Genomic DNA, 72089 nt, shown 5'->3' with positions numbered 1-72089 from the left:
ATGTAATATATTTAATACTCTGCAAATATTATGTAAACCTTGCCTCCCCATTCTGAGCCATTCTGATCCATATGAACAAGCTTAGGCAAATGTATTTCTAATCTATTTGCTAGTACCTTGCAGAGAATCTTAAAATCAGGAGATTTAGGAGAGAGATGGGTCTATATGAACCACATATAGGAGAGAGATAAATAATATATAAAGTGATGGGTCTATATGAACCACAGTCAGTTGGTGGCTTGCCTGGTTTTAGCAGTTATTATCACAGTATCCAAAGAGGGAGGCAAAGTCCCATTTTTGTTCCTCCAAATATCTATTAAATTAAAATCTAGCATATATCTAGCAAAATATAGCATATCTCTGTTCTGGTCTGTATATGAGTGAGGTCTGATTTAATTGATTATCTAATTCTGGATACAAAAGCACAATTAAAATCGCCTCCTGTTACAAAGTATCCGGGAAGTCCAGCTAATAGTAAAAATAAATTTTTGAAAAAAAAAAATAGGATTACATTTACAGCATTTATCAGATGCCCTTATCCAGAGCGACTTACAATCAGTAGTTACAGGGACAGTCCCCCCGTGAAGCAACTTGTGTGTGTCTTGCTCAGGGACACAATGGTAGTAACCTGGTTCTTCTGGTTCATAGGCAAGCACAATTAAATTCGCCTCCTGTTACAATTAAAATCGCCTCCTGTTACAAAGTATCCGGGAAGTCCAGCTAATAGTAAAAATAAATTTTTGAAAAAAAAAATAGGATTACATTTACAGCATTTATCAGATGCCCTTATCCAGAGCGACTTACAATCAGTCGTTACAGGGACAGTCCCCCCGTGAAGCAACTTGTGTGTGTCTTGCTCAGGGACACAATGGTAGTAACCTGGTTCTTCTGGTTCATAGGCAAGTGTGTTACCCACTAGGCTACTACCACCACTTGAATTATCCACATTGGGTCCGAAACATTTACTAAATTCAATCTAGCAGAAAAAATAACAATTTGAACAATTATGTACCTCCCTAGTCTATCCTTGATCATGTTAATTATTTGTAAACGTATAGATTTATGTATAAGTGTTATGACCCCTCTAGATTGGGAATTAAAAGAGGCAGACAACACTTGCCCTGGCCAGCTGCATGGGTTCCCCCCTATGGTCTGGAGGAGTGACGGTGGGCTGAGGTGGTGATAGAGGCGGTCGAGGGGTCTGATGCAGGGTCGGAGTGGGGGCCGCAGTTTTCGGGAGTGGCAGCAGGTGGCGATCAATCCGCATCGCGAGTTGTATGAGGGCCTCATACGTTGCTGGCATCTCCCGGCTGACCATCTCACCACGAATTCGTGGGGCCAGTCCCTCATAGTACATCATCCGGAGGGCGTGGTCGCCCAGCGGAGTCTTTGCAGCCAGGGTCCGGAATCTGGCGGTAAACTGGCTGACCGATGAGGTACCCTGGCGCAGATGGTACAGCCGCGACGCGACGTCTTCCACACCGTCCGGATGACAGAAGGTGATTTTTAATTCCTCCACGAATTCGGCATATGAGAGAGACGCAGAACTGGGGGAACTAGTTCGCGCAGCCGGCCACTCTGCTGCGGAACCACCGAGCCGGGTTAGTAATAAGGCGATTCGGGACCGGGCGCTGGGGTAGCGGCTAGGCTGCAGCTCGAAAATCAACGAGAGAGCGGTGAGGAGCACCTCGCCGCTCCCCTCGGTCCCGTTCCAGCGCTCCGGGAGCGGCAAACTGGGTTCGGGAACCGCGGGGGGGCGAGGGCTCTGCGCCGCACTCGCCGCTTCCTGCTCTCGGTGCGCGGCAGTCATCTCATGAACGCGCTGCCGCAGGAAGCGAACCTCCTGCGACAGACTTCCAAAAAGATTCTCCTGCCACGCTATTCCATCGCACAAAGCAGCGAGTTGTGAAGCGCGTAATTCGGGCTCAGTCATTCTGTAACGCGAACCGGGACCAGAACGAGAGAGACGTGTAGGAGGAAACGAGAGACCTCAGTGCGGCGGGACGCAGGGAGGCAGGTAAGTTCCTCCGCGTTAATCTGCGAACGTGGACGGCGCGAGCCGCAACACCACACTGATGTTGTCGTTCGCGTTTTAAGACACAAGACAGGGCAGGACAGGGTGACAGGAAGGAGTTCGTGGATCAGGAGAACAGAGAGGACAGGTACGGTCTTACTGGGTAGAAGGTTTTCGGGGCCGAGTCGAATGCCGTGCGTCATTCAATGACTGAGCAATTGGCAGCTGCTCTCCAGCCTAATATATAGGAGTCACGTTGCCTCGTTTCCGTGTTACTCCCGGTCACATGATGGAATCATGTGACAGTTTCCCTATAGAGTCTGAAAGTGGCAGATATTATTCCATTCGTTAGTATCTCATCTGAAGGGTTTGCACACATAATCTGGAACCATTTCAATATGATCATATTCATATTCAGAACCATATTCAGAATCATATTCAAAATCATTCTGATAAATGCCATAAATGTAACAAACCCCATTCTTTCCATAGTATTAAACAGGTACCGCCACTCAATCCAATCAAACGCTTTCTCAACATCTAATGACAGAAGTCTATTATCACGTATTAGATTTATCATGTAATATATTTAATACTCTGCAAATATTATGTAAACCTTGCCTCCCCATTCTGAGCCATTCTGATCCATATGAACAAGCTTAGGCAAATGTATTTCTAATCTATTTGCTAGTACCTTGCAGAGAATCTTAAAATCAGGAGATTTAGGAGAGAGATGGGTCTATATGAACCACATATAGGAGAGAGATGGGTCTATATGAACCACAGTCAGTTGGTGGCTTGCCTGGTTTTAGCAGTTATTATCACAGTATCCAAAGAGGGAGGCAAAGTCCCATTTTTGTTCCTCCAAATATCTATTAAATTAAAATCTAGCATATATCTAGCAAAATATAGCATATCTCTGTTCTGGTCTGTATATGAGTGAGGTCTGATTTAATTGATTATCTAATTCTGGATACAAAAGCACAATTAAAATCGCCTCCTGTTACAAAGTATCCGGGAAGTCCAGCTAATAGTAAAAATAAATTTTTGAAAAAAAAAATAGGATTACATTTACAGCATTTATCAGATGCCCTTATCCAGAGCGACTTACAATCAGTAGTTACAGGGACAGTCCCCCCGTGAAGCAACTTGTGTGTGTCTTGCTCAGGGACACAATGGTAGTAACCTGGTTCTTCTGGTTCATAGGCAAGTGTGTTACCCACTAGGCTACTACCACCACTTGAATTATCCACATTGGGTCCGAAACATTTACTAAATTCAATCTAGCAGAAAAAATAACAATTTGAACAATTATGTACCTCCCTAGTCTATCCTTGATCATGTTAATTATTTGTAAACGTATAGATTTATGTATAAGTGTTATGACCCCTCTAGATTGTGAATTAAAAGAGGCAGACAACACTTGCCCTGGCCATCTGTTCCTCAGCATTGTCTCATCCCTTGAAGCTAAATGGGTTTCCTGTAGGAATTCTATTCATCACTTGTTTTAACTTTACAATGTTGTTGAGACCTCTTACATTCCAGGATGTAAATTGAATATCAAATAGGGTATGCATTATTATGCATAATGGGCATATTCCCATTCTTGCCAAAAGTAGTAAAATTGTATACAGACTGTTGTTGTGAGTGAAAAAGAAGGGAGAGAAAGACAAGAGAAAAAAAAAAGCAAAAGCAAACTACAGCCAAACAACTGGCCAAGAAACAGGTATTTCTCCAAATGAAATGCCATCATTCCCCCACCTCCATAGTTAAACACTTCCCAAGGCCTTCTTGGAAGAGCCTGATTATGGAGCTACGCCGGTCCACCTGTGACCACCAACCGTGGTGAACTAGAAGTTTGCTTACGCTCATGCAGCTGACCCCGGAGAAATACATCTTCCTTTAAGTCCTCCTGCTAAACATTGTCTTTCAGATCTTGCAAAAACCTCAGAGCATCTGAAGGATTGTCAAACAAATGGCAGTTTTATTTTATATGTCACACACAAAGTAGCTGGGTGAAGGATGCCATAACGTAGTTCAGAAAAAAGTTGAGATCGTGAAGATACTTTACCGCGTCAAATCTTTTCCGTTTCTTGTGCGGTTCAGCTGATATGTCAGGAAAGACAATGAGTTTTCTTTTGTACAAGCCTGCTGCTCAAGCGGCTTTCAGAGTGCGGACTTTGTCAGCAAAGTTTAGGAACTTCATTATCACAGCTTTCGTTGGAGAGTCAGAAAGGTCTTCGGAGAATCTGCCGATTCTGTGAGCTCTCTGAATTACAAGAGGGCTCGAAAATTTCTCCAGGATCTTGGGGAGTAGTTTCTCTAAATAGGCGCACATATCATTCCCTTAATTTTTTTCTGTAAATACCACTAGTCGCAGATTAGACTAACGGCTGTAATTCTCCAGATCCTCAACTTTTGATGAAAGGGATTCAATGGCAGTTTTCAACTTTGCATTCTGCGTTTGCAACTCTGTGACGTCATCCTCTTGAGTGGTTATTCCCGTGTTGTGAGAGCTTTAAGATCGGACTGCGCTCTGTTAATCGCCCAAAGCAAGCCATCAAATCGCGCAGCAAACTCCGATTTCAACGAGTAGATAGCCTCCAGAATTGCAGACTCCCGGCTCTCCCTCTCTCGCCGCTAGCATCTGCGTCGCTCTCACCAGGTCAATCTAACTTTCTTCTGTGTGGTTTTAGTTGATTTTGGTGGCATCTTAAAGTGTTAAGATGTATCAGATTTTAAAATAGAATCAGTTAGTCAGCATTTGTTGGGTTAAAGAATACAATTTAAGTCAGTATTTGTAGCGGAACTCCACTTTTTGCGTTCACTAATAACCTCGTCCCAAGGTTTCTCTTTTTCTTTTTTCTCTCTCCTAAAGTTTTCCCCATTAAGATTGGCTATGTAAAACCATTACAAGGTTTTGTAGTGGCCTGACCAGTCATAGAGACTCTGCCTAGAGACAGCCCCAAATATCACAGCTCTTGAGAAGATCTGCATGGAACAATGGGCCAAAATACCAGCTACAATTTGTGCACACTTGGTGAAGACCTACAGGAGATGTTAGACCTCTGTCTTTGCCAGCCTAGGTTAAATTGAGGTGAACTCTTGCAAACTAACTTTTAGAGAGATTCTTTAAAAGCCATTCAATTTGATTCCCTTTTTTTACATTCTGTCCCTCACAGCTGAAGTGTACCTATGATGAAAATTACAGATCTCTCTCATCTTTTTAAGTGGGACAACTTGCACAATCAGTGGCTGCCAAATACTTTTTCCTCGTTGTATGCTAATGAAAATGGATTCAGGTGGACAAAAAAAAGACTTGAGTAAATGAGTGTTCCTTTCCTCTCCTTCCAGTTACAGCAATCTAACAGTAATTTACTATAATACATTTCTGCTGCTAGTACTGCAGTAATTCTATGCCATTATCATGAATGTTATTTTTCTCTATTAGTGTTTATTCTAATTCAACAAGATAAATGCTTTAACAGCAACCCTCACGGACCTGGACAACAGTTACACCTATGTGAGGATGCTTTTTGTAGATTTTAGCATGGCCTTCAATGCTGTAAAATTCTACAAACTGCTTCAGAAGCTCAGCAACCTGGGCCTCGGCAACTAACACTGTGCATGGATACTGGACTTCCTCGGTAGCAAACCTCAGAACATCAGGATGGGAGATCACTCCTCCTCCACTCTCATAATAAACACAGGCACACCATAGGGATGAATACTCATCTCCATCCTCTATTCATGATTCACACGTGACTTCCCCCATTCACACCAGCAACATTGTCATTAAATGTGCTGACAACATAACCGTTCTAGGACTGATCACAAATAACAATGAAGCAATTATCACTTGAAGCAATTATGTGACAGCTATATGAATCTGTACACAGCCAAAACCAAAAAGAAGATGGATCATGGACTGCAGAAGGTCAAAGCGGTTGGATATCTCCACTCAGAAAGGGTAGAGAGCTTTAAGTTCCACATCTATGCTGACCTCACCTGGTCTAATAACATATCACACCATGTGGGGAAGGCACAGCAAAGACTACATTTTCTCAGGACACTACGCCAGACCGACCTCCCCCAAACCCTGCTGAACAACACTTACCACTCCACCATCGAGAGTCTCCTCACCATGGCTATACAGCCCAATAGAGCTGCTGCACAACAGTTGACAGGAAAAACCTGTAGCAGGTGACATTTAGACATTCACAGACATTTAGAAACATTTTCAAAGACATTTTCAAAGGTTCATTATCATAATTAAAGACTCTGCTCAACCTATTTTCTCCCATCTGCCTTCTGGAAGATACTAGATGATACTCAGGGCAAAGACCAACAGGTGTAATGTCTGTTTTCCTAATTTCCTTTATTTCAGGTGCTTAGCTGTTATGCTGCTGAGAAAAAAAGCTACCAACTGTTTTTCATTGCATTTACATTTACATTTATGGCATTTATCAGACGCCCTTATCCAGAGCGACTTACAATCAGTAGATACAGGGGACAGTCCCCCTGAAGCAACTCAGGGTTAAGTGTCTTGCTCAGGGACACAATGGTAGTAAGCGGGGTTTGAACCTGGGTCTTCTGGTTCATAGGCGAGTGTGTTACCCACTAGGCTACTACAACCTGAAACAGTGACAACAAATCTAATCAACAAATCTAATCAGGTGACGACAAATCTAATCAACAGACTCCTAGGTGCCCCTGACACCTAATGATATGAGTGAATGGCTTCCAATCGAATCACTCACAACTGCTGCATGTTTAATGTGGGTGATTAGGACCCTTTATATGTTTTTTCTAGCTGGATTTGTCCCCTGTGCCTTTTATTTTCCATTCATCAAAAACTTTTTTTTAGCTGAGCCGTGCTAATGTATGACATTTTAATAAAATATCTTGCCTGTTTTTATGTTTTCTATGTATTTTCCCTCATGTTCCATTCAGCATCACCAAATCAAATGCCATGCTGCCACTTCATTACAGCCATTATGGTTGACTCCTCTATTTCCAAACCAGGAAATGGAATGGTGAGTAATAAAATAAGGCCATTGTGCAAGTGGAAATATATTGTGCTGTTTTCATGTAACTTTTATTATTTTACACTTGATTACATACATAATGTCAGAGTGGACCTTAGTCCAATGTGGGAGACGTCGTTTTACTCCCTGCAATGGTACGAGAAACATGTTTTATGTCCAAAACCAAACTGGGCAGAGTCCAATGCCCTTTAACTTGGACCACAGGCAGGGTCCGTTCTTTTCTAGAAATAGATTACAAGTCTTCGGTAGAGATATCAGTTACTCCCGAAGCCGTTCAGAGGGACGTTATCAGGGTGGCACGGTCTGGGGACATCAACAGGGCTTCAATAGTGGATGCAGGAGAGCACCACAGCCTGCCCCTCCCAATTCTGGACCTTTTGGATATAGCTGACGCAGCCCCGCTGAGATCAAAGGAGCCGCGACTCGCCGGGAGGACGTATCCAGCTTCCTTGTCCCTGGACAGCCTTGGCTTCATTTTCCGCAGGTCCCGAGCCCTGCCTCTCAGTCCCGTGTCTGGTGGTGTTGAGGGTGAGGAGCGGCAATTCAGCGATTGCGTCCTTCCATCCTTGTCATCTCATCACCTCCTTGTCATCACTTCTGTTCACCTGCCGAGTCATGCCAACATGGTTGTGACATTAATCCGCATCACCCATCAATAAAGGTCAAGTTCACTTGTAGTCAGCAGGAAATTAGCATCTTGGATATAGTCTGGCAAATTGGATATTAAAGAAACTGATACTCACGCATTACTACACCATAACAGATTTCACCCAAAACATACCTTCAAAGGTATTGTGAAGTCTCAGTTACTTAGATTTTCCAGAATTTGCACCAGACAATAAGATTTTTGGAATGCCACAAAGACTCCTTCCTCAGGCAAGCATACAAGTCTTACAGAAATACACCGGTAAAAAAGGAGAAATAATTCATTCCAATTCTAACCACTTTCTCCCCAATTAGCACAGTTTTGAATTGTAAAATTAAGAGAAACTTTAAAAATATTATATCCAACTCACCCACACTTAAAAATTCTGAAACATCAGTGCTTCGCAGAAATAAAAAATTAAGGGACCTCAAAGTCAAAGTCAGCTTTATTGTCAATTCTGCCACATGTACAGGACATGCAGAGAATTGAAATTTTGTTACTCTCAGACCCATGGTGCTTACAAGTAACATTAAATACAAACAGTAACATTAAATACAAAGGTATAAATACAATTTTAAAAACACAATATACAGATAAGGGCACATGGTCGTGGAGAGTGCAAACCTTGTAGTGCAACAGAGCTTGTAAGAGTCAAAGTGACAAAGTGAGGTAGTGACCTCTTAGTATCCCCCAAAATTAAGACCTATACAACAGAAACCAACTCACTGCCACTGTCCAGAATTTTCACATATAAATTGTGTGTTAAATAGACAAAAGAAATTTACCATATTCGGCCCATGTTAAATTCTTATACCAAAAATTATGTTTACTTGAAAAATCTATACTCTAAACCTAACCTTAACCTTTCTTTTAACCTTAAACCTAACCCTGACTTTTCCCCTAACCTAACCCTGAACCTCAACTTAACCCCTATATCCAACCCCATATCTAAATCTAACCCTAAACCTAACCCCTAACCCTAAAACCCCTAAGAGTTATAAATACCTGGAGAGGAGTCCCTGGTTGCTTAGATGCTCCAGGGCACTGGAATTTCCCCTAACCTTACCAAATCAAATACCATGCTGTTAATTTTAATAGCTTAATCTTAATCATACTCAGAATCAGAATCGTATTTATTGGCCAAGTAAGTGCAAGCACATACAAGGAATTTGATCCCGGTAGATGGTGTCTCTCAAGTACAATGTAGGAAAAAAACAACAACAATCAACAACAACAATGTGCAAGGGTGTGGTGTTATTGTCCAAGTTGTGGATTGTTTGTGATTTATAAATAACTATATCTACTTTTTATGAATAAATAGGCAAAAAACAAACTAAATCTTATATACAAGTGAACATAAAGTGCAGTGTGCAATGATGGAGGTGATTTACAGTATCAGCTGTTTAGGAGGGAGATGGCAAGGGGGAAGAAACTGTTCTTGTGTTGGCTGGTCCTGGTCTGCAGGCTTCTATAACGTCTGCCAGAGGGCAGCAGGTCAAAGAGCCTGTGAACAGGGTGTGAGTGTCAGGATCCGGTCCGAAATGGGGCTTACTCCGGTCCTGTGTAATTGTTGTCCTGTGTAATGTTCCCTAATCGTTTTCACCTGTGTTAATTGTATAAAGCTGCCCTGTTCGTTTCTGTCCGCTGTCAGGTCTTTAAAGTTATGTTCCGTGTTCACCAGTGTCTACGTCTCGGATGTCTCCCCTGTCTTGTGCTTCACCAATTAAACCCCGGTTTCGTGATGTCAGGTGAAAGCGTCCTTCATTCCACGTCTTCTCGTCACTCTCCATTCTGCTCTCTGTGCACCCGCCGCGTCATGCCCGCATGGACGTGACAGTGAGGGGTCTGAGATGATTTTCCCTGCCCTTTTCCTGGATCTTGAGAGGTACAGGTCCTGGATGGAGGGCAGGGGGGCACCGGTGATCCTTTCTGCTGACAGTACAGTCCGCTGCAGTCTGATCCTGTCCTGTTTAGTGGCTGCTCCATACCAGGCGGTGATGGAGGAGCACAGGACAGACTCAATGACCGCAGTGTAGAACTGGATCAGCAGCTCCTGTGGAAGACTGTACTTCCCCAGTTGCCTCAGGAAGTACATCCTCTGCTGGGTCTTTTTGAAGATGGAGGAGATGTTGGTCTACCACTTCAGATCCTGGGAAATGGTGGTGCCCAGGAACTTGAAGGTCTCCACAATAGACACCGGGTTGTCTGATATGGTGACAGGGGTCATTGTCTCTGGGAAGGGGTGGGTGACAGAGGAGGATGGGGGGGGGGGGGGTGAGGAGTGATGGTGGTCATTGTCTCTGGAGTGGGGTGGTTGAAGGGTGTGAATCTGTCCCTCTCAAACCTGCAGTAGAAGGTGTTAAGTTCTTCTGCCAGGTCTTTGTTTGCTGCAGCATGGAGTGGGGGTCGTCTGTAGCTGGTGAACTCTCGCAGGCCTCTCAAGACTGACGCAGGGTCGTTGGCTGAGAAACGTTCTTTCAGATTCTCAGAGTAGCTTCTTTTTGCCACTTTGATCTCCCTGGTCAGCGTGTTCCTGGCTTGCTTGAACAGGACCCTGTCACCACTTCTGTAGGCATCCTCCTTGGCCTGGCGAAGATGCTGCAGTTTGGGACTGAACCATGGTTTATTGTTGTATGTGCAGAAGGTCTTGGTTGGTACACACACATCTTCACAGAAACTGATGTATGATGTCACAGTGTCTGTCAGCTCATCCAGATTTTATGCAGTTTAAAAAACAGACCAATCAGTGTAGTCAAAACAGTCCTGCAGTTCCTGCTTTGCTGCATTGGTCCACTTCTTCACAGTTTTGACCACAGGCTTGGCCCGTTTGAGTTGTTGCCTGTAAACTGGAATAAGATGGACCAGGCAGTGATCAAAATGTCCCAAAGCTGCCCGGGGAACAGAGCGATATGCGTCTTTTATGGTGGTGTAACCGTGGTCCAGTGTAATTTTTTCCCTGGTGGGGCAATCGATATGTTGTCTGTATTTTGGGAGTTCGTGATTCAGTTTTGCTCTGTTGAAATCCCCGAGGACAATAAAAAGAGAATCAGGAAATTTCCTTTCCAGGGTGGTGATCTGGTCAGCCAGCATGCGCAACGCGTCGTTCGCGTTGGCCTGAGGAGGAATGTAAAATCCGACCAGAACAAAGGAAGAAAACTCCCGCGGTGAATAAAATGGTTTGCAGTGGGTGAAAAAAGTTTCCAGGTTTGGGCTGCAGACTAAGATACAAGTGTATCTTAGTTAGAGTCGCTGAACAATATGTGCCTACATTCCAGTGCCAGCATGGGCTTCACTCATCAGGAGACTTGACTATTTTCATCAGTCAAAAAAAGACGTGCCTCCCTGACTCATACTCTACCTCAACTCTTTGTTTCTTCCATGCTGTCTCACTTTTTTTCTGCTACTCTTGCAATCTTTCTTGTTCACAAATTTCTGATTATGATGTTATGAAATTTTAGACTTTCAGGATTTAAGAAAAGAGTAGCCTTTTGCTTCCTTTGTAATTAGAATCTTTGGATACACAGCTTTGCATGTTTTATATGTCCTATGTGATCTACAGGGAAAATGTGCAAGAATCCACAAGGCCTCAAAATCCGTTTTGCCAGAATAATATACATGGACCAGGAGAATGATTAGCAGCACACAGAACAGCTAACAAAATACACCAGTTGCTGAAATATGTCTAAACACTTAAACAAAAAACAGAGAAGAGAAAACGGTACTGTTTGCCAGAGAAGAGAAAACGGTACTGTTTGTCAAGCTTTGCCTGAAAGAAGCTCATGTTACTATGAGTTGAGAAGTGAGACCGAGATAAAAGAGAAGGGATGGTAAAGATTGTAATGTGTAAGTGATTGTCATATGTGTGACTGTCAGCACACAGTGACACAAGAAAATGTGTCCTCTGCATTTAACACCTTGGTGAGCACAAAAGGCACCCAGGGAGAAATGTGTTGGCACAGTATCAAGGGGACTTGCTCAGTGGCACGTCAGTGGCACCTTAGCAGTTTGGGATTTGTACCGGCAACCTTCTGATTACAGGTCCGCTTCCTTACCCACAAGGCCACCACTTTGATCCCAGTTTGAAAAAGACATGGTCAGAGGAGTGGTCACAAGGCCCAAGCAGAGTCCCATAGTGTACAAGTGGTGTCCACAACTCCTGTGACACCTTTAGAAGATCTTATATGGCTGTTTTGGTGCAAAAGAAGAGTGGTAGAAGTGTCAGAGGGAAACGGGGACTTCGGTGTTGTGTTATGATGACTGAAAGAGTTTCTTCTAAGGAAGAGTTATCCAATCCTTTCTCCTCCTTTCTCCTCTCCTTCTGTTTGTTGTGTTTGATATGTGAGAGTCCACCTCTGTGGGGGTTGCAGTGTACGCTGAAAGCACTCGCAGAGTAAACAGTGGAGACTCACCTACCACCATGCATCATCTCGCAATTTGGTTCCACGTCTCTTCTGACATCACACCACACCACAGCCCCATGACAGACACTACCTTAATCAAGAAAGCCAGCATCTAATGCATTGTTGAATTCTGTGGTGACTCGTAAGCACAGGCCAGTAACAACAGTGGACACTCTGGATAGAATTATCAGCAGCTACTATCAGCAGCTCCTGGATCAAGCTGTCTATGACAAACCAGTGGTGGCCTAGCGGTTAAGGAAAAGGCCCCGTAATCAGGAGGTTGCCAGTTCGAATCCCGATCCCCCAAGGTGCCACTGAGGTGCCACTGAGCAAAGCACCGTCCCCACATACTGTCCCCGGGCACCTGTCATGGCTGCCCACTGCTCACAAAGGGTTAAATGCAGAGGACAAATTTCACTGTGTGGTGTGCTGCTGTCTATCACAAGTGACAATCACTTCACTTTATTATTATTATTGTTTACCTCCTAGTCCATCAACCTCCATGCCCTCTTTGTTCTGGACAAGTTTTTATGTTTTGTCAGTTTCTCTCCACCATACTCCTTTATGTGGGGTAGTGGTGGCCTAGCGGTTAAGGAAGCGGCCCACACTGCTGCCCACTGCTCACTCAGGGTGATGGATTAAATGCAGAGGACACATTTCACTGTGTGCACCGTGTGCTGTGCTGCTGTGTATCACACGTGACAATCACTTCACTTCACTTCCCTTATGTTTTTCTACAGGAAAGACAGCCTCGGATGACCTAACCCGTCACAGCGCTGTCGTGCCATTTTCGTGTGATGTCTTGTCTGTGTTCACCTGTTCCCAGTTATCCTGTCTTCTATTGTATTCATATAGTTGTGCTACACGTCTAGAGATCTTTTTTTTCTTTTGGCTCATCCATCAGGGCATTTCTTTTGTTGTTCTTTAAATCAGTCTTGCACTTGTGCCCAAAAAGTGGTGTAATGCTCCCGCAGATAAAATCATTTTCAGGATACCTTGAGAAAGAATACGACATATTGACATAAATAATAAATGTTTTATGGTGTAACTGTTCACTGGATTAATTCCACTTTACAGCAAATCAAGGCTGCCCTACCATGTAAGCGAGTTAGAGGCAGTCACACCTATGGCACACCTTTACTGATGTCATAGGCACTCTTTCAACCACATCTGGTGATGGACAGTTTAGCCTCCTTCCACACTACATATGTGCATTGCAAATTAACCTGATTTCAACAAGAAATCTTGACAAACATCTATATTTCTGTGCAGACACCAAGGCTGTATATACAGGGAGTGCAGAATTATTAGGCAAGTTGTATTTTTGAGGAATAATTTTATTATTGAACAACAACCATGTTCTCAATGAAGCCAAAAAACTCATTAATATCAAAGCTGAATGTTTTTGGAAGTAGTTTCTAGTTTACTTTTATTTTTAGCTATTTTAGGGGGATATCTGTGTGTGCAGGTGACTATGCATACTGTGCATAATTATTAGGAAACTTAACAAAAAACAAATATATACCCATTTCAATTATTTATTTTTACCAGTGAAACCAATATAACATCTCCACATTCACAAATATACATTTCTGACATTCAAAAACAAAATAAAAATAAATCAGCGACCAATATAGCCACCTTTCTTTGCAAGGACACTCAAAAGCCTGCCATCCTGTCAGTGTTTTGATCTGTTCACCATCAACATTGCGTGCAGCAGCAACCACAGCCACCCAGACACTGTTCAGAGAGGTGTACTGTTTTCCCTCCTTGTAAATCTCACATTTGATGGACCACAGGTTCTCAATGGGGTTCAGGTCAGGTGAACAAGGAGGCCATGTAATTAGTTTTTCTTCTTTTATACCCTTTCTTGCCAGCCACGCTATGGAGTACTTGGATGCGTGTGATGGAGCATTGTCCTGCAGGAAAATCATGTTTTTCTTGAAGGATGCAGACTTCTTCCTGTACCACTGCTTGAAGAAGGTGTCTTCCAGAAACTGTCAGTAGGACTGGGAGTTGAGCTTGACTCCATCCTCAACCCGAAAAGGCCCCACAAGCTCATCTTTGATAATAGCAGCCCACCTCCACCTTCATCAGTCCATAAAACCTTAGAAAAATCAGTCTTGAGAAATTTCTTGGCCCAGTCTTGACGTTTCAGCTTGTGTGTCTTGTTCAGTGGTGGTCGTCTTTCAGCCTTTCTTACCTTGGCCATGTCTCTGAGTATTGCACACCTTGTGCTTTTGGGCACTCCAGTGATGTTGCAGCTCTGAAATATGGCCAAACTGGTGGCAAGTGGCATCTTGGCAGCTGCACGCTTGACTTTTCTCAGTTCATGGGCAGTTATTTTGCGCCTTGGTTTTTCCACACGCTTCTTGCAACCCTGTTGACTATTTTGAATGAAACGCTTGATTGTTCGATGATCACGCTTCAGAAGCTTTGCAATTTTAAGAGTGCAGCATCCCTCTGCAAGATATCTCACTATTTTTGACTTCTCTGAGCCTGTCAAGTCCTTCTTTTGACCCATTTTGCCAAAGGAAAGGCAGTTGCCTAATAATTATGCACACCTGATATAGGGTGTTGATGTCATTAGACCACACCCCTTCTCATTACAGAGATGCACATCACCTAATATGCTTAATTGGTAGTAGGCTTTTGACCCTATACAGCTTGGAGTAAGACAACATGCATGAAGAGGATGATGTGGACAAAATACTCATTTGCCTAATAATTCTGCACTCCCTGTAGGAGTAGCATAGAAAAATGCTTTGCTCTTTGGACTAAAGCAAGTTGATCGACAATAACCTCTGAACAGGTGGAGTCAGCCACAGGAAGCTAATCATACCCACAGTCCATGGAATTACCTGCACAAGTCCAGAATCATCACAATTCCCTTGAATGAACCCATGTGTGTAAAAATGGGGATCAAGTTCTTTAACAGTAGCTCTGGACATCTTACAAGGGGATATACATATATATGCACTACATGAATGACGAGATCATACACAATGTTTGTTTAAGCACAGTGTAAAGGTGACCGACACAAGCTTCATTCCTATGCGCAGAAGGAATTGGTGACAGTGATGCACTGTGGGCAAATGGAAATGACTGGCTGTGTGACTGGTGTGTTTGCCAGCCTCCTGTCACAAATACGCCACAGTGCAATACATTCATCACAGTCATTTGTCACATGAAGACTGTTGGGCTTTTATATGAAAAAGTGATGGAGACACAGCAGGAAAAGGCCATGGACTGAGTTAACCATCTTAACACAGTCATCAAGCACAGTTTCAACCACATTCCAAATAAAATCATATAGGAAATAAAGAAAAACTGTTATATAATCAGATTTTCTATTTTTTTTTACTATACTGTACATCCTGGGGAGGCCATTACATCTTGAGAGTGATCAGGGATTGATGCAATATCTCTAGCTCATAAAACGTGATCAGTAAGATTTATGCTTAATTATCACAGCTCATTCACAGTAAAACACATAAAAGCCAGCATGGTGGGGTTGGGGGGTTAGCAATTATACCATTTTGTATAACATTCCAGACCATGACCCCACAAGGCTGAGGAAAAAAACAATGTAGGGAATAATTGAGGTGTTTTGACACATGGTTGTGATGGCTGAGACACTGCATGCCACCATGCTACACCCATGTTCAAGACCAATTACGACTTAATATTTATATTACTGGTAGAGTGAATGTTTTAAGGCGTTTAGAAAGGTGTTTAGTATTATAGACTTCTCAGGGTGCACAGGGGTAGGGAAGGTGAGAATAGTGTGGAGTGCTACTTGTTAGCCCATAGGTATAAGTTTAATTAGTTATTATAACTGATATCAATAGCATCTATCAGCTTTAATGAATTGGGAAATAAATTGCCAATAGGCCAAAAGGCCTGCCACACGCTCTGTCCATTTCTGTTAATTTGATATAATGCGTAATGCCAAGACTGACAGTGCTGTTAATGATCAACCACACTCTGTATGCACTGCTTGGATCAGTAAAAACAGCCCTTGGAGACTGTTTTGCTTGCATTGAATGTCAGCAAGGGAAAATAGGTTGCTTTTGGTTTAGTGGTTTGAGTGTTGAAGTGAAAAATAAAAAAGGAAGCTTTTAGATTGACCTGCCTGCAGTAGCTTACGGCACCCCGAAAGCAGGCGACAAAGGTACCCTTCACAGATATCAGTCGTAATTCTACCAAAGTACCGCAGGGAGCGAAGTAAAAAGCCAGGGGTGGACTAGAAAAGAACAACAGAGATATATGGCTAAATAAAAGTTGGGTTGTGCTGTGGTCTCTGTGGGCACTCAAACATGTCAGAAGTGATTTGATCTGCTTTCCTCCAGATGTGGCTGCTGTAGTTTGGGCTCTGAAGTGCTGGGAAATGGAGCCAGTCTCCTTCCAGCCATCAGCATAAAACTGGTCTGTGGAGCTCTTGCTAAAGTCAAGAGGGTGCAACAGAACTGAAAGTATCTCCTTTTATTTAGTCTGTGGAATGACTGTGCAGGTACGCAAATGAAGCTGTAAGAAATCAGACAGTGAGAAACTGTGTTTCACTGAGCGCATATATCACAACTGAGGTACCATTTTTAGTGAGAATTTAGATGTTCATCACCAAATGTTGAGCACATTTAAAGATGTGGAGTGTGTGTTTAATTTAAACCCTAATTTTTTTGTGTCCGACAAGTCACTCACAGTCCACAGAGGAGGACACAGATAATGCCAGGGCTGGTTCTGCAGGGGTCCTGTGTCTGCTTGGGTCTTTTAAACCATAGGTATGGACTCGAGTTACATAACTTGGACTCGAGTCATGAATTTGACTTTAGCCTCAACTTGACAAAATGCAAAGAGACTTGCAACTTGATGTGGACTTTAACATCAAATAAATTGCAGGACAACCAATGAAGCCAATGAAGAGAAACTGGCAGTAGTAGCCTAGTGGTTAACACAGTCACCTATCAAGGTTCAAATCCCACCTACTGCCATTGTGTCCCTGAGCAGGACACTTAACTCCAGGGGGGACTGTCCTGTAACTACTGATTGTAAGTCGCTCTGGAGAAGGGTGTCTGATAAATGCTGTAACTGATAAAGGAAGTAAATGAAAAATATTTTTTCAAAGATAGTTTTGTTTGGGTTTAAACCAGAGGTGCCCAAACATTTTCCCTTAGTGGGCCAAAATGAAAATCTATCGGAGGACCGCAGGCTAAATGTAATATTTTACACAAGATACAAACACTAATAGTACAGTAAAGTACTTTTATTTATCAAACAGTTATCTAACCTTCCTTTCTGTGTAAATAACATTAAACAAAATATGACAAATAAGTAATATATAGGCATTTCAAACACGTCTAATCTTTTGTAATCACATATAGTGCAAAATGTCAAAGAGTGCATGTCCAACAGCAACACAACAACAACAGTAGCAACAATATAATTGCACCACTAGTGAGAAATATGAAGATGTTCTTTGGCGTTTATCAGCCTATCAATATTAGGTTGCAGCTGACTCACTGAGAGGGTGAGGATGTCCTGTAGGTGTGGGTCAGTCAGAGTGCTTCTGAGCCTGGACTTGTTAAGGTTTATTACAGTAAAAGTCTGTTCACAGATGTGAGTGCTGCCAAATAAGGCTAACATGACCTGTGCATGTTTCCTAATGTCTGGGTACCTTTCAGATGAGACATGTGTGTAGAAGTCTTTCAGGTGTAGTGACATGAATTTATTCTTTAGCTCAGAATCACACTGAAACTCAATTAGTTGCATCTGAATGTGATCAGGCAACACTTATGGTGAAGGGTTGAGAAAACAGCTCCATGTCACCTCTACTTTCCCTAAAGTCCTCAAAGTGCAACGCAAAGTCCTGGTCCAAGTGCCTGAGAAGTGCTGCATATTCAGGCAGTCTCTGCTTCACCAGGTTGACCTCTCTCAGACTAGGGAAGTGTGCAAGGTTTCCTGGGAAGAAGTGAAAGAGTTGCTAAGTCGTCAAATAATAATAAATATTGCAACATAAATGTTGTTTTATGTACTTTGAAAGAGTTAGCCTTACAATTTTATTACAATACTGCCACTGGGTGAATTCTGTGAAGCACTTGCAGACATACTGTGTGCTGGGGAACAAGCCGTTGCACCGGGAGAGGACACTGTACGAGCTGGGGAGGAGGACCGGTGGCGTTTGGTCCATGAGGGAGAGACTGGCGGGGAGTGAGTTCAGGATCTGCGGGAATTACCGGGGCAGAGGAGAACCGGAAGACGGCGGGTTTCAGGATGGTCCAGGAGCGTGGACTGGACGGGAGGATGTCTTAGGCGGCAGGAAGGTAGGGCAGCATGAATTTCGTAACCAAAGGATCAGGCAGGCTCAGGGTCATTAACAGGCCGAAGTCGTGGCCGTGAAGTTCGAGTCAGGGTTCCGTTGTGGTTCTCAAAGTTCTCAAAGTCAGGGGCAGGCGAAGGTCGCATTTCATGGGTCAAGGTCTTAGTAGTGTGGGTAAGGGAGGGAGCGTCTCGGTTGAGGAATCTCATTCAAAGAGCGTCTCCTCGGGGTCACTCGACTTTTATACTCAATTCTGCATGCTTTCATTTTCTCTTCTGGGTCGTTGTCTCCCTGGCTGGTCTGGCGCTCTCTGGTGGGTTAGAGGTGTGTTGGCCATGACAAATACTTTTTAACAATACTTTTTAACTGCACAACAATGCACTTTCTAACATATTCCACATAATATCAGTCCCAGTAACTGCACTTTTATCATGTGAGGTGCACGTACATGCTTGCCACCTTTCCTCTCCATTATCACTTGATTAAATCATAAGCATTTTTACAATCACAAAAAATATAGAAGCTCCAAAAGACAAAGTGCATGTTTGCCTGTCAATCAATCAGTGATGATCTGATCCTTCCCTTGAAGCTGAATATTCAGGGTGTTGAGCAGGTCAGTGATGTCCACCATAAAAGCCACGTCACAAAACAATTTTTCATCTGTGGGGACTTGAGTGTCACTGTTCTTGCTTGTCAAAAACTCCGCGATGACATGACGCAGCTCAAAAAATCTTTTGAGGACTTTCCCACAGCTCAGCCACCTCACCTCTTGGTGGTAAAGCACATCCTTGTATTGTGAATCAACCTCCTCTTTGAGACCAATCATGTGATGCCTCAGTGGTATGTGATGGATCGGGATGTGAGCCACCATACTTCTGATTATGAGGCCACTTCCTTAACTGCTAGGCTACTATTGACACTGAGTTCTGCTGTGACTTAAACCTGGGAGATCAGCAAACAGTAGATGTTGCTATGAAACAGCGCTTGCAGTGTTTTCGCCCTCTCTTCAGCTGGTGGTGGGAGACGGTTTTAAAGAAACAAAAGTGGAATCTCCACTCTTTCAAAGTTATCAAAACTGCTGCAAACAAATACAACATATGTTTGGTGGTGAATTTGAGGAACACAAAGGTATCCCTGTTGTAGTTAACACAAGATGGAACAGGCAACTGAGGCAAGTAAAAGCAGTGCAATCATCTAAAGCTTCTGAAGCTCTGTTTTATTCTAGAAAAGTCTGGGCACAACAAGTTGTCATTCACAAAATGGAAGGGGAATCTGTTGAAGGAGTTGGTGGACATCTTGAAGCCATTTGGAGAAGCAACTGATTTAACACAGAGGGAGAAGGTCATCACAATGGCTGTTCCATCCATCTTGTCCATCAACCACCACCTTGAAAAGCTAAAGCCCCAATTTTTCTGAGCACCCTGATCTCCAGGCATGCCTAAACAGAAGATTTCTTGGAATCTTCATCAACATGAAAAGGACACAAGATGGGGTCACTGCACTCTTTTCAGATCCTGTCTACCTCAAAGCAGCTGCCCTGGATCCAGCCTTTTCCCTGTTGTGGGTGGAGCCTCATGTCCTGGCCAATCGTGACGTCAAAGCATAGGTGGCACAACAACTTAAAGGTAAATGTTACAGAGATGAAACATCTCATAATCTGATCTAATTGACTTCAACAATAATTAAGTGTTCTGTAGTATTGCAGTCTAACACACTGCAACACCGTCACCGCATAAACAGCTGATGCAACAGTGCGAGTGTTGTTCCTCTTGCATGCTCCTGCACACCCTACCTGGAACTACTGACCATCAAATGTTGTCCTTTTTATCTTCCTCAGGAGTTCACATCGGCCATCATCAATGGCGATTTCATTCCACTAAAATCGGACACGGCAGACAAACTGAACACATTCTATGCTCACTTCGAGGCTGCATCTAAAGACGCTACCGACACTAAGGCTAGCGGCGCCAAAGGCTGCAGACAGGAAGACCTTGCCAGCACAGAGAACACGTTCATTATTACTGAGCATGATGTGAAGAGAGCCTTCAGGAGAGTGAACACCAGGAAAGCAGAAGAACCAGACGGCATCTCAGGTAGAACCCTCGGAGCCTGCACAGACCAGCTAGCACCTGTGTTCACAGAGATATTCAACCTCTCTCTATCTCAGTCGGTGATCCCCACATGCTTCAAGGAGTCCATCATTGTTCCATCCCAAAGAAACCCCATCCTGCCTCCCTCAACGACTTCCACCCTGTAACCCTCACCTCAGTAGTGAACGGCTGGTCAGAGACTTCATTTCTTCACTACTGGACACACTCAACCCACTGCAATTTGCTTACCATCCAACCCGATGTACAGATGACGCCATCTCCCATCTCATGCACACAGCACTGGACACCACCCGGACACTCGGAAGGGAAATCATTTTAAAATGCTTTTCATTGACTACAGTTCAGCATTGAACACAATAATAAGGATGGGCGGACACGTCTCAGCCACCATCACTTTCAGCACTGGAGCCCCCAGGGCTGTGTTTTGAGCCCCCTGCTGTACTCTCTGTACACCTACGACTGTGCAGACACTACAAACTCCACCACCATCATTAAGTTTGCTCACGACACTGTCGTGGTGGGCCTACCAGACACCTGTCATCAACAGGAGCCCAGTGAAGAGAGTGGACAGCTTCCAATACCTCGGTGTTAACATCACGAAGCCCCTCACATGGTCCTGTCACATCAACACCGTGGTGAAAAAGGCCCGGCAGCATCTCTACCTCCTCAGACGCCTGAGAGACTTTAGACTGACCTCCAAGGTGCTCAGGAATTGCTACTCCTGCACCATAGAAAGCTTCCTGACAGGAAACATGTCAACCTGGTTTGGGAAAGGCACCATTCAGGACATGAAAGCCCTACAGAAGGTGGTTCGATCAGCTAAATACATCATCTGAACCAAGCTCCATGACCTTCAATCAATCTACAGCAAGCGGTGCTGGACCAGGGCCAGAAAGATAGTGAAGGACCTCAGCCACCCCAACAATGGACTGTTCTCTCTGCTGCGATCACGGAAACGCTTCCGCTCCCTGAAGTCCAACACAGCGAGGATGAGGAGAAGCTTCTTCCCACAGGTTATACGAGCTCTCAACAACCACAACACATCATAGGACAGAACACTAATACCCTCCAGCACTTTAACTTTCAATCACTTCTGGACTCAATCCCCATGTCACGACTACGGACTGACGGGGGAAGGAAGCGCAGAGGTGGAACATGCTGGGAACAGGGTTTTATTATAAATAAACAATAAATAGAAATAAACAATGGCAAATACAATAAAACAAACCCGCTTTCGGGAGGTCCCGAGGGTCCACGGAGATCTGCAAGGAGCTCCGTTGGGGATCTCATTTGTGTGTCTTGTTGCTTTGTGTGATAAATGCCTTTGTTGTTAGCCTGTTAGCTGTTAGCCTGTTATGTGCCCTTTTTGTTTACTTGTGTGTGTTTTGAGATCTGTGTTATCCCTGTTGTTATCCCATCCCTTCCTTTAGGCTGTTTTGATGTTTATTAGCTGTCCTGAGTCCGCTGTTAGGTCACTGTGAATAAAAGCACTGTTTGTGGACCTCCTCCTCTCCACACCCTTGTTGTGTTTCTAAGACCCCTAGACCTAGGAACGTGACAGAGGACCCGGTCCCTCGGGCTGGCTCCCCGGCGTTGTCAGGCATGGTGGCCCCGGTCCCTCGGGCTGGCTCCCCGGCGTGGTCCCGCATGGCGGCCCCGGACCCTCGGGCTGGCTCCCCGCCGTGGTCCTGCATGGCTGCCCGGAACCTCGGACCTGCACACAATAATCAGTGCCGATCCATTCAGGTACGTGCGGGCCCTGTCTCCCATCCGGCTAGCCCTTTCTGCTTCCGTTGGGACGAGCAGGCCCTCTTTCTGCCTGTCCCAGCTGGGTCCTCATGCCTACCAGGGGGCTCTATGGTGCTCCACCCCTCTGGAGGCGGACACAGGCCCATGCCTGGCCCACCCTCCTCACCGGCTACCGGAGGACCCAGCTCCATTGCAGGGACCATTGGGCTGTCCCACACGGGGCTGGGCACGTCGCTGGAGATGGTGGTGGGTGTGTGGGGTGGAAGGGGGTGGACATCTTCTCCAGCAGGCAGGGGCACTGGTGCTGCACTGGCATTCCGCTGGGGAATGTCCAGGCGGAGGGAAGGCGGGTCGGCGACCAGAGCTGGAGAGGTGGATTCCCTGCGAGGCAGTCCCGGCAGCGCAGTTAAAAACATAAAAGTGTAATATTTGATTACGTTTGCAATATTTGCATATTGGTTCACTGTATACCATGTAAGACTGTGTATGTGACAAATAAAATTTGAATTTGAAATACAATGTTAACATTTTTATTTCAAATAATTACAGCCGCACTTGTTTTTTTAAAATGTGTGTATTCTGTATAGGAGTGGTTTAAAATGACGTTAATAGTTAAAAATGACTGGAATGTCAGCAATTTCTTTTCTATTAACAAACAGAAACCAAAACGGCATGATGGCTGAAAACAGGGGAAATAAAGGGGAGAACTAAAACAAACCCACAGGCGTGGGGCGATTGGCAGAACTGAAAACTACACACATAGGTAAAAGGTTCAGAAAAGAATGTCACAGCCGCTGATGGGCGGCTACATAGCATATTTTAACTGCGGTCCTGATTGGGTCCAGGTGTGTCTCCAGGTGCCCCAGCCTTCCTGCACAGGATCCTGGCTGGTGCTGGGGATGGTGGTAGGGCAGGGTTTGATCCTTGGCTCGGGCTCTGGCCAATCAATCTCCGCCCTCAGTCTCTCCAGGAAGTCCCGATAACTAATCTTGTCTGTCTCTCGCCGCTGCCAAAGGGCTGTACCCCAGCCCCCTGCTGACCCAGTCAGACGCATGAGTATGGTGGTGATATTCACAGTACACATCACAGGAGGCAGTTTTGGCAGCACGGTTGCTGGCTGGCGACTTCCAGCCGCTCTCTTCCACCAGCTTACCCCCGTGTTGCAGTCTTCCGTCTCACTGTCTGTCTCTCCCTTGTCAACACCCCTAGATGTCATGTGGCCCCTCATGTCATCCTTGCTCTCGTCATTGCACCCCCAGAATTTGCGTGGGTCATCACGGACCTCGTGACTATTGCGGATGAGCGCGATGGGTGGAGCAATCCAGAAGGTTTGGTTGGTGGTTCGAATACCGATCCGCCAAGGTGCCACTGAGGTGCCACTGAGCAAAGAACCATCCCCACACACTGATCCCCGGGTGCCTGTTATGGCTGTCCACTGCTCACTCAGGGAGATGGGTTAAATGCAGAAGGCAAATTTCACCTTGTGCACCGTGTTCTGTGCTGCTGTGTATCACAAGTGACAATCACTTCACTTTCTTTCTTTCTACTTTCATACCACGGCTCACAAAAGAATGCACCTTTTAACTGCAGTCCTGATTGGATCCATGTGCCCCATGTTTTGACACCTTTGTAGGTTTAGACTTTGTCTAAATAAGTGATTGACTAAAATGATCATGGAGTCATTTGACAATTGTACTTGGACCTTCAGGGTACCAGGGAAGGGGACCTATATAAATCCTGCTTCTTGTTTATCCAACTAGATTAAAAAAACAGCTGAATGTATAAAGTGCATTGTTTTTCCTCTATTGGGAATGATTGTGAGTTACATCTTGTTTATATGCAGACAATTGCTCAATAAAGGACATAGGTTTATTTTTTAGTCACACAGTGATTTAACATTGTTTTCAGCCTCTTGTTTTTTTCAGGCAGCATCCATCATTGTTCGCTTATGATTTCCGTTCATATGAGTTACTGTTTCGCTGTGTCAACAACTTGGTCATGAATTAAAGATGTTGATGCTCATGCTGTGCAAGAAATGCTGTGAGCAGGATGGAATGTGAGGAATCCAATGACAGCTTAAATGTGTGGCATGAGTGACACAAATACGCATTTGTTTCCAGACTTATATTTATGCCTGCATTTACAAAGCTATGCATTGTCAGCATTTCAACAGAAAACAAAATGTGATGTTGAATACAGTTTCCACAGCACCGACAGCTAGTTAACAAAATGGCCATTTTCAACTTCCACACTTCCACAACAGACATTATAAAACTTTACCTAAATCACCAATAAACTACAAACTCAGGCATCATTAAGGCATCATTCATCAGTCATATTTTCATTCTAATTGCACCAATGTTTAAGCAATATACAGAGCTGGGAGGAGTAGTTTAAATGAACTATATATATTTTTCAAGAGCAACAATATTTGTATGAAATAAAGCCACTTTGCCAACTCATATTTCATTTAGAGGAGCCTGTGTGCTGCAACATGGTATAAATCTATAAGAGTACCAAAAGAGACGTAAGACAGGACAACAAGCTCCCAATGACCTAAATGTTCCTCTCTTGGCTGCATGATTCATGCCTTGTAGTCCATGTACAATCTCACTGAAGAGATTCTTCCTTATCTGACCTTATCTGATTTGCATTCAAATAATCTAAAAAATATTTAATAGCAGAGTAAAAAATGAGATTGCAAGAACCAGCAAGTGACTCAGCGGAGATGCAGCTCAACTGGTGCTATGTCTGCCATGTAAACTATATCTGGTCTTAATGTTTAACGTGGAAGTTTGCACTCCATTTTTTTTTACTGCACATCAGAACTGAACTGAACTAGGAGGGCTGTCTAATGAATCTGAATTTCTTTTGGATCAGGTGAATGTGCATCACTCACCGGAAGAAGAGATTGTAGCAGTATGGGAATAAAACAAGCCCTAGTTGATTTTTTTTTGTTCCTGAGAAAACCTTGTGTTCTGGCTTTTATGTAGATTCATGTATTTTTGATACATACCATCTACCGCAAGAATGTTGTAGATGGAACACACCAACAGTATTCCCTTAGGACAGCAGTTTCCTTGGGCAGGATAATGTGCCTTCCACATAAGAAATATTTTGAATTGTTTAGGAATGCACACTGGACAGTTCTGCTCCATGACACCTTGGCATTGAAGAGATGTCATTCTGAGCGATTCCATATCACAAGACATCGACCTCCATGCCGTGCTGATGCCACATTAGGCAGAACTGAAAAACATGTCACACAGCTGTGACTAATGAACCAGACAGATGAGAGCAACAAGGCTAAAAATGTCTTCTCATTATAAGACATCACACTTGTGCCATCCTTTAACATTGTTTATTTTAGAACATCATCAATACAAAAATACAAACAAGTAATTGTAAGAAATTGTTTATAAATACTGTACTTCTTATTTTAATATACTGTATATTGTGTCACCAAAAACAAATTATAATACATCACAGCACTAGTTCTTTTAATTGGGTTTGCAGAACTACAATTTTAATGGCAAGAATGAGTGTCCAACAAAGAGAGGTTTCTGACTATGTAAACTTGAACTGTGTTGGACTGTGGCTCCCCACTAAACATTAGAGGTCTTATGGATGAGCAGTATCCATCGGTCCAAGACCACATCTGGACTTTTACACAACATGCACGCTGTGTCCACTATTTTGCGATGTCTTTGTCAGGTCATGTTTGCATGTCCACTGTTGATCCTCTGAAGGCCAGATGACATCTTCTGAATGTACAGCAATTACATCCCCAGGAGCTCCAGATAAGGTCTGATTCTAGTCCAAATGAGGTGGTTGTGAACGTCTATTCTATGTAAAATTGTAACAAATTTTACATAGAATTTGTTTTTTATTTATGAAAGTAATACCAGGTGATTTATATTGTGCATAAACAAGAACTAAAACTTTGTTTCCTGGTGCAGCGAGTTGCACATTATTTTCTCATCTGTACAGACGTTAGCCAATGTGAAAAGTGAGTAAATGTGAATTTTTCTGAGTGCCATTGATGGGGCACACCATACTGATGACTACAGATATGATGGTATTACCAGCTTCACCTATGACAGGCTAAGGTATGGTGAGTCTAAACACTTTGAAATTCATTGAGTAGTACTGATGCACCCTTGTTTTAATAACATAACGTTAGATTCAATATTCATCTTCTAATGCTGCCATAACATGTTAAAGTTTGTCATTTGATAAGTTCTACCAAATCAGGTGATACAAAATGTGGTTTTTGTTATGGTTCCAGTTCATTTTGCAAGTGGGTACAACTTTTTTTGTATTCCAGGTAGTGGTGGGCCGTTATCGGCGGTAACGTGCTGCGTTAATGTGTGACTTTTATCGGGCGATAAAAAAAATAGCGCCGTTAATCTATTCACAAAGTTGGGTTGGGAGCTGGGTCTATACTACGCAAGCTATTGTGCCGGAGTTAAATGGTTACACTAGATTTATAAATATATTTCTTATTTCTTGTGTCCTTTATTTTCTTATTTCCTAAAGACTTTTATTTTGTTTTTGAGACCCGGTTTAGTTATCTTGGACACATGGCGTGAGCTGTGAGAGGTGCGTGGGGTTTGGGGGCTTTCATTTTAATTTATGTACATATTAGGAATATTTTGCATGTGTGTAATTTTGTGAATATTTTTTTATGTTCTTTTAATACTGTATATTGTAGAGAGAGGTGCAGAAAGACGCGATGTGTGACGTGATGTTCTGACGGGACCTTGCTTTTTGTACAGGAATGCAGTATTGTAAATTGTGAATGCTTTATGTTAATGTTCAGTTCTCTTGGACACATGGCGTGAAGTTGTGAGAGTAGAGAGGTGCAGAAAGATGCGATGTGTGACGCGATGTTCTGACGCGACCTTGCTTTTTGTACAGAATACACTTTGCACAGAAAATCTCTTGGGTGTCAGCTCATCATTTGTGGTTCAAGAAACGAAATAAAAAAGTTACACAATGCAGAAGAAGAACCGCTACACTATGATGACTTTCACCTTGATATTTTAGCGGGGATGTATACCTAGCCGAATTGCACTGTAGGGGGCGAGAACGAGTCTTTTCGAACTGTGAAATTACCTCAAACGTGACGTGCTAACATGGATGCAGCTATTTAACTGAATAAACAGTTGGTAAACACAGTACATCTTATTGAACATAATTTATTTTCATCACCAATTATCATAGTAGAACAGTTAAACAGTAGAACAGTAGAACAGTTATCAGTGGAAACAGGAGATGAGCCCCTGGTCTAATGCGCCACCTATATTGAGAAACCCATTCACAAAGACTTACTTTTAGTCATTATTTGGGTAGTACACATATTCCGAATGCCTTCGGCAGATTCAAATGAGCCATTTTAATCTAGATTAATTTTGCTTAATCTAGATTAATTCCAAGATTAAAGTGATATTAATCTAGATTAAGAAAATTAATCTATGCCCACCTCTAATTCCAGGTCTCCCTAATGTTTTCTCAGTTTTTTATGTTGAGGTCAATCTTGAAGCACCTTTATTTTTCAAAAGGAAGAATGATTAATATTGTGAAATAGATCTTTGCATGAATATTATTTACATGTAAATCCCAAAGCACTTTGTTGAACAGTGATTACATATAATTTGACAGATGTGACAGCCCCGTCCTGGCAGCTCCTCCTACCCCCATTAAGCGGGTCATTAAATGCAGCCAACCTGAGCCTCATTTTTCTGGAGATGGAAGAGAGGGCAGCAGAGTAAGTTGGAGATAGGTTGTGTCTGAGGCCTCTACCTCTGTTGAGTGAGGGGTTGTTGATTTGCACATGCAAAGTGTCCCTTACTCCTCTCTCAAACCACCTATCAACTCTCTACAATATTTGAACATTCTCGTCCTTTGTCCTTAAGGTGAAGGTACACAGCTCCTTTGTGCTGGGCCATCCTCCTGTGTAGCAGCTGTTTGGTTTCCCCGACGTACAGCTCGGAGCACTCTTCACCGCACTGGACAGCATATAGTGCATTGCTCTTCTTTTGTTTAGGTGTCCGGTCTTTGGGATGGACGAGTCTCTGTCTCAGAGTGTTAGTAGGTTTGAAATGAACCGGTATGTGGTGTATTTCGGACACACCAGCCATGTATGGAAAGACCAGGTTGTTCTGTGGTCCTTTTTTTGAAGGAGAATCCTGCCTTGTTAAAGGCCCACTTGGGATATCCACAGCTTTTAAAGGCCATCTTCAGATGCCTGTCTTCCTTAGTGGCTTCTATGGCAGTGGGAATGTTCTCTGCTCTATGGTACCTGATTACTCCTAGTTTGTGTTGTTGTGGGTGGTGTGAGTCAAACAATAGATATTGGTCAGTGTGGGTGCGTTTCCTGTAAACTTCTATGTCCAGATTTCTATCAGTCCTAACAATAACCTTACAGTCCAGGAAGGCTAGACTGTTATTATTGGAGTCCTCCCTGGTGAATTGTATGTTTGTGTCCACTGAGTTCATGTGATCTGTTAAGGCCTTTACTTCCTGGCTCTTCACCCAGGTGCCATCCACAAACCTGAACCAATGGGTTGGTGTCGTCCCTGGGAAGGAATTGAGTGCTTTCTCCTCCACTTCTTCCATGTACAGGTTGGCAACAATAGGTGACACAGGCGAGCCCATGGCACATCCACGTCTCTGTCTGTAAAAGTCGCCCTTGTATGTGAAATAAGTCCAAGAGCAGGCAGATCTGGTCTGGTTTGAGGTTGCATCTAGTGGTGAGAGTGTTATATTCTTCCAGTCTCCTTCTTACAGCTGTTAAGGCTGCAGTGGTGGGGATGCTGGTGAAGAGTGATGTGACATCAAAGGATACCATGGTTTCATCTGTATCCAGTTCAGCTCCCTGAACTTGGAGGCAAATTCTTCTGAATTGTGGTTGTGATGTTCTGTGTGTCCATGTGTCAACAAACCCTAAGTCAACATAGGTGGAGGCCTCAGACACAACCTATCTCCACCCTACTTTGCTGCCCTTCCATCTCCAGAAAAATCAGGCTCAATTCACACGTTCACCAGGTTGGCCACATTTAACGACCCGCTTAATGGGGGTAGGAGGAGCTGCCAGGGTGGCGCTCTCACATCTACCCACCCCCCCTTGTTCCACTGAACGAGCCTATTCAAGGTGGGATTTAGGTGAAACCAACCTGGAGGATAAATTTGTGGGCACAAGTCAATGTCCCTCAGATTGACAAAGTTCTGTGGATGCAGAATGAAACGTCTTTACCTTAAATAAAGAAAGTCCAGTTGACATGACTCAACTTTCCGCCAAATTCACCTGGAAGACTAAGAATCTTCAAAGACACACCTGACACAATTTGCGCTGAAAATACACATGGTTCTCAAACATCACAAAATGGAAACTACTGAATAGTGTATTGTGCTGACTTGACATACATGTCCATCCTGCAACATCCTTCCTACACCCCACCTCCAAAACTGTTTATATATATGTATATATTTGTTATTATTTAGCTTTTCTCATCTGCTCCTCCCTCTCAGTCTGTCCTTTCCTGCCATTTTTTAAAATTGAGGTGATGTTTGCACCATTTCATGCATCTGCAGTGGCCTTTAATGCAGCTTCCGTTCTGCTGTTGCAGGTGCTAGCTGTCGTTTTTGTTGTTTGTCAGTACATTTCTGAGCAGTGTTTCTGAAGGGGGGATATGTCTCTCCAGCATTGTCTATTCAGTCCTCAGGTTCAGGGGGAGTTGTCCCAATGTTTTCATTATGCAGCATCACAGCATGCCAACATACAGCTGAAAGGCTTGCAGACCCCTCATGTCCATATCCAACCGCTGCCCCTGACATTCTTTAAACATTCACCTAGCATGGGGGCTGGAGAAGGGCATGGATTGGCACAAGATTAAGATGCTTCAGTACTTAACTAAACTTTCTGGGGGAGAATCTTCCAGCTCTTGCCAATAAATAACGACAGCTAGGGGCTTAATATGCAAAATAAAAAAAAATGAAAGAGATCAAGGGGGAGAAGGCTTTCAACTCAGAAACCTAAATAATGTCAAATATTCACACTAAAAAAAGGTCTGTCATTTTATTCAGAGTTCTGTTAAAGGCTTACACAGACAGAATATTACAGTATCAATATGGAAAGCAAACTGGAAAAACCGGCATGCATATTTGAAGCCGTCAGTATTTATGTCAACCTGTTATTTTGCTGCAAGAGCAGCAAATGACACATTCATTCTGAAAGCGGCTTTAGATTTGCTCTAATAAGAAGAAAAAGGTTTGCCGTTCAGTCCACGCTCACCTGATGCTGTGGACCTCTGAACCAGACGTTTTTCATTTGTGAGCACGGACAAAGGTTGACTGAATGCAGACAGTTTTTCGGCACATTGTAGCAAATCAAAGCGTCCACCTCCTGGCAATGATCGATGACCTTTGTGCTGCAAGAGCTGCCCGCAGATCATCTGTCCTTATCCTACTTGATCTATCTGCTGCCTTCGACACAGTTAATCATGAAATTCTTCTCACCACACTCTCAGATTTAGGAGTTACAGGAACCATACTAAATTGGTTCACCTCTTATCTTCACGACAGGTCTTTCAAGGTATCATGGGGAGGTGAGACATCTGTCCTCTCTAGGGTAACCACAGGGGTTCCACAAGGCTCTGTCCTTGGCCCCCTTCTATTCTCAATTTACACTCGCTCACTTGGTCTCATCATCCAATCACATGGCTTCTCCGATCACTCTTACGCTGATGACACCCAGCTCTATTTGTCATTCCCACCAGAAGATGCTACTATAGCAACAAACATTTCGGCCTGTCTCTCAGACATATCGGCATGGATGTCTGAGCGACACCTCCAACTCAACCTATCCAAAACCGAGATTCTGATCTTTCCGGGCAACAACTCCCCTTAGCAAAACCTTTCAATTCAAATTGGCTTGCTACTGTTAAGACCCACGGCGTCTGCAAAAAGAGTTTGGATCGATGACAAACTAAGTTTGAACCATCACGTTGCTATGATCTCCAGATCCTGCAGGTTCACTCTCTACAACATTCGCAAGATTAGGCCTTTTCTCTCACAACAGGCTACACAGCTCCTCGTCCAGGCAATGGTCATCTCCAAACTCGACTAATATAACTCTCTCATGACTGGAGCCTCTGCAATCACCATAAAACCACTCCAGATGATCCAAAATATGGCAGCCTGTCTCATCTTCAATCAGCTGAAATACACCCATGTTACACCTCTTCTTACCTCTCTCCACTGGCTCCCGGTAGCTGCTCGCATTGAGTTCAAATCCTTAATGCATGCCTACAGGGCTGTAAATGGAACTGCACCCTCTTATATCAATACAATACTACCTACAGGGAGTGCAGAATTATTAGGCAAGTTGTATTTTTGAGGAATAATTTTATTATTGAACAACAACCATATTCTCAATGAACCCAAAAAACTCATTCATATCAAAGCTGAATGTTTTTAGAAGTAGTTTTTAGTTTGTTTTTATTTTTAGCTATTTTAGGGGGATATCTGTGTGTGCAGGTGACTATTACTGTGCATAATTATTAGGCAACTTAACAAAAAAAATATATATATACCCATTTCAATTATTTATTTTTACCAGTGAAACCAATATAACATCTCCACATTCACAAATATACATTTCTGACATTCAAAAACAAAAAAAAATACAAATCAGCAACCAATATTGCCACCTTTCTTTGCAAGGACACTCAAAAGCCTGCCATCCATGGATTCTGTCAGTGTTTTGATCTGTTCACCATCAACATTGCGTGCAGCAGCAACCACAGCCTCCATGACACTGTTCAGAGAGGTGTACTGTTTTCCCTCCTTGTAAATCTCACATTTGGACTCACATGATGGACCACAGGTTCTCAATGGGGTTCAGATCAGGTGAACAAGGAGGCCATGTCATTAGTTTTTCTTCTTTTATACCCTTTATTGCCAGCAACGCTGGGATATCTGTGTGTGCAGGTGACTATTACTGTGCATAATTATTAGGCAACTTAACAAAAAAAATATATATACCCATTTCAATTATTTATTTTTACCAGAGAAACCAATATAACATCTCCACATTCACAAATATACATTTCTGACATTCAAAAACAAAACAAAAAAAAATCAGCAACCAATATAGCCACCTTTCTTTGCAAGGACACTCAAAAGCCTGCCATCCATGGATTCTGTCAGTGTTTTGATCGGTTCACCATCAACATTGCATGCAGCAGCAACCACAGCCTCCATGACACTGTTCAGAGAGGTGTACTGTTTTCCCTCCTTGTAAATCTCACATTTGGACTCACATGATGGACCACAGGTTCTCAATGGGGTTCAGATCAGGTGAACAAGGAGGCCATGTCATTAGTTTTTCTTCTTTTATACCCTTTATTGCCAGCAACGCTGTGGAGTACTTGGACGCATGTGATGGAGCATTGTCCTGCATGAAAATCATGTTTTTCTTGAAGGATGCAGACTTCTTCCTGTACCACTGCTTGAAGAAGGTGTCTTCCAGAAACTGGCAGTAGGACTGGGAGTTGAGCTTGACCTCATCCTCAACCTGAAAAGACCCCACAAGCTCATGTTTGATGATACCAGCCGAAACCAATACTCCACCTCCACCTTGCTGGCATCTGAGTCGGACTGGAGCTCTCTGCCCTTTACCAATCCAGCCACGGGCCCATCCATCTGGCCCATCAAGACTCACTCTCATTTCATCAGCCCATAAAAGCTTAGAAAAATAAGTCTTGAGATATTTTTTGGCCCAGTCTTGATGTTTCAGCTTGTGTGTCTTGTTCAGTGGTGGTCGTCTTTCAGCCTTTCTAACCTTGGCCATGTCTCTGAGTATTGCACACCTTGTGCTTTTGGGCACTCCAATGATGTTGCAGCTCTGAAATATGGCCAAACTGGTGGCAAGTGGCATCTTGGCAGCTGTACGCTTGATTTTTCTCAGTTCATGGGCAGTTATTTTGCGCCTTGGTTTTTCCACATGCTTCTTGCGACCCTGTTGACTATTTTGAATGAAACGCTTGATTGTTCGATGATCACGCTTCAGAAGCTTTGCAATTTTAAGAGTGCTGCATCCCTCTGCAAGATATGTCACTATTTTTGATTTTTCTGAGCCTGTCAAGTCCTTCTTTTGACCCATTTTGTCAAAGGAAAGGAAGTTGCCTAATAATTATGCACACCTGATATAGAGTGTTGATGTCATTAGACCACACCCCTTCTCATTACAGAGATGCACATCACCTAATATGCTTAATTGGTAGTAGGCTTTCGAGCCTATACAGCTTGGAGTAAGATGCGTGAAGGTATTTTGGACAAAATACTCATTTGCCAAATAATTCTGCACTCACTGTAGCTACACTCCTGCACGCTCTGCAAATGAAATGAGACTGAAAATTTCTTCTTCACTGGGTCTCCGATTCCAATCAACTCTGTTCTCCATTGTTGTCCCTGGCTGGTGGAACAACATGCCCTCCTTCTTATGACTAGCCGAGACTACCACCACTTTTAAGAAGCAGGTGAAAACCCTTCTATTTAAGAGATCTTTATACACCTGGCCTACAGGAAGCTGTCACAGACCAATTAGAAGACAAAGGGAAAGACAAAGAGAGTAGGCGGTCCCCACGGCCGGCACCTCACACGGCGGGCAAATGATGCAATGCCGTTCGACAAAGACATGCAAAAACTGAGTTGTTGAATATCCATGCACAACAAAGGCACAGAAATGTCATGGCTCCGCGGCGTCCCATCTTACAGAAGTAAAGTAGAAAATTCACACCTCATTACTAAAATTCCCACCCATTACTAATTATTTGCTGTTATGTATTCCATATTGTCACAGATCAATCAGATTATGGTTGATGTATCTGCTTTTTCCAGACAGCCTAGTAGTTAATACATAGGCCTATAAACCAGAAGTCACAGCTTCAAATGGTTTCTTGTTTACCACTGGCATGTTTCATTTACATCTGGCACCACTTTCCCAGCATTTTAATGTGCATTTTTCTGTGAATGTCAGATGGCGTGACTGAATGGCTCTGGTGTCATATTTGACACAGATGGTGTTTTTGGTGCAGAGAGATTGAAAAATAATGGACACACATCTGACAGAATCTCAGCACAGTTTGACACAAGGATAATATCTCTGGCTACAGATTTAATTACCTGTTTACAATAGAAATCCAGAGAGTCAGATTCTATTTTTTGTGTCATGATGGACTAACAATGAACAAGATGGTAAGCTATTGTAATAGGTGGGGAAGGCCAGAGAAAGACTCTAAATGGACTCCAAACATGTGAAGTAATTATGTGAAGTACTGCTGTTCTTTGGTACTTCTCACCTCTGCTTCTGCTGCAAATCACTCAATCTTAAGTTATAATTGCAAGCCCATTGAATGCCAAGGTGAAAGTTGAACACCCTTGTTTGAGTACCGCTAGGCAGAAGTGATCAATGCTTTATTGATCTTTTTGGAGTCATATATAAAAGTTCTTGACAGTATCTTCTCAGTGCTGCTTATGTGAGTCCTCAGTCACCCACAGTATTATAAACCAATTCAACCTACTTTAAAATGGCTTTTCATTGTTCACCAAACACGATTTCACTCAAAGCGGGCTCAATAATTAGAGGCAATTAACTGCTTCTTGCTAATTCTTGCTTTTAATGGAAGACGTGACACAAAGAGCACCCAACTTTTCTCTTGCATTTTATTTATCATATCAGAGGCTCAGACATAATAAACATTTATTCTTTAAGCTCTCTACATTGGATGGCTTGGATGGCATGGATGTCACCAAAGGTGAACAGTGAGCAGCCATGAAAGGCACCCAGTGAGCAGTGTGTGCGGAAAGTACCTTGGCAGCTTGACGATTGGTGAATTTGACCCTCCGACCTTCCAATCACAAGTCTGCCTTCTTAACTGCTTGGCCACCACTGCCCTGTGAGTAGTTCAGGGGGAGCATGATCCACAGTGTGAACTTTGAGGGGAATCCAGCACCTTGCGGTTGCAGCAGGATCCCGAATATAAACTAAATTGGGGCAGTGGTGGCTTATCAGGGGGCAGTGGTGGCCTAAGGAAGCGGCCCCATAATCAGAAGGTTGCCAGGCTCCCCAGGTGCCCGTCATGGCTGCCCACTGCTCACTAAGGGTGATGATTTAATACAGAGGACACGTTTCACTGTGTGCACCATGTGCTGTGCTGTGTATCACAATGTCAATCACTTGAGGTAGGACATCTGCTGATTGTAAGGCCGCCTGGATAAGAGTGTCTGATAAATGCTGTAAATGTTAATTATTGTGAACATACAGATTATTATATGTTGTAATGTTCACTAATTACTGCTACCTGGTGGACATTCTGCACCTTGTTTTGTGTCTTTAATTATTTTAAAGACACATTCTTTTGTAGTCTTTGTTTACTGTAGCTATGTATACAGACTTTGTTTAGGGCTGATTATTTTTTCACTTGCCCAAAAAAGAGACAAGCCTCACAATTATTCTGTCATTCTGAGTTGTTAATGAGTGGTCCCCCGTTTCTGCTTTTCTTCTTTTTCTGATTCATTCTCATCAAAACAAAAAAGTCACCACACAAATGAAAGGAAAAGCACTACAGGTAAGAGCAGGCTGTGCAGTAATAATTTGTCCGTGAAATGTAAACGTCTGTGTTTACACAATGAGATATACCATAAATATAGACAACATAAAGCGTGGCAAAGTGCTTGTTCTGCTTTATAGACAGTTTCGTGATGATGCTCACATATTCTGCATTTGCACATCTACATGTCCCACAATGGAAATTAGCTAGGTCTGGAGTCAAGATTATGCTATGCAAAAATATTTCAAAGTTGCACTTCAAAGATCTCAAAAACAGCAACAACAACAACATTTATTTCTTATATAGACCAAAATCACAATGGGCTTTGACAGGCCCTACAGTTGACACCCCCCACACTTGACCCTTCTGCACACAAGGAAAAACTCCACAGAAAAAAAAAATCTAGGAGAGAGAAAAAAAAAAGAAATGAAGAAACCTTGGGAAGGACTGATACAGAGAGGGACCCCTTCCAGGGTAGAGTGAGCCTGCAAATGGTGTCAGTGCAGGGTTGGGGATGATTTGTACAATATAATAAGTCCTGCAGATGTAGGGTTGGAAAATGTAGTCCAGTGTCATGGTCTAGATTACGTGTCCATAATGATGCTACTGGTCCACTTGAAGATCGATCCGCGCTAAGAGCCTTCTTATAGTTAAGTAGGCTCTCCTTCCAAGCTATTCGGAATACGTTTAATTTACTTTGACGCCATTTATGTTCTAATTTCCAGGCGGTCTTCTTAAGCGAGCGCATGTGATCATTATACCAAGGAATTAATTTTTATCTCTTACTATCTTCCTTTTGAGGGGAGCGACTTTATCTAACATACTACGCAGTGTTAATTCTAGACATTTGGTTGCTTGGTCGAGTTCAGCAGGGTCTGACGGTGAGTTTATCAGCGTTGATAAATCTGGTAAGGTATTAATAAACCTCTGTGCAGTACTTGATGTAATTGTCCGTTTGTCTCTATAACGAGGGGGGTTGAGTTTATTGTGTCTGATACATATTTTAAAAGTGATGAGGAAATGATCTGAGATCATTTCAGATTGCGGAAGAGTAACTATATCTTCTATATTTAAACCGAAGGTCAGTACAAGATTGAACGTGTGACCACTTTCATGAGTAGGTCCTGTTATATGTTGGTTAACTCCAACTGAGTCTAATAAAGACAGGAATGCTGTTCTTAGTGAGTCTTCTAATTTATCACAGTGGATGTTAAAGTCGCCGACAATTAGGGCTTTATCCACAGATACAACTAAGTTGGAGACAAAAACTGTAAATTCACTAAGAAACTCAGAATAAGGTCCAGGAGGTCTGTAAATAATAATCAATGGAATGAATTTATGATTTTTATTTTGTGAGACTACATGAGTTATATTGGTATGTAGGATCTCAAAATAGTTTAATCCATGTCCGGGTTTTATGAGTAATACCGAGGTTATCCTTATAAATTACTGCAACGCCACCTCCTCTTCCAGTTAAGTGAGGTTGGTGTACATAGCTGTATCCAGGAGGACTAGACTCGTTTAATGCTACAAATTAGTTTTGTTTTAGCCAAGTTTCGGTCAGGCACAGTACATCAAACCCCTGATTGGTAATAATTTCATTGACAATGAGCGTTTTAGGTGTAAGGGATCTAACATTTAATAATCCTATTCTTATATTGGGGGTGCTGGTGGAACGTTCAGAGGGAATGATAGTAACGGGTAGTAAGTTGCTGAAACAGGCACCCCGTCCAGCCCATGGAACAGACACAGTGTCAGCATATTTATGAGTTTTTATGTTATTAATGTTTCTTTTATAATCTCTTGTTTTAATAGAGCGAGGTAAAGACACAGTGTCAATAGTGTACACGCTGGGTGGCGACTCTACGCAAATGGCTGACACTCAGTTTAGCCAGTCTGTCTGCTGCCTGGTCTCGGCTCTGGCGAGTCAGTTTTGTTTTTTGGTTCTAAGACTATGAGCTGCTATACTGGAGTACCTGCGGTTATTTTTTTCCAGCGCTTTTAAATTTGCGCGGATGTCGGGCGCTCTGGCTCCAGGAAAGCACAGGGTTTTATTCGCTGGTGCCGGTATCCTCACGTTTCTAACTATAAAGTCGCCAATGACTAGAGCCGGTGGACTGTAGGACTCCCCCTCGCTGAGGGGGGAGAAGCGGTTCTGAACGCGAACCGGTGTGTGGTGCCCAGGTGGTGGGGGAGCTTGGCGGGTCGCCACGGAAGCTTGCTTGCGTGATTTACGCTGAGCCGTCACCCAACTGCCCTGCTGTCCGGAGGGCACTACTGGTACCGGCGCAGGGGTAGACACACTCACCGGCTGACTGGGCTGGTGCGCGTCCGGAACTAGAAAAGAGTCAATTAAGACTTCTGTTTCCCTAATTAAATATACATTTCCGATGCGCTCCTCTAGCTCGGCTATTCTCTCCGTCATTTCCACTAGTCTCCTACACTTCCCACAGGTGAAATCCTCACTACTGACGGAGTTCGTCAAGCTGTACATTTCACACACTGCACATGGGATTAGCGAGGGGGCCATAACTTACGTTTTGGTGAATTTGCGTGATTAATTCAGAGGTAATTCAGGGAGTCTTTGGACGTAATACCAGCTCGCGCCAAACACACCAAACAGTGCAGGCCTGAAAATCAGCCTGACATTTGCCACTAGATTTTCTGGCCATCATTTTTGAAAATTTCACTTGACCTTTTTTTTTCTCTTTCTGAACATTTTGAAGATTTTCTGTTTATACCTTACAACTTCAAATAACAACTTGTCAAAACCACATGGTTATCTATCTAATTTCAAATTAAAGTTCCATTTGTCTTCTTTTGGCCAAACAAGATGTCCAATTCATCCCTTTTATTTCCCACATAAATATTACACAATTTATCTGATTTAATCAGTAGCGTGGATTGTCTTAGTCACTAAAACACTCAAATTATTCACTTGAACTCATAATAGCACATGAATAAAATTGTCTCCTGATTCCAGTAGGAATCTCACATCCAAACTCAGATTTGTGTTAGCATTTCTCCTGGCGTGCAGGGCAAGTAATAATCATTATAACACAAATTGTTTTCTTTGGTTCCCCTTTGGCCTGTTTTAAGAAGCCAAAAAGCAGATTTCAGAACATAGCAGCTTCACAGAAAGGACTTGGCTCCATCTCGCTCCCTGTGTCGGCCTGAGTGTCTTTCATAGACAAGGAGCTCCTCTGGTATCTCAGCAGGTATGTGGCACATAACTCCACTTGGCAGTTGCCCTGGTGACACAGCGCACATGTTGTGTCTGTCCAGAGGCATGGTGTTTTAAACAAAACTGCCTTGACATTTGAACAGCATAAACACACACGCAGACATGTCCTTACATAACGCCCCTACATCAAACACATTAAACACACATTAAACTCTTGCTGCAAAACAGACACTTCATGTTTTCTTTAAAAAAATTTAGCCATTTTCGTATTTTTTCTTTGGTGAATAGTGGACTGGATTTCTTTGACAGTGTTTCCCATAGACCATTCACCAAATCCCACATCGACTCAGGTCTCCTCCTCACAGAAACCCCCAGGAAAGCTGTGAATAAAAAAATGACAACTGAGAAAATCCAGAAAATATGACATTTTCTGCCCTGGTTCAAATGCACCTCTGATATGTAACTGATATTTTACATTTCACACCCATGTGTAATCAGCCGCTGAAATGTATGCAGTTTTAGTGGTATTATGGGTTGAATATTTATGATTGGGGGATCTTTGGTTTCCTCCCAGCATATAAAGGCATGCACAATAGGTAACTGGTGACTCTAAATTGGTTTGCACACAATTAACTGGGATTGGCTCTGCCACCCAAAACCCTAGAGTTGATTAAGCAGTTCTAGTAAATTTACATTTATTGCAATTAGCAGATGCTCTTGTCTAAAGCAACGTACATCGAAGCTTTGTAGTCCATACCTGATCTTCATACCTGTATAGCCAGACCTAAATCAACAACTGCTGTTTAACAGAGTCTATCAGTTACATTCCATCACAAGCAGAAGGTGAAAAGAACCTTACACTTACCTAAAATAGTTCAGTCTGGAGAATAAACATAACTCTTTGTTTATTTAACACGGGCTACAGGAAGCCAGTGCAAGTTTTTTGTAGCTGAGGTGTAGTCTGTGTATTTTAGAACTTGGAGAGGTTTTATATTGTATGCTGGGTGACGTGCGCACAGATTCCAAAAAGTGTCAGCAGAAATTGCGTCCTAGGCTTCTTGACCTTGATGGCTGGATTGTGGAAGAGATGGAAAAGCAAGCGAGTAGTCAATGCCCAAAATGCTGAGGGACCGGTTCCCAAGCACCAGGGAAGCAATGCCAGGGAACAGCCCTGGAGGAGGGCACGCGAGTTTGAATGTACAACCCCAAACGCAAAAAGGGGCTCTGTCCCAATTTGTATGGGCAATGGCAGAGGCTGTGTACGATCTTAAAGAAATTATCAGAAGTAGTGTACCGAGGGCGAACAGGACCTGGACAATGCACTGTTGTCATATATTGTGATCAGTTGGGACCCTACCGGGCCAGAGAACTGGTTGTCAACTTCGTACCATGCGTGTCACCCCCTCTGGCAGCGATGACAGTGGAGGCGGAAACAGGGAGTAGAAACGCAGCCGGCAGGAGGCGTCGCGCTCGAGCTGATTTGTCGGACTTGTACTGGACTAAATGAACATTGGTTGAACAATGGAGAAAGGTTCAAGGTTAAAAAAAAAAATGAAATGATGTAATTACTGTTGGGTGACTGTTAGATGGTTGCGGGGAAGGACCTTGGGATGGTGGGACAGCTGACCCTTGAACAGGGGCGATGTAACGTCGAGGAATTATGTGCGGTTCCCAGAATGCATTACGTGCCGAGTTTTAGTTAGGGACGCTAGATGTAGATTTACCCACCGTCTTGAAGGAGACATGTTGCGTTAATGGGCTTTGGGAGAAATGTGTCTTAGGCAATACAAGTGATTAGACTTAAACTGTGAGAGGTATGTGTGAGAGGAGAATAACAGGTTATTTTCTTTCTAGAAAGAACTGGTGAGGTCCTGCCCTGGCAATGGATTCCTTTTTTGATGTACAGAATTTCAGTTTTACTATGACTCAGCTTGAGGTACTAGGATGTCATCCAAGATGAAACATCAACCAGTCAGTTTGAGATGTAGGCTGAGACTTGTTGTTAATCAGGGGGAAATCAAAGGATAAACTGAATATCATCTGCATAACAATGATAAGAGAATCCACATAAGAGGATGGGTCCAAGGACTGAGGTATGCAGAATTCTAGTAGACCATCTTTGCAAGGCACACTGACATCTTTGACATTTACATTTGCAGCATTTATCAGACGCCCTTATCCAGAGCGATTTACAATCAGTAGTTACAGGGACAGTCCCCCCTGGAGCAACTCAGGGACACAATGGTAGTAAGTGGGATTTGAACCTGGGTCTTCTGGTTCATAGGCAAGTGTGTTACCCACTAGGCTACTACCACCCTCATGCCACCTGGTATGTTTGACACTGGAGATAAGATGCAAACCACATCCAGGCTGAATCTGCAATCCCAAGGTAATCCCAAGCAAATGAAATAAATGAGTGAAATCTGTGAGTCTTTGTAACACTATTTCTCTGTAGATCTGTTCTCACTAAGAGCGTGAATATTCAATGCCACAATATGAATTATATTCATTTGATGCACCGGCTTTGCATACATGTTATTTTCGGAAAAAAACAGAGTCTGTTTAAAGTGACGCATAGGAGATAATACTATGAGGAAAGGACTCTCATGTGTTGTGGCTTGGGAGTGTGCGGCTCAGGAATGCATTCATTATAAAACATGACCTGTGAAACATGACTGCTTAATAAAGTGATATTTCCTCTAGGCTAACATCACATAAGACACAGCAGGCTGCTTGCACTTCCCGGTAGGTTCATTAATGTAAATCAGACATTTTAATTGGGTCACAGTGATAAATGGAGGAGGAAATGTTATCAAGGGAGAAAAACAATGAGGAAATAATGCCACTGCCTTACAGATAAAATTAGTGTTTGTGGTATATGTGTTTGTGTCCATACTGGTAAACCTGGTACCATGGTATAAAAGTATGGTCTTAATTAACATTAAGACCAGTAGCAGTAGATTTAGTACTTAATGTATATCTGCATCATTTAATCTCATCAGTTGAATAACATGGAACTGATGTGTATTTACACTTTTTTTTTAGATAGGCACAGTATAATTATTTTATGAACAATATATACCTATTTCCTTCAAACAAACTCAGAACGGAATAGCAACCTTAAGTGGCCATGATAATGTCTGAAATGTCACCTCTTCACTTTGAAATAATGATTGTGCTTTTGGTGCTAATAGGATTAGTAGATTAGTTTGGTTATTATCTAGAAAATTAATAATCTGGAAATTGTGCATTAATGTCTCCTGATTTGTATTGTGTGATCCTATGAATTCATCTGGCTAGGTATATGTGTAGAGGAAAGCTCTATCTGTATCTTCTGCTCCACTGGCTGCAGAAAAAAAATGAATGGAGGTGTGTGTGGATGTAGATGGGTGTTGAGGCTTCTGTGAAGAAGGTGTAGGGGGTGGTGAAGAAAGGTGGAACAAAGAGGATTTGAAATGGGTGACACAGCTGACTGCCCCGAATTTAGTTGGTGACTATTTTATAGTCTCATAGCAAGCCCTATATGCTTCTGAACATTTCATTATTTTGCAGACCATGTTTTGATGAACCCAGGCACACACCACACTTAATAGTTCTGCTTACTAATGTTTCGCCCTGTTGACTCAGGTTTTCCCAACATGACTATCCATTAATAATCTAATACTTAAGCAGGTCAGGGTTGAAGGAAACCTAGAGTCCAAGCCATCTTCAGGCATCAGCCAGGAGCAGTCCAATGGAGAAAACACACAATCTAGCATGGTCAGTGAACCCAAGCAGAATCTTTTAAGACTGTGTCAGGAAACCTGAGCACCTGGAAGCCCAGATTCAATAGATCAACATAGAGACAGACAGACAGGCATAAAGTTTCTTTATCGTACCATATATGGTTTGGATTTGTGTTGCAGCAGAGGCACAGCTGATAAGCTGATATTAGAAATGATTCGAATAAATATCAGAAAATTCTGGAAACAAACACTGAAGCATTTCTTAAAAAAAAGATGAAGAAAAGCTGAAGAGGATGGGTCACAAAACAAGATAATGAACCACAAAATCTTCAATGGGATACCTCAACAGTTGAAGGTTTGACCAAATCTGATTCCTGATACTTTTGGCTCAGGTCCTATTTTGTGAGAAAATATTTAAGAAGTGTCTGAACTTTACATGAATGTCCTGAGGTGATCAAATAATTTCTGCTCATGTCCTGGTGATAATGACAAGGAAAGCAGGTAATACTTTTTGAGCCAAAGGCAGAAGGACTGCAGTGTGCATTGGGAGATCACCACGTTTCCATCAACTAATAACATTTAGTAAACAGTGATTCAGATTTTTAGATCAATAGCCCACAAATTCAAATCAAATTCAAATTTTATTTGTCACATGCATAGTCATACACGGTATGATATGCAGTGAAATGCTTTTTGCGACTACTACAGACCACAGTATTGCAAATGTTGCAAGTATACAATGAACCAATATGCAAATATTGCAAACATAACCAAATATTAAACTTTTACGTCTTTAACATAAAATATGTGTAACTGGTAGGGTGAAGGTGTGCAAATGAGTTAAAGACAATGTTTAAAGAAAAGAGAAAAAGAGCCATAAAAAAAAGAGCAGTAAAGTAAAAAGCTCAGTGATTTTGTGCAAAGTGATTTTGTGCAAAGTGATTGTGTGCAAAGTGAAATAACGATATTCCACCCCTATTACTGGACCATAATAAATCTGCTCATTAGAGATGGGAGACAAGAACATGTGTAGAGCACATCTCCCCTCTTTTGTTCAGCACTGAAGTATGGCTGGCAAACTTTGTTTTTAATATGAACAACATAATGAAAATTCAATGGAAACCATGAAGCTTAACATGCCTTTGCTTAATGAGACATGCATTTATTGACAATTAGTTACAGCGGTGATGATGTCGCAATCGTTATTTTACTCACAGCAGCCCAATATAAGCTGCCATTTAGACATGTTTAATCATACTCTGTTATGCATGTATGCTACTGAATTTGGAGGAAATTGGTCTTGAAATGTTTGCGGAGTGGCTGGAGCAGCATGTGAAAACCGGGGGAGTTGGGTAACCAAACAGGCTAGGACCACCCCTGGATTCTTACATTTAACATTTACATTTATATTTGGACTCTCGATCTCTTCTTATTACTGCCAGTCTTACATTTTAAATTAGTTTATCTGGACACTAAATCTGTTAAGAAAACTAAGAACAATATTTCAGGAAAGTGTAGTTCAGACAGTGATTCGTTCATTCAGGTGTTGGCGAGACAAATATCCATCGGCCCTGCTGACAGAGTAATTAACAAATCACTTCGGTTTAGTACATTCTCTTGAAAGATTTGTTCTTTTGAATGAATTGTTCGTGAAAGACACACTAATGGACTGCCCTGTCATTCTGTCAGTATTCATACACCTGTGAAATATTATTTAACTTTTCTTGGTTGATTTGTTCTTAATTAATTCAATTTTTGTGCGTTATTATTACTTCTATTTATTTAATTTATTTTTGCTTCCTCTTCTGTACCTGCATGCAGTAGAAGAATAAGTACACCATGATTTCCTAGTAATTCTGTTGTATGCTGCTGGTGTTTTTCCACATCCACCATCACAGTCCAGTGAACTTCCCCACAGTTTTTCATCTTATCTCAAAGAACTCATTGGAAAAACAGAATTACTAGAATTATTTTACATCTACAGGGTAGAGTTTGCTAAATGGCTGGGCAGAATATCCATTTAACAATGCAAATCCTACCCACTTTCACTATTGGCTTTATCTTGTGGTAATTAAATGTTTTAAAATATGACAGGTTTATGCCCTTTTGAGTTTAAGTTCAATGCAGATTTTATTATGTTTACTTCCAGAAACTCTTTTGTGAGCTTAAAAAAATACATCCTTTGGTTAGCATTTATTTATAAGATAATTAATTTTTTTGGTGTCTTGCTCCCCCTTCTTGTTGCCTCTGTCATGTTTCCATTTTTTAGTTATTCTGATGTCTTTGCACTTGCTGTAGGCCCAAACATCTTCTCATGAGTAGAATTTAGTTGAGCAATTTTTATTTCTGGCTTAATATTCAGAATCATTAATTAATGCCACTTTTCATGGAAAATCCTTCTCTTCTCGTCACGTCAGATCATTGGTGGCAAGTGTTCTTCACAGTGATTTAAGAACTCCCTAACACTAAAACACACTTTTTGGCAGGTGATAAATTACTTTCTACTTTCCATTCCACTGAACATCTACTATGCTTGTTAAATGCACAGGGCAGAGAGGAGTAAATGCCTTGCATGTGACCTTTCTTTGTTAGATTGAACAAAATTTCAGAACAGTGCCCTCTGTACTGCAGCTATGAGACCCAGAGTATTTTCAGAGTAATTACATTTAAAGGTGAACAATAGCTGACCTGGCTGCCTCCAACTCCCTTTTCCTATTCTATCCCTGTCCAGGGAACAATTAAATGAATAGTTAGAGGGAAACAGAGTGTGCATTATTGAGCTCGAAGGGAAATTACTCAAGCACAGGTCTGTCAAGGAGCCTTAATTTTTTCTCCCTGCATTAAAACGATCAATGTGGAAGTCAATTAAACATATGAGGGCTCTGCATTAAAGTGCAAAAAATCTATTTAATATTTGCAGAATTAATTTGACAGTGACATTTCTGTGAACAGATTAGACTAACAAAATACTTTCGTCATGCATTTTGAGTCCTTTCAAACTTTCGTGAGACTAGATTACTTCCTTAAATAAGGGCTTGGGAAGGGCACTTTGTGGATGTATTAATGTCTGTAATGCTTTAACACCCTGTACAGCTTGCACCTTCTTGCTTAGAATGGCCTTATTTGCCTGCTGCTGCTGAGACGACATGTTGCAGTGTCAGGAATTCCCAGCCCTTTGTGGACCATCAACAGACCCCCAAAGACTCGCTAACAAGCTGACCTCTAATTATAAAGTGATGAAAACAGTGGCATCGGTACCAGTGCTGAGGATTCATCTAGGTAAGAGACATTTGCATATCAATGAAGGATCAAACACACTGGACCACCAGATACTGAGCTCAGGGGTGGGGGAAAGTAGGTTTTCAAAACTGCAGTGTAAATAAATAGTTGCGACAAGAAATATGCACACTGCTAAAAGGAAGAGGGCAGATAACAAACTCAGATGATCAGAACAGACAGAGAGAAGATTACAGTAAGCAGCTTATTAAAAAGATCCTTACAGTGTTGGCTGGGATAAATCACAGAAATGGCTGCAACATCATTAAAAGTAACCAATCAAAAAAAAGATTTTATACTGTTTTTTTGTTTTTTTTCAATGTTCATGAGCACCTCACATGGTCAAAATAATAGAGGCTGAATACTCTTGGGTATGTAATTGGTTTTTGTTTACATAATATTATTGGACTCAGTTTTATAATGCTAGTGTGCCATTTATAGGTGTCAGGATTGACGGCAGCTGTGCTCAACACTGGTGGCCAATCCTGACGGTGCATAAATGCCGGATATTTCCGCCCCTTCCAGATCTCCGGCATTTTCATGAACTCATTCTGAACTTGACTTCCCTGAGTGAATGTCTTTATGTTTTTTGAGTTCTGGCAATCGCCACACGCCTGCGGGTTCGTTTATGTTCTTTCATTTAGTTAAATGTGTTATTATAAAATAAATCCCCCTTCCCAGCATGTCACACCTCCTTCCCCCGTACGTCCGTAGTCGTGACAATAGGGTGCAAAAGAAACACTGTCATAACACAAAGTAAATGGGATGACCCAGACAAGATTCAACAATAAATTTATTATAGGAAAGGACAAACAAACATAAAGGAATCAGATTTTGTAAAAGGAAGATTCTCACATGGAGGACACTCCTCACACAACAACATCTGAAAACACAAGAAATCAAGACCTGAGTCACCCCAACTCATGACTGGGAACCACACCGCTGGTGTGGACCGCAATAGTTCTTCTCTCTTGCCATATGGCAGGAATTCACACGAAAGCCTGTGTCTGAGCTAGCGCACAGACTTGGCATTGACAGACCAACAAGACCAGGCCTAGAACACTGGTAGGAAAAAGTAGAAAAATAGGTTGGGGGGAATCATGAGAGGGTTTGGCCTGCACTCAGTGCCATGGGACCGGTGATTGTGCCCAACTGATGCTGGATGCTGGGGATAACCGTTGTTACAAACGCAATGTAGCTGTGCTGATCTGACACTAGGATTGAGAAGAGCATTTGTCATGGTACCAAGATTTAAGGTTAGGGTGTCATATGCTTGTCAACCAACTATGCCAAACCATAGCTGTTTGGATAACACATGAAAAACACATGATATATGTAATGGAATTAATACCCAGACAGCAAATTTTTATGCTTTTGTTAACATATTACCATACCAATATGAGCTGTGAACATTGCAGAAGACGGGAGGACTAAATGAGCCTCTGTCTTCTATTAAATATTTCACCTGTGTATAAATGTCTGTGGTGGGCTAACTAATCAATAATGTGCCTATTAAGTTGCTCTCTTCGCCCCTCTTTTTCTCAGTGAAAGGACATGGGCCGAAAAGGCTCCCTGACAGAAGTGTTTGCTTCTTCCATCATTTTATCCTTGGACCAAAAATAAAGAAATTAGTGCCTCCTCATTGCCTGTTTGAGACCTCAGAAATTACATGGGCATAAATCACACAGTATGCTCCTCTCCAAGACGTCAGGCTCAGAAGGTGTGAGTGCTTTTTGGGCCATGCAGCAGAGAAACAAAGAGTTCTCTGGACCCACAGGGGCACATGGTCGGACCCACAGAAATAAACGGAGCAGAGGACAGTGTGCTGCATATATAGTGAGCAGCCATCTTGGTGGTTGCTCGCCCTTCATCGTGGATTATCCCATGTTTGCAGCTAAACCTGTCCTTGCCTATGCTCTTGTTTATTGGATTATTTTGCTTTTGACCTGGCCCCTCAATGCACTTGACCCACTGCCTGCCCCTCTGGACTGACGGATGCTCACAGTACTGACACTTTTCTGAAAATTTTGAACTTTTCCCAGCTTCACACACCACCCACAAACACAGTATATTCCTGCTTCAACTTGGTATTACTGGCGGTGATGCCGCCATCCTCAAGGCTACAGATTCGGCATCCAGACATCACGCCAAGCTCGAGCCCACACACCTTGCAAGATTTCAGCAATTTCTGCTCATGATATTTTTTATTCAGGATGAAAAGATGCACGAGAGGCAAAAGGAGGCAAACCAAGTGACTTTTGTTAGGTTCAGCAGACTATGATGAAAGGCTGTTAATTTATGTCCCAACATGCAAAAAGAATATGTGCAGTGTGTGTTCATCTGGGGGTTCTCTGCAGGTGTAGGGATAGGGAGAGAGAGAAAAGTCAGGACGCTTGCGTCAGGTTGTGCGCAGTTCACCCACCGAATGTTTCTCCACAGGGCCTCATTTTATCTGTGCTGAAGCAGGAGCTGAAGAGACTGAACTAGCCAGCAATCAGAGGTTGGCATAGACGTCCGCAACACAGGAGCTTTGGTAATCTAAATTTCTGTTTTTTTTTATTTATAAATATTCAATTTATCATTAAATTATTGGTTTTGTACTGTCTTTTTCACATTATCACATCCTTTTAGGGAAATAAAAGCAATATATCAGTCATGTTGTGGCTCAGCCCCACCTTTTGAGGAAATAAGGTCCTCTGTGTTAAGAGGTTGTTGAGTTATTGAAGGAGCTCATGTATGATTGAAACAAATTAGGTTATGTTCTGAAGTTAATTAAAGGTCTTCAAGCCTCGCCATAATTCCACTGATAATTCTCTCTCAAGCCAATTTTTTTTACTGCTGATTGTTGGACTTGTTTACTCTAGAAAAATAAAAGGTGAGTTCACGATCCACCATGCTGTCCCTCAGTGCAAGAAGCTGTTTTGGCCATGTTAATAGCCCTCTGATGCTTTCCAAGGGCTTGACAATATTAAATGTGCCAACACTTCTGATGCCCTTTCAGGAGATGAATAATGTCCCCACATACAGAAAGGTGTCTCAGATCCTTTAGTGTCTGATCAGTGATGTATTGGCCCAATGAAAGATTGTTAAGGTAAGATCATTCAGAGGAGTTTGGAAAATGGATCTGCTCCCTTTACTACAGCTGCGTGTGGTGTAGTGTTCCCTGGGCCATTACTGGGCAAATGGCAAAAGCTTCAAAAATCCAAAATGTGTTAGTGTTGTTCAAATGCATGCAAACCTGCTCCTTCTGCCTGTATTTCTATAGATTTGTCAAATTTGAAGGGGAATTGGTACTAATATTTTTTAATTAGAGATGGCAAGATTTGTCCAACCCAAATTCATGTCATCAGCTTGCCTGTTTTTCTGTGGAGGCCAAAGCTTGGCTCACATGCAAAACACCTAGACCCAAGGCCTGTCCACATACAAATGAGGAACTACTTAACCTGAGGACAGAATTAAACATTCAAGCTGCATGCAAATGACTGGTCATAAATGACCTTGTGACCAGAGGAGTATACATGCACTTCAGAAACACATTTTCCACTCTTTGCATGAACATTTAATTACATTTTGCAATGAATTGATTTGGTATTTTAGGCAATGGTTTTGACATTGAATGCAACGTGAATGTATTGTAATTGTCTTGATTTATAAATGCTGTACTACTAATTCAGCAGCACATTAGTGAGGCTTGAGTTTAATGATAACTGGCTCCAATTTCCATACCCTAAAATACGAATGCCAAAATATATAGTTTAAATAATGTGAAGTATTTTTAATACATTTTAATATAGATTCCCTTTGAATATCTTGACTTCCTACTTGTAAATAAATGTCACAAAGGGATACAGACCTAATTAGCTCAATATAGTCAAGCCAAATGTATTAAATTTTCACATGGCTGCCCTCCAGTGGTTTCATCTAGTGTTAGTTAATGCAAGGTGACCAGCGTGCCAGAACAGGACTGAGCAATCACTGTGTGCAGAATAGAGCTTTGCCGACTCAAGAACACATTATGCCGGAAGGGAACAGAGATGTTTGGAATTTTACACACCTGAGGAATGCAAGGGGATTGTGTCACAGTGGGACTGCAGCCGCCATCACAGGGGATTTAGGTAAATACGATGGCTGAGTTCTTCATGGGGAGCATAATTTGAAATTCAAATTGGCTTCCTTTTGCACATTTGCAATGCTGGATCACAAAACACAACAAATGAATGCATTAATGTTGGACTTGCAGTTACATGACACTCATGTAACTCATTTAACAATTTGTGGCTTTACAGTTAACTGCATAATGAGCATAAATATATCTAACAGCCTTGTGTAAGGCTACATTTAGGATATTAACTTTTTTAATCACATACCAACAGCTCCTGTTTATTATTTAGTTAATGTTCCCTTCATTACTTTTAGTAATGAAGAAAAATGTATTAGTAAGCATAAATACAGTGGGTACAGAAAGGATTCAGACCCCCTTTGTTATATTGCAGACATTTGCTAAAATATTTAATTTCATTTTTTTCTTCATTAATGTTCACACAGCACCCCATATTGAGAGAAAAACACTGAATTGTTGACATTTTTGCAAATTTATTAACAAAGACAAAACTGAAATATCACACGGTCCTATGTATTCAGACCCTTTCTTCAGTATTTAGTAGAAGCACCCTTTTGATCTTATACAGCAATGATTATTTTTAGGAAAGTTTTTCACACCTAGATTTGGGGATCCTCTGCCATTCCTCTCTTGATCTGGCAGATTGGATGGTAAACGTTGGTGGACAGCCATTTTTAGTTCTCTCCAGAGATGCTCAATTGGGTTAAGGAGGGCTCTGGCTGTGACATTCAAGAAAAGTCACAGAGTTATTGTTAAGCCACTGTTTTAGCAACTTCCATGGGGGCTTTCATGTCTCTTGCACTGGGGAGAGGCTTCTCTGATACTCTGCCATAAAGCCCCGACTGGCGGAGGGCTATTGGTTGACTTTCTACAACTTTCCCCCATGTCTCAACTGCATCTCTGGAGCTCAGCCACAGAGATCTTTGGGTTCTTCTTTACTACTCTCACCTCACCTCTCTTACTTGTCCCCTGATAGCTCAGTTTGGTAAAACGGCAGGGTCAAAAAAAAAGTTTTTCTGTCAATAAGGGGTGTTGTGTCTACATTAATGAGGGAAAAATTAACTTAGCAAATGGCTGCAATATAACAAACAGTGAAAAATGTAAGGGGTCTGAATACTTTGCGTTCCCACTGTATAATGAATGGAACCTAATATGGATTTAAACAATTTACTCTTTCTTTATTTACATCCTGGTTTAATAGCAAAATTATGTATACTTCATAAAATAGTATATGTAATAAATTTCTCTGATTTTGAAGAGAGATGTAAATCCTTTAGTAAATAACCAATAATTCAGAAATTAGGTTTCTTGTGGTGTTTGTTGACAAGCCCAGATTGATTTGCAAGCTGCAAATCAGCAAGTTCATCTTAAGATGTTTCATTTGCCTAGGAGACACCCAAATGAGAAATAAGATGTGGTGCCCCTACAAGTAAGTAGTTGGAGTCGAGTTGATCACGTCTATTCGTCCTGAAGAGCACCTTGCAATGAAGCAGGCAGTTGTCTTCATCACACTCATCACAGCTCTCTGTGCTGTCGTGGGAAGCCTGAAAAAGGAGCACTTCTTTATAAACACTAGCCGGAATTGGTATGATGCTGTTTCTTTCTGTAGATCGTACTACACAGAGCTGTCCACCTTCAACAGCATTGAGGAAGTCAGAGACTTTGATGATTTTCAGACCTACGCAGGACCATACTGGACTGGACTGGTCAAATGGAATAAGAATTTGATGTTTACTGAAGATGGAAATTGGAATGCAGTGAAGTCAATGTTCACAGTGTCTGGCAATTCTGGTGACAATAGCTGTCTGTTTCTTCAGCAACACCAGGCTACCTATGATTCATGTTATACCAACAGGCCTTTCTACTGCTATCAGTACATGCGCAAGATGATTGTGGTGAATGAAAACAAGACATGGGATCAAGCTCTGGACTACTGCAGGCAAAACTACACCGACCTGGCCAGTGTGCTCACCGACCGGGAGATGATCGTAGCTGTTAGGAGGAGCTGGGGACAAGACCAAGTTTGGATTGCTCTGCGATTCGTGGTCAAGTACTGGCTGTGGATTAGCGGGGATGCTCTGGAGTATGAGGTGTGGTCTGGAGGACAGCAGCAGTGTCCTGTTGAGGGATATTACTGTGGGGCCTTGAGTGTAGACAACAATGTCTGGATGAACCAGACATGTGACCAACCTCTCAACTTCATCTGTTATCAGATCTGAGAGTGAAATGCATTGTTAAGCACAGAAGATTCTAATAGCATTGCAATACCATTTTGCTAAGCAGAACAGCTCACATTTTTTTACAATAGCAAAGAAGTGGGCAGAGTAAATAGATTTAGTAATAGTAAATTTAGTAGTAAATACATTTTTACTATTTGGATAATCTGCATTAATATTAGAATTTGTTTTTCCATAATCATTTTATTCCTGTATATTTAAGCAATTTTTGCTAAGCGTTAACCTATTTTCGAATCATGCCAATAGTCATATTGCCAAATTCATCTCTACACAAAGCGCAAAAAGGCAAGATGTGGGACGGAAGAGAGAATGTAAATATAAATTATGTTAATAAATCTTATGATGTTTGATTGTTGACTCCATCTCATATTTATTTATTCCAATTAAGTGACAGTAAAACAGAAACAAATCACTGTAATCACTGTGTTTGGGTGGTTCTCAAAAAACACTTGGTAATTTAACCAATGTAACTAAGTAATGGAATTAATTAGTCCAGGAAACTTTTGTTTAAACAACTGTTATTATTATTTAATATATAAATGTTGCTTTAAATAAGAAAAAACTGCAGGTAAATGTTCTGACAACTCACCATTTTGCCATAGTGTTGTGCTCTGGTGCACTGGTCATCTTCAGTCCTAGGTTTGGACGTTTCCTTATCTGCAGCTTTGTAATTGATAAGAAGACTAATTAATCTGATTGGTGGATATGTGAGCAAATATTTTTCTCAGGCGCTAGTCAAATTAGTGCCAAAATGATTTGTATTAAATTTGCACCTGCAGGTTGGTATTTGCAACTGTGCTAGGGTTCCTGAATGCAGTTTCGATATTTTTCACTACCGTTTTTTTATTTAAAAATCTTTTTATCTTTGTAAAAAAATTGCATACAAATACAAATCACTTAACGTGTATATCCTTTAAGTTTTGTATGCAGCTCTGATTTAGTGTGATTCTTGTAGGTTGCCTTAGTGCCTCAAAAAATTAAGTAAATCATCATCATTTACAGCATTTATCAGACGCCCTTATCCAGAGCGACTTACAATTAGTAGTTACAGGGACAGTCCCCCCCTGGAGACATTCAGGGTTAAGTGTCTTCCTCAGGGACACAATGGTAGTAAGTGGGATTTGAACCTGGGACTTCTGGTTCATAGGCGAGTGTGTTACCCACTAGGCTTAAGTAATCTTAAGATTTAGGAGTTTCAAAAGCTTGTTAATTTTAAGTGTGTAGTACTAAATCAAGTTAATGTAAAAAAATTAAGTTAATGTAAGTTCAAAATAGCTTTTTGTTTGGACTGCTTGATACAAATTTAACCCCACGTAGAATTGCTAAATACATACAACTTACTACTCACACATTTTTCAAGTTCACTTAAATTAAACAAACCAATTTCCTTGAATAACTCCTTGTTGCAGCTGCCCAGGTTTGGGTCTAAGCGCTCTCTCATTTGAAATCTATTTTACTTTATACTTTAAAAGAATAGTCACTTGGTTGATTTAGCAACATCACAACATTTATTTCTTATAGATTCAAGTACAAAACAGCAGCTAAACAACAAACTTAAGGTAAAACTTGAAATTAACAAGGCAAAAATAAAATCACATTTAACAGCTGACAGTCCACAGTTTAAACAAACACAAATAACATTGGATCATTGGATTTTGTATTTGTACGACACTATAACTAAAAAAGTTACAAAAATGTAAACAGTGAAATTTGTCCTCTGCATTTAACCCATCACCCTGAGTGAGCAGTGGGCAGCCATGACAGGCACCCGGGGAGCAGTGTGTGGGGACGGTGCTTTGCTCAGTGGCACCTCTGTGGTACCTTGGCAGATCAGGATTCGAACCAGCAACCTTCTGATTACGGGGCCACTTCCTTAACCACTGGGCCACCACTGCCCCAAGCATACCAGCATGACATGGTAGAGGTTTTTTTTTCTTGAGATCATAAACATGCCAGCTCAGTTGCATGAATGCATCAAACATTAATAGCTCCATAACTTACAAAGTAAGTTTTTTGGTAGTAGGTTTTTTATTCCCAGCCCATGGTCTGAATGAAGTTGAATGTATTTACCATGCATTTTGGGTAATCCAAATGCTTAGCATAGGTAAGACCAATTAACTGCCTGAGACAAGTTATTAAAATGATCCATGACTATACCTCCCTCCAGAATGATGGCAGTGGAGATGGGCTGGAGGTCCACTGAACTTTGACCCTCATGAGGACTATCTTCACTGACAACAGTCAACACATGAAGAGTGATGCACTTCTCTTTTCCTCTCAAGGAACAATTTTTTTAACAAACTCAAGTCACAGAACATTAATGATGTTAACTGTTGAGTATCAGTTCACATTAAACTGCGCTAGCAGCAAGCACACAAGTGCACACACACAAGATGCAGTGCAAGCAATCGAAGTTAGCATGACTCACCAAGACACAAACTGTCAGGATTGCCTGCAGCTGGGCTCCACACCTGACTCCAATCCTGACGCCCCATAAATGCCGGATGTTTCCGCCCCTTCACGGTCGCCGGCATTTTCGTGAACTTCATTTGGCAACCGTGTGTATGTTTGTGATTTGAGTTCTGGCAATCGCCACACGCCTACGGGTTAGTTTCAGTTCTTTATTTACGTTAAACTGTTTTCGGCCACCGCGCCATTGTTTCTTTGAGTTTATTGTTTGTTTATGACTAAAACCCCTTTCCAACATGTCAGACCTCTGCGCTTCCTTCCCCCGTAAGTCCGTAGTCGTGACAGAATGCCGGCGACCTCCCCAAAAGCGCAGAGGGAAAAAGCAGAGGAGAAAAAGCGCCGTGAAGGACGCAGCCCGGCGTGGCGAACGCGGACGCCAGGGTAGAGACGCGCCGCCCGTTCTGGTGGAGCGTTTTCTCCCCGAGAAGCCGTGGTACGCGGCGCCGTGTGATGACGTCACCCCCGGGAAACTCCGCAAAACCCGGAAGCGACAACGTCGGCGGGTGAGTTGGCGGAGCGAGGACGTTGGCGTCGGCAGCAGCGAGGAAGTGACGTGGGCAGCGAGCGCAGAAGATGCGACCCTCACGATCTTCGGCATGTCGAGCCAAGAACTCTGCGCTCTGCTGGCAAGGCTCCCTGTGGACTGGGACGACACGGACGACGACGAGAGCACGGGAGACGAGAGTTGGGCTCCGCCCATCGCGCCAGTCTGCGATCGTCGCAAGGTCCGTGGGGACCCACGTCACTTCCAGGGGGGTGAGAAGCGGCAACAACGGCGGCTTTCCTCCAGCGAGGAGGTGGGCAGCCTCCAGCCCAAATGGCCAGAGTACTGCCCATGGGAGCTTATCGCGCCATGGGTCCAGGATGTCCGCAGGGTGGACGACCCTCGGACTCACCGGTGGGAGGACACGGATGACGAAAGCGATGATGACGTGGATTTTCGGTGGCCGGTCGTTGCCGGGATGGCTCCGCCCAGCGTGCGCGTCCGAGATCGTCACGAGGTCCGTGGAGACCCACGTCCCTCCCAGCAGTGTGAGGAAAGCTGGTGGAAGAGGGCGACGGGAGGTCGCCAGCCAGCAACTGCACTGCCGGGACTGCCTCGCAGGGAATCCTCCATTCCTGCTCCAGTCGCCGACCCGCCTTCCCTCTGCCCAGACGTTCCCCAGCGAAATGGCAGCGCAGCACCAGCGCCCACACCTGCTGGAGAAGACGTCCACCCCCCCTCCACACAACACACCTACCACCATCTCCACCCACGAGCCCAGTGTGGGACAGCCCAATTGTCCCGGGACCCTTCAGTGGGGCAGCAGACACTGATAAGACCACCACCATCCTCGCGTGTCTGCTTGGGTCAGCATGGGGCTGGAGCGCAGCCCTCTGGCAGCAGGGAGAGACAGACAGGAGTTTTCGGGACTTCCAGCAGAGACTGAGGGCGGAGTTTGATCGGTTAGAGCCTGAGCCAGGGATCGAACTCTGCCCCTCCACCACATCCAGCGCCAGTCAGGATCCGGGGCAAGAAGACCCAGCACTGGTGGGCGACGAGAAGGTCGCTCCTCCCGAGATCCTGGCTGTGCCCACTGAGGAGGTCCCGGAGAGCCCAGAGAGGGAGCCAGACGACCCTCTCTTCTGTCTGTCTCTGTCTGTGTGTGTGTGCGTGGTATATGTGTCCGTATGTCGCCCCCATTTCCCCTCTTTGTGTCCACCAGATGGCGACCCAGCAGCGGAGCTGAACCCCAGGGAGGGAGTTCCCAACCTGACTGCACCGGTCCAAGGCGAGGTGGACGAGCCCCAAGGTACCCCTAAGTCCAGCCGGGGGGGGTGCTCCCCCAAAGAATTTTTTGGGGGGGTGCAGTTCGGGTTGGGGACTCCTCCTGAGGGGAGGGGAGGTGGGGATGCGATGGAGCTGGGTCCTCCGGTAGCCGGTAAAGAGGATGGGCCAGGCATGGGCCTGTGTCCGCCTCCAGAGGGGTGGAGCGCCATAGAGCCCGCGGGTAGGCATGAGGACCCAGCTGGGACAGGCAGGAAGAGGGCCTGCTTGTCCCAACGGACGCAGAAGGGGCTAGCCGGATGGTCTGGCAATGCCCCCCCCTTGGCACCAGGGCCGTGCAGCGAGAGGGTGGGGTGCCTGGAACAGTTGCCGGAGGCTCTGGGACAATCTCCCTGCGCGGTGCAGGGGGTGACACAAGACGTGTCAGAGGGGACGTGTGGAGACAGGGCCCACACGTACCCAGATGGATCGGCCCTGATTATTGTGTGCAGGGCCGAGGGACCGGGGCCGCCACGCCTGACCACGCCGGGGAGCCAGGCCGCGGGACCGGGGCCGCCACGCCTGACCACGCCGGGGAGCCAGCCCGAGGGACCGGGGCCGCTACGCCTGACCACGCCGGGGAGCCAGCCCGAGGGACCGGGGCCGCTACGCCTGACCACGCCGGGGAGCCAGCCCGAGGGACCGGGTCCTCCAAGGGGAGGATACAGCAGGGCAGGAGCCCTGTGGTTGCCACCGTCCGCCCCGCCGCCTCCACTGATGGTACTGTTGGGGCTCCGAGGACGTAGCCCTTGGATGGGGGGCTCTGTCAGGATTGCCTGCAGCTGGGCTCCACACCTGACTCAAATCCTGACGCCCCATAAATGCCGGATGTTTCCGCCCCTTCTGGGTCTCCGGCATTTTCGTGAACTCAGACATGAACTTGACTTCAGTGGGTGAATGTATGTGTTTTCAGTTCTGGCAATCGCCACACGCCTGCGGGTTAGTTTATGTTCTTTATTTAAGTTAAATTGTTTTCGGCCACCGCGCCATTGTTTATTTGTATTTCTTTATTGTTTGTTATAATAAAACCCCTTCCCAGCATGTCAGACCTCTGCGCTTCCTTCCCCCGTAAGTCCGTAGGCGTGACACAAACTCTCCATTCACAGGTTCTGGGTTATTTCTACTAACACTGGTTTTGGGGTTTGAAAACACTTTTTTTTTTTTTTCCCACAATCAAACGAAATTTGTCTCTCACTCTCTCTCGCGTTGTGCTGACTAACATGCTAACAAAATGAGGGTGGGAATTGCACCTCTCCCACAATGGTGATACAGTACTGAGTGGCCTGACCAATAGCAAATAAACAAAACTTGACAGGCACACAAATAAACCAAATTACTTTAAATAATCATAGTTTGGTTTACCATGAACAAATAAGAACAAAAAAATTGCACCATCCCTAAATGAAATATGGGACTCTTTCTAATGGGTTACTACTCATTTTAGTGTTGAAATCATTTGCTGAAGAATATGTGCAATTACTTAAAGAGCATGCCTTGGAGAATTCATTGTTACTGGAGTAAATCACCAAGTAAAATGGGAATGTCTTTGAGGACAACAGAGTGATGTAATGTCACATCTGGTGTTACATAATGCCCAGAGAGAGAAAAGACCAGTTAACACCGTAATTTGCAAGGCACAAGCAAGAAAATAGAATAGGTTGGTCAGGAACATTTTATTTAGAACTTGACTGATGAACCAACCATCCAGCTCATGTGCTGCATCAGTTTACTGAGTTTCTGGCCAATTTTTCCTTTTGAATTTTGAAAAGTTTGATGAAACGCAAGATATACTCATCCAGAGCCTCAAAGAAGTCTCAATCAAGATTCTTACTGGCAATTCTATTAAACTCTGCAAACCCCTGAAAACGGGTTGGTACGGATAGAGAAATGGCAGAGGTGTTAACATTCCAACAAGTGTGTATGAATTCTAGCCACACACCTTACGTTTTTAATTAGCATAATTTAATAACAAAAATAGAGTATCTGCTATTCTGTAAAGAGTGCTGGCCATCATTCAACCATGTTATGTACAGCAGGCTCCTTTTTCGAATATTTTTGTCTGCATAGTGGGATGACTGGTCCAACATTTGTGAGATGAGAGTGCCATTTGGTTGTGTTTTCTTCATTTCTTCCACAAAAATCGTTTCAGACTTGTTTCATCATGTCCTTCAGGTAAGTTAGGAAAGTAGTTTGCTTCATCTTTTTTTATTTACCATGTAATATTCTTGCTTGAGGATTCTCCTTCTGGGTTGCCTTTACTTCTTTTGTCACCATTGATTGATACATCAAGCTTTTTTCAAGCTTTGTGCAAAAGTTGGTCAATCAAACCTAATAACATCAACAGCCCAGATTTCTGTACAAACCAGTGTTGGCAGTGTGCTCCCACAGTTCTTCCAGGCTCTTTAAAAAGACATAGACAAAATGCATCTTAAATTTAAGGCGTTTTTCCAGCCTTACCATCTGTGTGGTCCAGGCTCATTTACATTTACAGCATTTATCAGACGCCCTTATCCAGAGTGACTTACGTTAGTCCCCCTGGAGCAACTTAGGGTTAAATGTCTTGCTCAGGGACACAGTGGTAGTAAGTGGGGTTTGAACCTGGGTCTTCTGGTTCATAGGCAAGTGTGTTACTCACTAGGCTACTACCACCACTTTGATCACATATACTTATTCCAGTTGGTTTGAATGTTTAAATATATGCTTCCTAATAGGACTTTTGGGGTGTATGAGAGACCAGTTACAATGTATAAGGTTAAAGTCCTAACGTTTCCAAAAAAATCTTCAGGCCAAATTTTAGCTCCTGTAATTAACATGCTGATGTGACTGATTAAGCTTTTTTGTGGGGAGGTGAACACAAATGACTGAATATCAGATAATGTGTACATTTTCACCAACTAGTCATATATACTGTAGATAAAATCTGAGTCAGTAGAATTTCTGAGATGGTATATAATGCGCAGCACATTGGGAGTGTGGATGAATGTCTTGTACACATGATTTTAACAAATTTTCACATTTGCATTGACCATTTGCAAACTTAAATTGTCCAGTATAAGGAAGTAGGGTGTGTGACCACTGCTACTATCCCATTTTAAACTTACATTTACATCTTTATAAATAATAGTGCTGTCGAAATGGGACAATGGCAGTTTGCATACAGCTTCAATTATGATGATTTGCTAGAATAAACAGAGAGCTTTCAAGCCCCAAGTGAATAGGATTTTAAAGTGCATTGTGATTTGCATAGTGCTATTCAGGTGCAGTTCATACTGTAACAACGTCACAATAACCAGTGGGTAGACCACACAGTCAGTGCATAGACCAACAACACAAATGCATTTTGTTTGTCTTTGCATCAATCTGGAATAGACCTAAAGTTTTTCTTTATCTTAATCATCATCAAAATGCAGTGCAGAGTGGTCTGCAACCTGAAGGAGCACTTCTTCACTTCATCAAAATAAAGTGGACTGAAGCCCAGCAGTACTGCATAAATTTCTTCATTGACTTTGCAAACTGGACTCAACTTCCTAACTTTACCATCTATGAATCAGCCATCAGTTCTGTTGAAGAGTGAGAGTGAAGACAATGTCTGGATGTCAGCTTGTGCACAGATACTGGCTGTGGAGATGCTCCAGAGGACAGAAGCATTCCATTGTCCCCAGCAGGAGCGCTGGGACTGTTGTGGGACTGTTAATGTAGAGGACCAAGTTGGATCAAAAACTGCAGTCAGATCTATGGCTTTATCAGCTACAAAAAGGAAGGTTGGGATATTTTAATCAAGCTGATGCAAACTGGAATATCATGCAAGCTAGCAGTTATAGCATCAGGAGAAATATTTCACCTAGCAATCAGTAGTCTTTTTCTGAATCAACACATTTTAATGGAAGAACGTCTAAAGCTATGACTCTACTCTACTGGAAGTTCCTGAAAACAAGTATTATTTACTTAAAAATGTAATCAGTGTCACTCCAGTTCTTAAAACAAACTACTTTCATTTATAAATCTATCCATGGAACGGGGCAGAGAAACTTCATGGTTCAACATTTGGTTGGAGCCAAATTCCTTATAATCTGAGATGTGGTTCTTCAGTGATGCAATCATTATAATTTTCAAAAACAACAAGGTATCTGAGATCTCAGATAAACTGGTTAAATTTTTATGGGGACATCAGGTAAATAGCATTGTGTTTTTCCATGCTGAGATATTAATATCAGAAGGGAATTTAACACAAGATTGTGAATAATTTGCATAAATTAACTTGCTCCTCCAGAGTTTGCATAGAGCAATAATTATGATGATTTGTTTAAGGACAACACTTTGCAAATTAAATGAATAGTCTTTTAGAAAGCAATTTGATTTTGCAAAGTGATTTTTTGAGGCATGTGCAGTCCATTCTGTAGCAATTCTGTAGCACGTTACCAATGGCTGAACCACATAGCCAGAAGAAAACAGGTACTCTTAGTCTGTCTGTGCATCAACGTGAAATGGATCAAAAGGTTTTTTTCACTTTACTCATCCTCACAATGCAATATGGAGCAGCCTGCAGCCTTAAGAAGGAGCACTTTCTCATAACGACCAAAATGAACTGGACTGATGCTCAGCAGCACTGCAGGACGTTCTTCACTGACCTGTCCACATTCGCAAACTTTACTCAACTGTTCAACTTTACTAAATATGAATCAAGCCACAATCCCAAAGCTTGGATTGGTCTGTACAAAGACCCGGCATCTCCTGTGCCTACATGGTCAGATACTGTAAATATTGACCTACAGAAAAACTCTACCATTCAAGAATGTGTAAGTATTGACAGCACATTATACTTTGAAAACTGCAGCATAGCCAGGTTTTTCTACTGTTATGAAAACGTGCGAGAGTTCATCATGGTAAGCGAGAAGAAGACCTGGGATGATGCTTTGGACTACTGCCGAGTGAATTATACTGACATGGCGAGCGTCCTGTCAGAGAAGGAACTGAGTGTCATTCTGATGAAGAGTGCTGGTGAAGACAACATCTGGATTTCTCTCCGCTTTGTGTACAGATACTGGCTGTGGCTAAGTGGAGATGCTCTAGAGTATCAGGTCTGGGGGACAGATGCAGAGTTCCAGTGTCCCCAGCAGGAGCGCTACTGTGGGACTGTTAGTGTAGAGGACAAAGCTTGGATTAACAAAAACTGCAGTCAAAAGTATGGCTTCATCTGCTACAAAAAGTGATGTTCACATATTTGCTGACATATCATGCTGAGTAGCAATGACAGCAATAGAACAAATATGTTGCTTGATAATCATCGGAAATCTTTAAAAACAAAAAAAAATATTTAAAGGCTTTTCTTTTTAAGGACTAACAATAGTGCTAGAGCTGTAAAACTATTCTGAATTAAATCACTTAAAAACAGATAATACGAATGAATGAGGTTAATTAAATTATCTACAGTCTATGCAACACAATGTTAATGGGACAAACAGACATGTTCACATTACAGAGGTACCTCAAGGAAATGTTTAACGAGTTCAGATATCTGAGGTCATTTGGTAGCAGTTTGCTAAAAGTGCCTACTGTTAGAACTATCCACGTTAAAGCAGCTTTTAGTAACAATTCAATCCAATTCTATGTGATATTTGAATAATTGTTTTTAATAGATAGACTCAAAAGTAGCCTTTTTTATAATTATACAGTACACTGTATAATCAGTTGCATGTATAGTTGCATGCATCTACATTAGAAATATATTTTAAACATATATTTATATCTTTAATTGTAGTGTCTGTACTTTCATTTCTATGTCATTTCTATGACTTATATATAAAATATTTTTGTGTTGTTTCTCTAACATTTTATTCTAGGTGATTAGTTCAAAATGCCTAACAAATTGTTGTTCATAGTTCACAAAATTGTTGACTTCTGCATTGTTACTAAATTTGTTGGTCTCATGGAGAAGGCTTCTTCTTATTTTAGACCAAATGCATTGGGTCAAAATGCTCCTCCTGACTAGATAATGAACAGGAGGGAAGTAAAGGAAGATAGCCTTTTTTTTTTTTTTTGGTCATCATGTCACAACTATTTGTTCATCATCAGACAATCATCAGGAATCTCTGAGACATGAAAACACACCCATAAATACGGTGGACATACAATTTAGGATGCCTTTAATTATGTTTTAATCAGCAGTAATGTTTGATGTTTTAGATTTTTTGTTCTTATTTTTTTCTATTTAGCATAAACAAAATCTGATTTATTCTCTTTGCTCATTTACATGCCAATACTTTGCATAAGAGATGATCAGAGGTGATCAGAGATGGTTCAGAGACAGAGGTGATTAAATTATGATTCAGTATGCAAATACCTGGCCACAAGAACCCCAGTGGGCAATTAGCAGATGTGGTGCCTAAATTACCCACATTTTTTTGGAGAAGATATTAATCTAAATGTATCGTCTAATAAACTTGTGCAGTAACCAAAATTTGAAAATTATTATGAAATATGAAATTCTGTTTTTATGATATCATGTAATTTTATTAAAATAGTCATTAATTAATGTGCATTTTTCATCTGACCATGCTCTCACTGCAAACTCTAGTCTGAAATGCATAACAGTTCTTCTTTAATGTATTAAATTTAACATACAGTACTCTATATTATATGACTTGTGCATAAGTTACAACTTGCAGTACATTTGTCTGCACCAGACTGACACACAGGGGCCACTTGATTGACATCAATGAGTTTATCATTAACTTTCAGTATAAGCTTTGTAAGTATTAGCGTAATGAACAGTCTAATGTCCTTTACACTAATTCACCAAAACTTGATAAACAGAGTTTTAAAATGTACAGTCTGCCAAATAGCAAATAGCAAAACTCCCCAAAAAAGAGCTGGCAAGTGGCAGAATTAGCAAAAATGCTCAGCAGAACAGACCAGAGAAGCACATTGCCTTTTTCTTCCCTTTGTGCTTCCTGCTGAAATTGCTTCCCTTGCTTTGTTTGTCTCAAACAATGAGCTAATGTGTCAGGGGCAGTGGTGGCCTAGTGGTTAAGGAAGCGGCCCCCTAATCAGAAGGTTGCTGGTTCGAATCCCGATCTGCCAAGGTACCACTGCCTGAGGTGCCACTGAGCAAAGCACCGTCCCCACACACTGCTCCCCGGGCGCCTGTCATGGCTGCCCACTGCTCACTCAGGGTGATGGGTTAAATGCAGAGGAAAGATTTCACTGTGTGCTGTGCTGCTGTGTATCACATGTGACAATCACTTCACTTTCACTAATACTTTTGACATTAATATGTCAAATGACAACAAGAAATGCTGCATTGAATACAAATATTACCATTTTAAAATGCTTGCATATCACTGACTTTCTGTTGAGCTTGACAACCGATCCCAAGCAGGAGTCTATAAGTGCAGTTTACATCGCTGACACCTTTTAAGCGCAATCTGACACTCTGTTTACAAGATGGCTGCTCTCTCCAGGCCCCACAGCTCAGTCTGCAACTCCAGCAGGGCTTACGTAGCAGTTTTACTGTTAATCTGAGGCTAACATTGCATGACATTTCAGGAACACCATGGGTCAATCAAACCTAATAACATCAACAGCCCAGATTTCTGTACAAACCAGTGTTGGCAGTGTGCTCCCACAGTTCTTCCAGATGGGCTCTTTAAAAAGACATAGACAAAATGCATTTTTTAATTAGCCTGGATAAAAAAAAAAGTTGCTTTTGACAGCCCTTCTGTCAGGGTTATTTGCCTTTCTGTGACAATATAGATTTAAAAATGCTTCAAAGTGCTGTTTAACTAGCAGTGTGTCTGTAACAGAACATGTGCTGCAGAGGTTGAACATCACACCACTGTGTTGAAAAGTACATTACCTCTTGAAGTAAATCCAGCAGAGCGATAAGCCGCAGTCACAGCAGCAGTTATATGTATGGTTCCACTTCAGAAACTCCCCAAGCTTTAAATCTTCTCCCACCAGATGTGACAGGAGCACTGCCCCACCTCCATCTCACTGTCCACTGGGAATGTTGGAATGAAAGGAGAATAAAGGAGGGCTGCTGATATGCATTCCTGGGGAATTAAATCAAAACTGAATGAAAATTAAATGTTGTACAATTGCTTAAAAGTTCATTCACTAATGGTTAATTAATTAGCCTGGGTCATCTGCAGACAGATGACATGAAAATAACAAACTCATACATTTGTCGACATGGTTTGGTGAGACTTATCACAGCAGATCATATCAAAAAGTGATAGAGATTTATTCTATGCAGCATATCCTCATTTGATCACTGAATGACTAAGATAAAAATTATGTAAATTATATGATGCAACATTCAGTCACCACCATTAAAAGACAAAATTAAAAGAAAAATAGTCATGTCTCCATGGATAATGCGTGGGTAGGAGCCTTTGAGTTACCACCTTTCTGTATCTGGAGCTGGGATGTAAGGACAATATTTATTCAGAATAAATAAATGTTTTCACTCTGTCGCAACCATGCTGGCATGACGAGATGACGAAGAAGAAGGAAGGAAGGACGCAATCGTATGTCAACACAAAACCGGCGTTTAAATTGTGAAGCACAGGACAGAGAAGACATCCAAGACGCTGGTGAACATGGAACATAACTTCAAAGGCCTGACAGCGAACAGAAACGAACAGGGCAGCTTTATACGTTTGACACAGGTGAAAACGATTAGGGAACATTACACATGACAACAGTGAAACCCCTTCTGGACCGGATCATGACACACTCACAATTACATTTTACAAGACAACTTCAAACAAAAATAATAATAATAACTCTAAATGCATTATCTAAATGCATTTTTTTTGTGTGTGTTGATGCTAATTTGATTAATTCTCCACCTAGAACAATTACAGAAATTGTTACAAAACAGCTGTTTTACACATGTTTCAAAAATGTGTTGATATATATTGTGTAAATCATTACATTAAAGTACTTTACTGTAAAAGAATACATTAATGCATAAAGTCATCACTGTAAACTGTCTCTACACTAATTAGACATCCCACAACCTATGTTTAAGGACATAAAACGATACATCGCACACAAATGCAATCTGGGCAATCAAGAAAACTACATCAATAACATACAAACTCCGTCTGACCATGACAGCAGGTTTTGGCATTGTTTTACAAAAGTCTCATTTAATAAACTGTATGTATAAGTGACAGACAGAGTGAATAATAATTTGCCAAATTCTATTCCAATGCTATTCAATGTGAATAAAAAAAAAGTGGACGTAGCCCTTGGAGGTGGGGCTCTGTCAGTATTGGCCACAGCTGAGGTTGTCAGGTGTGGCCAATCAGGACATCTTTTAAAAGCTGATTTAAAAAAAGATTTCCACCCTTTCAGGAGCGGCGACATTCTAGTGAACTCAGTGTGTGAACTTGATCTTGACCTGGCAACTTGTATAGTTTGAGTTCTGGCAACCGGCACACGCCCGCGGGCTTGTTTTGTTTTGTTTTTTGGTTTAATCATGGAAATTGTGCACAATTATTAGACATTTTTTTAGTGTACAGAACTATGAGGCAAATTAAAAACTATAAATGAAAGCCCAAACAACTAAAAATGGAAAAATATTTGGATGATTAATAATATTCAAATAATAATATCCAATTTAGCAGCACTTATGTTAATTAACAGTAGAGGGTTAAACTAGCTCATAATGTGTTATCCAGCTATGAGCCCATCCATGGTATTTTATAGATTGGTTCCTAGCAGTGTTGTAGTCAAGACCACGTAAACCGAGACCCAGACATTGGCGAGACAAGAGGGTATCAATGCAAGACCAGAGGGTATGCTGTAACGTGTGAAGATATCAAAGTGAAACCCAAGTGTCCTTGAAGTGGCTCAGCATGGCCCCGCCTTGTTTACATAACAAAAGCACATGTTCACAGGTGATTAAGGATTTTGGTTAAAAGTCTTCCTGCTCATCGGCTGTCCTGTGGGTTTTATAGGTAGAAAAGCCAAATGGCTGCTCTCTGGGACTTCTAGTGTTAAATCTAATTCATGTTATCTTTTCAATTATATTGTCCATATGTCTTATTTAAATCTCCCAGATAGTCATAGTTACGAGGTCAGATTGTAAATAATATTCTCAGAAATTATTTTATTTAACCGTTTTATCAAACCTTGTCAAGGGATAGATGTCTCTTATACCAGAGACAGAGGCCTCGGGTAAGTTATGAATATGGTTGTAAGGATCCCTTGCTTTGAATACTTCAAATGTTCACTGACACTCTTAAATACATTTTCTTCTAGCAAGTAACATTAGTAAGACAGTACTGGTTCACTGATCAACAAAGGGTAGTATACATAGGCTTTGTCACGGTTTCGGACTGAAGGAGGAAGGAAGCGTAGAGGTGGAACATGCTGGGAATGGGGTTTTATTATAAATAAACAATAAATACAAATAAACGGCGGTGGCCAAAAAGGGAAATAAATTGGGATCAACTAAAACAAACCCGCTGGCGTGTGGCGATTGCCAGAACTCAAAAACACAAAACTGAAAATGAAGTTCGTGCTCAGGTCCACGAAAGTTCACTAGGAAGTTGGCGCTCCCGAAGGGGCGGAAATCTCCGGCTTTTATGCAGCGTCAGGATTGGCCACAGGTAATGAGCCCAGCTGCAGTCAATCCTGACAGAGCCCCCCTTCCAAGGGCTACGTCCTCGGAGCCCCAGCAGTACCATCAGTAGAGGCGGAGGGGCAGACGGCGGCAACCACAGGGCTCCTGCCCTGCTGTATCCTCCCAGTATCCTGCTGTCCCTCGGGCTGGCTCCCCGGCGAGGTCAGGCGTGGCAGCCCCGGTCCCTCAGGCTGGCTCCCCGACGAGGTCAGGCGTGGCGGATGACGTTGGTGCCGGGATGGCTCCGCACATTGCGTGCGTCCGAGATCGTCGCAACATCCGTGATGACCCACGTGACTTCCGGGGGTATGAGGAAGACGAGGGAGACACGGACGACGACGAGAGTGACAAAGACAGTGTGCCCGTGCCCGTAGCGATGGAGCTGGGTCCTCCGGTAGCCGGTGAGGAGGGCGGGCCAGGCATGGGCCTGTGTGCGCCTCCAGAGGGGTGGAGCGCCATAGAGCCCCCGGGTAGGCAGCTGGGACGGGCAGGAAAAGGGCCTGCTTGTCCCAACAGATGCAGAAGGGGCTAGCTGGATGGTCTGGCAATGCCCCCCCCTTGGCACCAGGGCCGTGCAGCGAGAGGGGCTGCATCGTTCCAGAAGGTACCAGCCTGGGGTGCCTGGAACAGTCGCCGGAGGCTCCGGGACAATCTCCCTGCGCAGTGCAGGGGGTGACACAAGACGTGTCAGAGGGGACATGCGGAGACAGGGCCCGCACGTACCTGGATGGATCGGCCCTGATTCTTGTGTGCAGGTCCGAGGGTCCGGGGAAGCCACACTGGACCACGTCCTTCAAGGGGAGTTCTGGCAATCGGCACACGCCTGCGGGTTCGTTTATGTTCTTTCCTTAAGTTACATTTTTTCGGCCACCGCGCCATTGTTTATTTGTATTTATTTATTGTTTATTTATAATAAAACCCCATTCCCAGCATGTCGAAACCTCTGCGCTTTCTTTTCCCGTAAGTCCGTAGACGTGACAACCCCTTTATTTAGGGTGTTAATCACTTTAGGTCACACTCGCTATCATTATACAAATATCACCTGAGAATTCTTAAATCTAAAATGGCTAGATATCTAGCATGGCTAGATGAGACCCCAGGGTTTGTGAATAGACAATAATCGGACTGTGAAGAGCAGGCAGACTGTGAGGAGCGACGACTTGACAGACCATCCAGGAGCAGAATTACCTGAAGGCCTCTGATAACACAGCTGCTACTGTCAGTGGAGAGAAATACAGATAAAGCGATTTACCTGCCTACCAGAGTTCACATCCAGAATGAACTATCCTAAATACACATCAGAATGCCTTTTAGGTAAGCATGCATATGCATACACACACAGTTCCTGCCTGTTTCACATGAAAATGTTGCCAAATGAAAAGCTAAATTTTTCAAGATACTACTAAAGCAGTTTAAAGAACTACATGTGAACATTTTCAGATCGTGTCTAAAGAGCCAAGTGACGGGGAGTGAAATGCCCTGCTTCTTCTTCAAGGTCATTCCAAGTAGATAAATCCTGGGAATGGCACATTGCCAAATTAAGTGAAAGTGATTATTTTTTGTCCTTGTGAAGCACAGCAAGCACAGTACATGGTGACACAATGAAATGTTCAACCCATCACCCTTGATGAGCAGTAGGCAGCCATGACAAGCACCCGGGGAGCAGTGTGTGGGGACAGTGCTTTGCTCAGTGGCACCATGACGGTTCGTGAACTAGGACCCTTCCGATTTCAGGTCCACTTCCTTACCTGCTAGGTCATCATTGTCCATCTACGTGTTCCAGCTCTCTACATTGTCTTCTAAAGTTGTGTCTGCACAACGCTGTGACACATACAAAGAAAAAAAGCACACGGCATAATGTGAGGGCAAACCAATAATGCAGGACCTGGGAGTGTGGTAGAAATTAACTAAAAGGGGTAAAGGGTCCTATAATCACATGTGGGTGATTAGAACCCAGCACACATGTGAATGGGTGGCACCTGGCTAACCCAAGGTCACCTAGGCATCAGAGGCACATTAGTTAGTGAAGAAAACAGCACTGATAAAAACTGCTTATGTCTTTTGCACAAACTGTAAATTAACTAAGTATTTATTTAAAGCAGGGTGCTGTGGAGTGAAGTTTTCTGCAGGGACCAGATGAACCCATTATGATAAGCATGTTTTAAGGGTAAGCCTATTCCTGCCTGTAGTAAGTACCAAACACACACAAACACACACACACACACACACACACACACACACACACACACACACACACATTTCCCAGAGGACCATGCAGGTATGGTGGTCTTTAAGATGCCATCTGCCCGATGGAGCTAAAAATAATAGAGAAGCTGTTTAGAGCCAAACTCCACCAGCCACGTCCTTTGTGTGCAATATTTATTGTCTGCTGGTAAGGTAACATGCTTTAGCTGTTTTCTGCATTTCAGAGAACAAAGGCATGAAAAGCCATTGATGTGCCTTGTGACTCTGCCTACTGTTCCACACACACACTGTCTCCTGCATTTAGGGCGCTTTTTAACAGTTACATTTAGTTTTTATGATGGGTAAAAAACTACTGGCAACATCTACTAATCAGTGAAGCCATTTTAATCTTCACACAAACCTGAAAATCACAAAACTATGCACATAGTTTGTATGTTCAGTTGTGTGTACCTGTGTGTGTGTGTGTGTGTGTGTGTGTGTGCCTGCATGCTTGGAAGAGTTTTGTGTGAGTATTTCATCATTAATCCCAAATAACTGAGCTGTATCCAACATCCCTTGTATTCCACACCCCTTGTATTAATGTACATTGTATTAATGCAAATTAATGCAATTTACACTAATGCAATGGGTGTTGAAATTAATCTCATAATCAATTCATCACGATGCAGATGTGAACATGGATTCTGCATCGACGCAGTGCAGTATTGATTATATCATAATTAAGTTGCTTGGTGATTTTCTGGTGAATTCTAGTTAAAGAGTTGTGCTGGTATTGACTGTGGCTATTTTGTATAAATACATTCTATAATTTATAATAGCAAATAGTTTTTTATAAACTTTAGAGTTGTAGTGTCCTTTAGTCATTGGCTCGTAGTTTACTTTGGAGTACTATAATTGTCACCTACTGACCTTTTTTGGTATGGATATGATGGTATGGCTGTGGTATGACCAGTTTGAAACAGGTGTACATTACTGAACAGGCCTATCAGACCCAGGGTCTCATGAGCTCTGGTGCTCTGAAAACAGGCTGTTTATATATCTGGTCCTAGGGGCCAATAAGTTATGTCTTAAAAGTGTTTTGCAGCTCACCTCCCAAGCATGGAAAAAAGTTCAGACTCGGGATTTTTTTTTTCGCTAGCCCTGTTTTTTTTAGTAAAACTAGAATAAAGTGAGGTGAAGATGTGTCCTCTGCATTCAACCAATTGCCTTGAGCTATGAAACGTGCACAGGGAGCAGTGTGTGGGGATGGTCCTCAATGGCACCTTGGCTGTTCAGGATTTGAACCTCCAGCCTTCTGATTACCCGTCTGCTTCCGTACCCACTAGGATGTACATTAACAAAAATTCCCTGCCTCCCACGCATCTTTAATGACTGTGGGCATTTAATTCACGACATATATATTAAAGAGTAAAAAAATCATACATTTTTTTTGTAAACAACTCATTAAATGTTGAATGAAATTGATGAGCAGGGCTGATATGTGCATACTTATCATGAGCCAACAGGACTCTCTCTCTCTGTGGTGATTTATGTTGAGTGAAGTCAAAAGACTTTACTGCATTACAGCCACATCTGCAGCTCAGGTGGCCATATGAATTTTGGCCACGGGCGGATTTCTGCTGTAGGAGCATTACTGATGAGCTAATGAAATGCTGCACTGCTCCCACATTACACTAACAACAGGCAAAGTAGGAAAGCCTAATCTATCGCTTTTGTAAATTAACATGGATCTGTATAATTTGTCTATATAAGGCTACAGTTTCACTTGCAGGATCTGGTATCAATTTGTTTTTTTTTCAATAATCATTTCAATTCATTTGCTGGCTCACTCTACCCTGGAAGGGGGTCCCTCTCTGTATCACTCCTTCCCAAGGTTTCTTCCTTTCTTTTTTTCTCTCTCCTAGAGTTTTTTTTGTGTGTAGTTTTTACTTGTGTGCAGAAGAGTCAAGTGGGGGGGGGGGTGTCAACTGTAGGGCCTGTCAAACCCATTGAGACATACTGTAAGTGATTTTGGGCTATATAAGAAATATATAGCCTGAATTGGATTAATTCAATAGTAATTTTTTCACTGCCTTCACAGTGGACATGAATGTCATGATAATATGTGAAAATGATAATGATTTCAATTATGCATACTGGCTCAAAAATATACAACCATTTTTAATAATAATAATAAAAAAAAAGTAGTGTTGAAAGGTGCTACAAAGATTTTTTCACTTAACAAGACCAAGGCCTATTAACTTTTCATTATCATGATTGTTTACAGGTAGTACCTTCTCCGTGCCAGGGTTTAACAGACAGCAGTCATTGGCTTGGGTATCAGTTTTAACAATTGTAATTATTTTGTCAATTTGTCAAAGTTTGTCAACAGACTCAAACTATCAGCTTTGTTATGAAATTTGTTAGGACGTTCCAGCGACCTGACAGACAATGGACAGTTCCACCCCTGCAATTGCTCCCCAGGCCGTGCCGCCTGATGTTGTCCTTTAATTTTTTTACCTTGACCAAACAGAACTCCTGAAACAGTGGT

At 42.5% G+C, this 72089-nt stretch overlaps 2 protein-coding genes across 2 annotated transcripts; both read left to right on the top strand.

Moving 5' to 3' along the window:
* Positions 1 to 51657: 51657 nt before the first annotated feature.
* On the top strand, positions 51658 to 52424 carry LOC114789842 (macrophage mannose receptor 1-like). The gene has a single exon (XM_028979239.1). The coding sequence runs from the start codon at positions 51690 to 51692 to the stop codon at positions 52422 to 52424; it is 735 nt and encodes a 244-aa protein (XP_028835072.1). The 5' UTR covers positions 51658 to 51689.
* An 8714-nt stretch (positions 52425 to 61138) lies between these two features.
* LOC114789841 (uncharacterized) lies at positions 61139 to 61928 on the top strand. Its single transcript, XM_028979237.1, has one exon. It carries the CDS (start codon positions 61140 to 61142, stop codon positions 61926 to 61928), a length of 789 nt encoding a protein of 262 aa, XP_028835070.1. The 5' UTR covers position 61139.
* Positions 61929 to 72089: the final 10161 nt, after the last annotated feature.

This window comes from Denticeps clupeoides, chromosome 5 (assembly GCF_900700375.1).
Source record: "Denticeps clupeoides chromosome 5, fDenClu1.1, whole genome shotgun sequence".
Classification (NCBI taxonomy): domain Eukaryota; kingdom Metazoa; phylum Chordata; class Actinopteri; order Clupeiformes; family Denticipitidae; genus Denticeps; species Denticeps clupeoides.
This window is presented reverse-complemented; position numbering and strand designations above follow the sequence as displayed.

Bases quoted from the DNA above. Each gene is read 5' to 3' on its own strand.
- LOC114789842 (XM_028979239.1), top strand. From the start codon at position 51,690: ATGAAGCAGGCAGTTGTCTTCATCACACTCATCACAGCTCTCTGTGCT.
- LOC114789841 (XM_028979237.1), top strand. From the start codon at position 61,140: ATGGCTGAACCACATAGCCAGAAGAAAACAGGTACTCTTAGTCTGTCT.